The sequence below is a fragment of the Ranitomeya variabilis genome, chromosome 3, assembly GCF_051348905.1.
Source record: "Ranitomeya variabilis isolate aRanVar5 chromosome 3, aRanVar5.hap1, whole genome shotgun sequence".
NCBI lineage: Eukaryota > Metazoa > Chordata > Amphibia > Anura > Dendrobatidae > Ranitomeya > Ranitomeya variabilis.
The window spans coordinates 513,863,739-513,935,827 of NC_135234.1; the positions used below are offsets into that span (position 1 = coordinate 513,863,739).

Consider the following 72,089-nt stretch of genomic DNA (forward strand, 5'->3'; position numbering starts at 1 on the left):
TTTATGCGAGAGACTCGTGTGAGTTTCTCGTATTGCACTTGCAAGTGTGACCCCGGCCTAACAGGTCAAAACGTTGTTCTTTATATGGTGGAATAAAGATCTTTGATTTTTTTCATCACTTACTTCTGGACGATATCTACCTTTTTTTATCTACATGCTATTTCCAAGTGAACTCCTTGGGACTGTGGAATATGCGTAGTTGGACCCAGATACATAGATGTGAATCTATGAGTGCTATGTGCAGGCTTTGCTATTACTGATGAAGGTTAATCAATTTTGGACAATACGGAAAACCATCAATCACTATGACTAAACTGATTCTCATGAAATGAAAGGAATCTCAGGAAAGGAAGACCAAAAAAATACCTTGGGTGCAGAGGATAAGTTCATCAGAGGTTACCAGCCTCAGAAACCTGTGTTAGGATGATACCCAGCTGCCATACTGAAAGCTCTGTGGCTGTAGCCGCCCTGATATGCCTATATCACTAAAAGCAAGTAGCTGCTGGGAGAAATAAAGTTTATTTTCTCCCTGATGCTGCATTTTCAGTACAGAGTGTGGACACCTTCAAAACTCTATTAACCTGCAGATCAACCCTTTATCTGCAGGTTAGTAGCCTTATCTGACCTGACAGGATCCCACTGTTTAAAAAGGCATTCGGTGTTTGGCAACAATGGTCTAGGTAGCTATCAGAGATTGATAACGGTTCCACCCCTCAGTGTGTCTGGGATGCAGTTACTGACAATTCGGCCATCCAATCTGGTATAGGGGTGTGCTGAAGGTGTCGGTACTTTGACTGACAGCTTGGCCATCCAATCTGGTACAGGGGCATGCTGAGCTGTCAATGTGTTAATTGACAGCTCAGCTATCCAATCTGAGACTGTGAGGAGTCGGCTGTCTCCATCTGTTCATTATTCCAGTTAATTGCCATACTTCTAAACTGAGCTGTGTCTCCCAGAACTCTGCCAGACCTACATTCAGCTTGTGAGGTTTATGCTTTCCTGTGCCTTGAGTTCTGCATGCTTAATCTGTTGCCTGACCTTGAACTTCATTCTGTCCATCCGCCTGTTTAACCCCTTCAGCTCTGATCCGTTATCCTCCTGGTACTCTGACCTCGGAACATTATCTGACTACACTTTTGTCTCTTCCTTCTGTTTATGATGTACCCTACTTGCTTCTGACCTTGGACTCTTTGACCACTCTGACTAACGGCCTGGCCATGAGAAGTGACTAGCGTCACAAAACAGCAATGAGAATAACTAGAAACCCTCTTCATGTGACTTGATGTGAAAACCCCAGCAATCAGGCCATTGTAATTTATCATGTGGGACGATGATAATTGACAATTCTGGAAACATACTGTATCTATTAAAGGTTCCATGAAATTAGAAAAAAAAAATCAACTTTTTTTTCTAGAAGCAGTGCTGTTTTCTACATGGGACCAATATTTTGTCATTAATTGCTAACACTTTTTAATATATTATACTATGTAATGTATTTCATAAGTAATAAGTGTCATTTAATTTACTTTGAGTTTAACTTTGATTCGTGGCAAACTCAATGTGAATACTTACAAATAATATTGTCCCCAAGAATCCGTCTACAGAAATAAAGTTATAGTGGAGAGTAAGGAGGAGGGTTTGCATCTGAAGCTTCTCACTCTCTGATAGTGGAAAAAAATATGCTATAGAATTTTTTGTCATCATTCCCTGTCATCCAAAACATTAGATAATTTCCAAGACTGGTCCTTGATCAAAAATCATTCAATGATGCTTTCCTTCCTCCTTCAGACACAGATTACAAAATGGACTACAAGCCATCAGACAGTCTTGCTCACGTATAAAAGAACTGGCTAAACAAAAGAAAGTGTGAAAGGAAAAGAGTTGAAAAAACACACAAAATGTATGTATTTAGAAATATATTATATGCGCTACATCAAATAGATTTACAGTAGATACACAGTGAACATAAGTTAGAAGATGGTCCTTCTTTTTTGACGCAGCGTTAATAACTCACCAAAAACTCATTGAGGGAACTTAACCTAAAAAAAGGGAAAAAAAGAAACATAATGTAAAGAGGATATGGAAAAGGGGTACATTTATAAATGAAATTATGCTACAGGTCTAGTGCATTTTGATTTTATTGTGAAAAATCTTTATTTGTTTTCCAAACCCCACAACCCTTTGAACAATACCACGCCTGGCATTTTTCAGCAACCTGCACCATATTCCCCAACAGGCGTGCACTCTACACCAAATTAAATTGGTATACCCCTGAGCTATACCCGTGTTTTAGTAAATCTCCTCCTGTGTTAAACCTTACCTTGCTCTTTTGCACTAAACGCACATTCGTTTAGATCTCTGCGTGTTTTATTACCATTTTATTTTAAAGCTTTGTTTAACATACTTGTGCAGAGTACATGAAGGGGGGTTTTACAGTCTATACAAATGGCTTAGATGGCTCAATAAAACCTGCACTAATTGTATACTATTAAGGTAGACAGTTACAAATCAAGTGGAGTCTAATCCCTACTATAATCACTGCAATATAAAAGCACCTCTTCAGCAAACACTACATGCCAGTGCACTGGCCTTGGTGATAATGAGGGTAAGCTACCAAGTTCATTCCTATTGAACTGATAAGTATTTTGTCCTTAGCAGTAAATGGCTGAGTATCACCCCCTCTGTGAAAGGAGCGCTGCTCCCTTCTGTTTAACTAGTTTTCAAGCAGTAAAAGAAAAACATTTTTACTACTTTTAATAATTGTCCTTTAATCACTGGGCCATTTCATGGCTGCCTAATGAACATACTTATGTTTGAGAAAATGCAGACCGAAGAAGGCATGAGAGGCCTGGTACAGTATTCAATGGGATGGCTATTTGTTTACTCATTATACTTCTTTTACATGGAAAAGAAAATATCGATACAAAAGAACCAAACTCTACAATTAAGCTAACAAAACAATACATATGCAATGCAACCTCAATAAGACCATCACCCAAACAGAAATTAACCATCATATAACTTGTACAACAAGATATGTGGTGTATTTTGCCACATGTCCCTGTGGGCTTATATACATTGGCCTCACATCAAGACAACTCAAAGTTCGTATCAGAGAACACGTTTTGAGCATTGAGGTGGCGGCTACTCACACGGAGCCAGCCACCCTTAAAACAATCCCTCGCCACTTTAAGTTATTGCACAACTGTAATAGTGCTCTTCTTCGAGTACGTGGCATCGATTGTATCAAGATCAATATACGTGGGGGGAATCTATCTAAACGTCTTAATCAGATGGAGACCAAATGGATTTGGCGGTTGAACACAGTTCATCCATATGGCCTTAATGAATGTCTCTCCTTTGTCCCTTTTCTGTGAATAAGAGCTGTTTCCAAGGGTTGGCTATTTGTGCAGATTTCTGCACTGTTGGCATTTAAAAATTTTTTAATTTCTGTCTTTATTTTCTTTTTTATTATTGTTTATTTTGGTAGCACTATCATGCTCGTTGCCGTGTCATCTACCTGAAAATTTGTTCCGGTGAAGTAGAGGATCATCGTTGGACCAATTTTTTATGTGGCCCCTTCAACATGGATTTTATGATTTGTTATAATTTCTGTCATCCTCTATATGCGCATATATATATATATATATACAGTAGAAGGCTATGCTTTTTATGTATGCGTCGTACTATGCTCATCATGGTTGTATTGATGTATACTTGGCACCGTGTTTTCTATTCTTTCGCTGTGTACTTTGTTTATTATATTTATTACCCAGATTGAATATACACATTGTTGTCATTTTCTTATATTGACATATTTACTGTTTAGATATTACTATTATGTTTATAGGATTATGTAACAATATGTGTTTTGTGTTGTCTAATGACTGCCGGCAGACGGTAATGACTAGCGGTGGACACCGCGTCTATACCCGGACACACTACAGCTCTTACTCAAATCCAGGAGCTGCTTCTGAACATTAAGTGATTCCAATAGGGACCTATTGGCTATGAGACTCTATCTTATTCACCTCACAAATCGTAACTGAGGAAGGTCTGAAGGACCGAAACGTTTTGTTATTGACACTACGCAATCAAATATTCAGCATCTCATATTGAAGTTGAGTGCCGGGTTTTGTTATATTTACTAGCTATATGGTGTGGGAACCTACCCGTGCACCTACTGGAGCAGTGCTCACGGTCTAGTTCACCGCATTCTCACAGAGGTGGACCTGATTCATTAAGATGTTGAAATCAGAATTCTGGCATAAAACAACTTAATAGGTTGCAATATTTGTACACAACTTAGAAGCTGCGCAACAATATTATGACATTTGGCGTTCACACTCCAATCCCAACTAGCTGAGTTAATATGGGCATAGCACAAGCAGGAGGGAACATGGCTACGTTGGCCTGTCGAATCCATGAACAGTGGTGTAACTTACGACACAAATGCCAATTAACAGATGCGCCTACTTCATTAATTGATATGTGCTTCCTAATAAATTCGCCACATCATACTCCAGCAAGCCCCCTTCATTCAGACTGGCATGTGCAATGCAAGTCTTAATGAATCAGCCCCTATAAATGTTTCATTTTAGGCATCAATCAGATATTCGTATTTCACATGCATGTTCAGTTCATGTTTTTCATGTAGTTTTTCATGTAGTTTATGGGGATGTTCACATATTCAAAATAATCAAACAAAAGAAGCAGAGACATGGTCCGTTTTTCATCAGACTCACCTGTTCAAGTCACAGGACTGAGAAAAACTCGCACAGCACGCTGATGACATCTTTCTGATGTCTGTTTTTCTAGAAGAAGCTTGAAAAACCTCCATTAGTTTATCTTTTTCGGTGGGGGGATTTGTATACAAGAATAACTGATGATCCACTGATAGTAAAAACTGGCCTTCTGATGATACTCTGATGAAAATCTTATTCCGCACACTGATGACAATTTTTTCATGGATCCAAAAACAAAAAGGGAGCAGCATCCAATCCAGGTAAAAAAGAGAGAAAATCTTTATTCCGCCATGATACAACGTTTTTGACCAGTGTTGGTCTTTAGATGTTTTTGGATTGCTATATCTCCTATTGGATTCACTGGAGTTGGAATATGTGTCTATATATTGAAGTGCTGTCGGCTGCTTTCTATATGCTGAATTTGTTCATGGATGTCTAAATGAAACCTTTGAGTATTCCCTACACTTATGCAAAATTGCCATATTATACCATATACTTAAAGGGATTTTCCCAACATTTAAGTAGATGGTGAAAATGCACGCTAACTGTGCTTTAATAAACCATCTATGCATGCTTTATTACCAAATCAGGAACACCCCCCCAATCTCTGAAATATTTCCAACCCCATAACAGCAACATGTGAGTTCCCGCATTTTAGATCAAGTCACCCCGCTCTTTCCTGTTGAACACTACATTACCCCAGGCATTACCCCATGCAAACAGCATGCAGTGTCTCATGTCATAGATTGGGGAAGAACTATACTAACACAATGGAGAACTACTGAATGGTTGGCATTAGGCCAAGAGCACATGTTGCGCATTTGGTGTGGATTTTACGCATGCAACTTGCACAGTATTTTAGAGCAACATCAAAGTGTATGATCCTTAAGTTAACATTATATGTCGATTTTTGGGGGTGTGGAAACCACTTGGAAATTGGCTTTTGTTTTGTTTCTTATATACATAGCATGTTAATTTCTGTTGGAAAATGCATATTTTACATATTCATTTCAATGGAGACCTCAAATACGCAAATTAAACCACTCTGACCATGCACCGTTTTGTTGCATTTAAGATACATTACATGAATAAGTGCATGAAATATATGCGGTGAAAAAGTGCTCTATATTCCAATTTGGAAATCCATTTGTGAAATCTGCAGAAAATATGCAATGTGTCAACCTAACCATAAAGAAGACAGACTTCAGGACATAACCCAAGACTTTCCAGTAAAAGCTAATTTTATAAGGTATTCAATTTATGAATCATTAGTTTTTTAAAATTAGTTATAATTACAACTATAAATTATTTTTAAGAATTGGTACAGTAGGGCATGATTAAGGTCTTGGGTTACAAAAAAACAAATCTATCCTGCATCTCCTAAACAAATGTGAGCAGGTGCAAGCTGCTGTGACTGTATTACACAGATATCAAAGAGTGCAGCAGCGCGCTATGTCCTGCAAGATAAATAAAATCATTCCATATATTCATTTTAAACCGCATTACTGCCATATAGATCATATTTAGAAAATTGAAGTACTTAGCGCACAAACTGGCCAATATGTGTGTGCCCATCATCCACAACAAAGCAGATTTTTGTGTGTGAACATTGTGCTCTAAGCTATTTTCAAAATTTAGAATCCTGTAAATGAATTTCTAATTGTTGACTTACCATTACCAATATTCATTTTTAGTTTTTTATAATTTAGTATTTTGATCCAGATCATTAACACAAGAAGGGTGTAAAGGACTAATCTGGTGCATATGTACAAAATGTGGCATTTGTTGGGCTGCCTTATTTTATGTGGAGTGCTACTGTGACATCAGACAAAATGTGCCCAATAGTGAGAGATAAAGCTGTCATCAGAGCACTTTGATGTCTACAGCTCCATGATCGAAGGTCACAATACACAATGACACGTACAAAGTAATACTAATCGAGGTGATGCCAGGGCATGTTCACTGTATAATTCTTCACCTTCAGAGGCCAAACAAATACTAAATGTATTATAGCATATTATTAGAAATTGGACTGCTATGCTGCTGAAATATAACTGTGTAATATACTCCCCAAATTCAGCCCTTTCTTAAAAGTGTGGTAACATATATACACCAATTGATACAAATATATATATATATATATCTATATATATATCTATATATATATATATATATATATATATATTTATAGGACATTGTTTACAAAATAGGGTCAGGCAAGTCCATGCGTATATATATATATATATATATATATATATATATGTATATATATATATATATATATATATATATATATATATATATATATATATATATATCTTGTAATCATGACCCTCCTGATTTGACTGAGGATGAGATGCAATCCTGTCCTGCAAGGTGGGGGGCTGTCTTCTGCCTATAGCCCTGTCCAGGCGGATCTTAGCTGTGAGCCTTGCCTCAGGCTAAAGCTAAGCACTGGTTTAAAATGGCCACAATGAGCACCAACCTACTCTGTACCAATCTCCATCACCCAATGTCTACCGAGCAGCTTAAGGGACTGATTGCTCCATTAAAGCACATAATTTTCATAATTTTTCAATCATATTCTACAGTTAGGAAAAGCACATAAGCAAATCATTTCTTAAATGAGCCAGGAAAGAATTTTAAATATATAAAGGGTTTTTGCACCTATACAAGTTTTGCTTCTATTGCATTTTTCTTATATATTTTATATCAGCTTTGGATTGCAATTAAATCACAAACCACACACAGAAAATGATGTATCTTCAGGAAATTCTGGGATCCAGTGCCAAAGATAATACACATAGATACTATTTATATATGGTAAATGTACTGTATATACAAACATATGTGTATACATATGTATGCATATATATATATATATATGTATATATATACATATAAATATGTGTATATACATTTTTATATATAAATATATATTCATATGTATATATGCATATATATATATATAAATATATATATATATATATATATATATATATAATGTAGTAATGAATATGTAAATATACACTAAAGAGATTTATGTTGAGCAAGAACTTTCCGCTTATTATACATAGTGACAACCTACTTTAAAAAAATACATGCATATAAAACAGTTTCAATGTTGTATTATATATATATATATATATATATATATATATATATATACATATATAGTATAAATACATTTGTCTTTGATATTATCAGTGCTAATAGTATAGCTCTCCTCTTTTACAACAACGGCCATACTTTTTTAATTGGTCATAAAATTTCCTGCAACTGTTTTTGTCTTTTTTTATTCGTTCTGGTGAGAAGAATAAAATAGTGTAATAAAAAAAAGTGACAAAACATATGAAGTAGTTAACCATACAATCGAAAAATAACTGTATTTGTGTAATTCTATCTAGACAAATGAAAAAAAAAGTTCTAAAAACGATCTCGTCGTGGGAAAGGGAAACTCGGCGCTAGATATAATGTGCAGCGCCTCCAATTATTTGCCCATATTTCCTTACTGCTAATTCTACACAGTGTGCAAACTTTATTCGCAACTTGCACATAATATTCCCCTGGGCTGAACAATCCTGGGGAAATAGGTGGCAGATGGACAAATAATGTATATTAAGAATTCCCTGCTCGTTACCCTTCACATGGAAGCCACAAACTAACTGGGTCGTGTTTAAATGAAGTGAAATAAACTGTGAGAAATGACATTCCCCTAGGTCCAGAGCCAAGTACATTGGCAGTTTTATCATATATATGTGTGTATATATATATATATATATATATATATATATATATATATATATATATATATATATATATATATATATATATATAATAATAATAATATTACACATATGTAAATTATAATATTACATATATATAAGTTATAATATATATATGTGTGTGTGTGTGTGTGTGTGTGTGTGTGTGTGTGTGTGTGTGTGTGTGTGTGTGTGTGTGTGTGTGTGTGTGTGTGTGTGTGTGTGTGTGTAATCCATGTAGAATTGTAATGTGCTTATCAATGAACAGAGCTACAAAATCTGCAAACGAGCAATGGGGGATTATTCTCCAGTATCCGCTGCTTGTAACTGAGAGGAAACGTATGTAGGAATGAAATGAAGTTCTTGTGATTAAAAGAATCCGGTCTAATGATGGAAATGTCATTATTTGTGTGACGGAAGCGCTCAGGATCAATCAGCCTCAATTAGGATTACACAGAGTCCATTGAATGTAATCTATTAGCGTCTCATTTCACACACGGGTCCAGTGCATAAATCAATAAGAAGCAGAAGGGGGGGAGAAAACAGGGAAGACAGAGGTGGTAAATTAAGAAGAAAATCAAACTTAGTACATCTAAAGAGTCAATTCCTCCATCAATAACTGTGAAAATTTAATGATTGTAATAATTTAATCTGCACGTTCAGTATCAATATCAATATATTATCATTAGCAATATTAATATATTAATATTACCTGCAGAAAAAGATATATATATATATATATATATATATATATATATATATATATATATATATATATATATATATATATATACATATATATATATACATACTCACCATATGTGACGTCACACACGTAGGAAGCTAAGTGTAATGTGCAAATTGTATGTTACACACCGGTGACCTCGTCACTAATGTGGAGAGACCTCAAGCTCAGTGCAATGGTCTGATTTTTAAAATAGTTCCACTTTTTCTTGTTTTTACAAGGAGTGTTGCAAGATGCCAGTCATGTGGTTGGTCTGGATGCCATGGCTGCTGTGGGTGTGTGGCGTTATTTTCCTAAACTTTCGTATTTGCCTAAATACACTGGTCTATTGATGGCTGAATGACAGCCAGGCATGCCTGCAGGAATGGGGGACGGGTCCTAGGTCCCCCTGTCTGGGGTCATATTTATAGGCTGCCATGCCAGGTCCGCACATTAGCTGCACCTATCACCAACCCTACAATTAATGATGCCGCCTGCTCTCTGCAGCTCCTCTCCTGTGGTCGTTACTGCTCTATCTGATGATGAAATGACTTTATTTTCATAAGGAAGAGCTTAATGAGTCCATTTACAGCAGATCCAGTGGCTTGTGGAGAATAATAATGATGATTATTAGACTGCGCAGTGGAGGGAAACTTTATAAATCCCCCCTCGGCCTTTTCCATTCTCCCACCCACAGAGAAGATTATTTCATACGAATTATTCTCATGTATATATTTTGGGGAAGAAGGACCTGTTCTAGAGCCTGTGTGGGAGGTCTGCTGGAGAGGTAGATGAAATGCAACATATATCTTATTATACCGGAGAAAGCTAGAAAGTCAGGGAGCCTATTACCGGCACATGCGGCAATAATATGGGGCATTGTGAAAGATAACATTACCTTGGGCCTTGGATATATATATATATATATATATATATATATATATATATATATATATATATATATATATATATATATATATATATATATATATATATATATACATATATATATATATATATATATACACACAAATATATATGCACTGACATATAGCTATATATATATAAATATGTGTGTATATATATACTGTGTATATATGTATGTATATATATATATATATATACTGTGTATGTATATATATATATATATATATATATATATATATATATATATATATATATATATATATATATATATATATATATATAGTACAAGTAAGCACAGCAGACAATTCCAGGGCACTAAGGATATGCTATATAAGTAATAGCAATGGCATATCCTGTGCAGCTGTATAGAGGTATCTCTCTATTGGGGGTGAACAAAATAAGATTAAGAACAACTAGAATCTAACAGTGACCACAATAAAAGTATTATTATATTTATTCTAGTCGGAGTATTGGGCTAACCAGTTTATAACCCATCGTATGTGCCTTCGTTCGTTTCCTTGGGTTGCAGGCTGAACAGTGGAATGGCAGATATTGCTTAGATTGCACAGTAGCATTACATTCCATAAGTGATACCTTCTCCTCAAACCACATGATAAGTCCTCCTGGAACAAACTACACCAGTGTTGTGGGGACATTAGAAAGCTCCAGCCCGCTTCACATTAAAACAAAACATAGTCCATGCGTTCTGTTACCATGGAAACTCTGGAAGTGAAATAAATTCCCATTCCAAACATATCAGATCCTAGATGTAACATTATATGGTTATTACACTTGGTGTAATGTGGTAGCACAAGGTAAAGCCAAACTCATCACAGCATGCACGGAGACACTAAAGACAGTCTGCCAGAGTTTTGTCTTACCTCTGATTCTCTCTTTTGTATGTAGCTTTGGCTGGTTTTGCTGATGCATTTATTCATTTTTACAACTAATCTATATTTTATATATATTCGTATTACCCATCATATGCTCTTATTATGCATATTTATAAATGGAAGTAACATTTCGCTAATAATGGATCCTCTGATAATACTTACTAATAAAAGCTGATGCTACAATGTTTTGTTTATCAGTCTGAGTTTCTTATGTTCTCCTCTGACAAACTATATGGTAAACATAAAGGTAAACGCTTATGTGAACACAGCCCAAGCCAACCATGCTATCAAAAGTGATCTGTGGTCAAACACAAATACATAACGCAAATAAACATCACTCTGTCTTAACCAAAAATAAAGTGTATTGTCTATATCATTAACATTGGCATTGTGGTCAATAGTCAATGGCTGATTACAGGAAATAATATATTATACCAGCTGATCAGATGTGCTGGTTTAATCCTAATGAAGTTGGAACTCCTTGGTAGAACATATTTCAATGTTATCACCAGGAGGGTAATGAATGTCTGGACTACATGTGGCTATATATAAATGTCTTGTAATGTGGTTATTACTATTATTATATATTGGATATCAGTTGTTGTCTTTGTAGGTGTTGGTACACTGCTGACCCATCTTTTCACCTATTTCTTTTTATTATTTGAAGGGGTTAATACATCCCTCAAGCGGGGTCAGGACTATTGCTCCACAACACAACACACTGTAAATGTGCAACTATTGCAATCCTGATAAACACATAGTAATATCAGAGTTCTGTTATTACACAACATAGTGTGATATTTAGAAGCAGGTTATGGCTGTATTATCAGCATTAATGCCACTATTTCTGCTTTACTGCCCAATCCAAACTCCTATTTAATATTCGCCAGATGTGATTTGCAGTCACTAACCTTTCTCTACACTCAGGATTCCAGGAACATTCTGATTTGCTTGATGCTGAAACACAGAGGAAGGCATTTAACATTAATGATATATTATGTAGGCCATTATTAGGGAAGATAGAGATAGATAGATAGATAGATAGATAGATAGATAGATAGATAGATAGATAGATAGATAGAATAGTATATAGTAAGTTTGTGACTGTACATGAGAGTAGAACATTGCACATTCACCTCTATACAAGAATCTTTGTGTATAAATTAACCACAACAGATGCCTTTGTGGATACTGTAATGACTTCAGAGCACTTGCCATCTAATGTCCAGTGATTATAATACTAGATGAGTAGGAAACATCTCATCGGCTCCACATCATAAACAACAGTCAGTGAGTATCACCTTGCTACATGACCTTGCCACATGGACTTCACCAGGCTGCATTGCCTCCAGACACTGGACTAATCTGAGGGAGGTGAGGGAGGAATTGACTGAATGAAACAGATCAATGACTTATTCCCCAAGCTGCTTGTACCTTGTTACATTGTAGACTCAAGCTATACCACTACACTACAAGGGAAAACCCTGTATATAGCAGTAAAGTGCACTTCTTGTGGTCAGATAGCGGTCATTTAACCCATCATGTTCCATGCTATGGGAATCCAGGCCTCTGATTACATGACCCACCAGCAGTGGCACAATCCATCAGCATTGTGCAAATTCCATCCTATGTCTAGGTAATGCTCAGTGTAATTATTTTCCTAAGTAAATAGGTTAAATACCCAAATATTAATACCACACTGACAAAATACAATTACCGTTTCTTGTATTTGTAAATAGACAGGTCTCCTGATATTTGCTGGGACATGTGTCACTCTGTAATAATTATTTATAGCTTGAGAACATGATAGATCATTCCTGATCATTTGATATTTTTGTTCGTTATATTCTGAATAAATCATTTATAAAGAAAATACAAGCACATTCTTTGAAGAGTGAATTCTATTCTGACAGCGGATCTTTCCATGAATCAGAGCCTGTTGACTGGCATCCAGACTTCTTCACAAACCTGACTTGAGACTCTACATTATCCCCCACCCTCGTACATTGCTAGGATAGGACATCTTGATTTGTCCAGTAATTAGACACTTTCCGCTAATAGAAGCAATTGCATATATTATATTCACGCACCTGATTAAGAATGAAGTCACTGCTTAGGGTGGACTCAATTATGTAATGTCATTTAATGATGAGCGAAATCCTGAAATCAGGCTTCACCATGGAAATAGAGGCGGACACAAAGTGTAATGTACATTCCCTGCAAGTGAATCAAGCACACCAGAAATGTATGGTGCAAAGTGGTAACCTAAGGGCAATACCAGCGCAGTGGACGTGAATATATATGTATATAATAATGTCTAAATTGATTTTATTTATATAGTATCAGATTATTTAAAACTTTATATATATATATATATATATATATATATATATATATATATATATATATATATATAGTATATATATAATTGCATGACTTCTGTATGACTGGAGGAATTTATAATGTAACTTCAGAACTTTACCTACTAATATAATTAAGAAATTTGGGGGAGGAAAAAGAAAACTTCATGAGCTATAATTAGGCACTAAAATATTAATAATACAATTAATTCTTTCCTGAATTCAGTGAAAGATGAAGATGGGGTTCGGGAATAGTTTTTAGGCTCTGACTGTATTTTTAATTCTCTGTACAATCTAACAAGAACTGAGTCATTCTTTCTGTTTTCATGTACTCTTCTAATTACTTTGGATAATTAGAAGAGTACATGAAAACAGAAAGAATGACTCAGTTCTTGTTAGATTGTACAGAGAATGAAAAGTTGCCCATTGACTTCCCCCACTGTCTGGTGCCTTGGCGCTATTATTGCCCTTGGCATCTTTTAATACTATTTTGGAGACCTCGTCCTGTTGCTGTGTTATTCCGTGCACAACTGTAGAGTGCAGCAGATACCTGCTGTCCTTATTTGTGCTTTTCTGCGTTTATTTGTCTCCTTTTCCTCTCTTTTTTGCGCATCTTACTTCTTCAAATCAAGGTGCACAGATGCCAAAGAGTGATGAAATAAGAAGAAAAGCCAATTGCTGCGCTGAGGTGGGGGATAGCTGCTAGGAATCCGCCTGCAACTGTGGAGAAGTCAGTAATTGCTGGAGACAGGGAGAGCTGGGGGTTGGGCTGAGGGATCCATGTATAAATAGTGGGATCTCAAATTGAAAGGCATAAATAACAGCAGGAGTGATCTAACCCTATGCAGTTCATCCTCCACGGGAGAAAAGGGGGGAGAAACAATAAGGAGAAGCTTCCAGGGGACGTGCAGATCTCCTAGTGCAGAGCGAGTGGATCTCTGTGGATACAGGATCACAGGGCGCAGAAGCCATGGAAGAACTTACTGCTTTTGTGTCCAAGTCCTTTGACCAGAAGAACAAGGATGGCAGCGGCAGTGGCAGCAGCAAGAAGGAGAGCATCACCTACAGGGAGGTCCTGGAGACAGGCTTAGCCCGGGCCAGGGAGCTGGGCACCTCTGAGAGCAATCTGCAGGACATCACCGACACCGGCAACCACTGCTCGCTGCACCTCTACAAGGAGCACGCCGACATGGACAAGGACAAGCTGAAGGACTACAGCACCGGCAGGATATCCGAGGGTGAGTAGCCATGGGGAACGGCCACACAAGGCAGACACAGCAACTTACCCCATCAGATTCTATGCCCAATGCCAAGAATTACACATAGGCGCAGCTGGTTCCATCCCTTTAACATTTATCACTATATAATATTTCTATGTTGTTTCTTGTAATGAAATAATTGCAGCCATACCTTGTTTCGTGAAGCTTTCCCATAAAAAAAGGAAGGATGTGTGGGAGTATTTTCACTGATAATGTCTGACAACTTCCTGCTAGTGTAAATGGTAATGATAGGGGGTAATTATTAGGCCCAACACCCAAGGCAGGAGGATTGCACTCTGCAAATTCTGGAATAGCGAAAGTCACAGACATTAGACTCGCTAAATATTATTTTTTTTGTTGTTCGCTCAGGGAAACAGGTGTCTTTCTCTCAAATTGTTATCCTGGCTATTGCTTACTAAGACATATTGCAAACAGCCTGCAAAACATGTGGCTGGATGGAGGGGGGCGAGGGGGTTAAAACGTTTTCATCTGGTGTTACTCAAGGTGAAACTAAATTAAAAACAAGACATGGAGGAAGTCTAAATGTCTTGTGTGATACAATGATATGTTACTGGGGATTTTATTGTTTGTTTGTTTTTTTTTTCCCTTGGAGAATAGTAATGTATTTCCAAGCAACAATTTCATAATGTTTGTAGAATGCTGGATAGATATATTATGTAATATGGTATAGAAAATATTTGTGCCTCATCTAATTTATAACTTAATAACATTGCTGGGTAGTACACTGATCCAAATCACATCGTAATGTATTTTGTCTAAGCAGCATCATATATTACTTAATAATAGTCAAATTATGCAAAAAGGCTCTTTATTAAAAAATGGTCTATTTAAAGCCATGTTAAAATGTCAGCCCATTACCATTACACATAGCAATAACAGGGGAATACGGAATGCAATCTTTGTGGGCACTGTATGGGCACTGTGTGAGCTGGGTGCTGCCACACCACTTACATGCTGCTTTTCAGCTAAAAAGTTTCGGTGCAATGCAAAAACAAAAATATAACAGCGAATAAAAATGTAGGCCATTTAAGACTAAATGCAATAAATCTAAAAACAAACAAAAAAAATAATAGAAAAGCATTTCCATTAATCTTAATATCTGGTAAAGTTTTGGCTTTATTATATAGATTATGTCTCCACCCTGATTAAAATCCCAGTGAGATTGTGCAAACCAATTTTTCTGCAAAACATAACTATATTATCATTTATTATGTATAATATTAATTACTATAACATATTCTGATGCTGAGACAATTACTATTTTTACATATATATATATATATATATATATATATATATATATATATATATATATATATATATATATATATATAGTCTCATACCTTACTGCATCAGCATGAGGTTTTATAGATAAAAAATTACATTTTATTATCGGATTCCTGATTAAGTTTCCTTGTTTCTTTTTGATTGAAGAGATTTTTCAATGTCAGTACAATGTTTTATTAATGCCAGAAGAGTCTGTTAAGAGATTGAACTATACATCTTGGATATGTGGCTATAACATACACAGACACACACACTATATATTGCTATTATTCCTATTCCTATTATAATGGTTATAGAATTAATTGGTCATGGTATGCTGTTGATTTATTCTTATGTAAACTATCTATGTATCTATCACATTATCTATCTATCTATCTATCTATCTATCTATCTATCTATCTATCTATCTATCTATCTATCTATCTATCCATGCTATCTATCCATGCTATCTATCCATATCCTATCTATCCATCCTGTTTTGCTTGGTACATGTGGTCTTAGAGTTCAGGTTTGAGATCACACAGTAGAATATGAGCCCAGGAGAATGGACACAGTGAAATGTTTGCAGATAATCTATTTATCATATGTAATGAAGCTGCATAGCAGAGTGAGCTGGATTTATTATCATTATTAAATGGTATGAAATAGATCCAGATCCTCGATCGTTGTGTATTACTATTCAGTATGTGTAGAATTGATTTCCCTGCCTGTGTTCTCTGCACCGCTATTGGACTAATAGTAATCGATTGAGAATACATTAGGACATATCTGTTAGGATAGGACCAGCACTTCATGAAATATATGACGGATGGAGAGTCATTATTAACATTACTGAATTCTTCCTTCCCAAGGAAATTCACATTCCATCCATCAATTATTCTAGAGATAAATAAAAACTATATGAGGAAATGCACCTTGTTAATTGTAGATCACATCCTGCGTCATTTATCACTGGGGGAAGCTTCATGTGGGAGACATACAGATATTATAATCATTTCATAATAGTTGTCAGGCTCCAGAGCAGGCTTGGTAGCTAATACAAATAATGCTGTGGTATTGATGAGACTCCCTGTACCCACAGGAATCTACGAGTGTAAGGACAAAAGAGAAGATGTGAAATCAGAGGACGAGGATGGACAAACAAAGCTGAAACAGAGAAGAAGCAGAACGAATTTTACTTTAGAACAATTAAATGAACTGGAAAGACTGTTCGATGAGACTCACTATCCTGATGCATTCATGAGAGAGGAACTAAGTCAGAGGCTGGGACTGTCTGAAGCCAGAGTCCAGGTAAGGAGCTGTAACAGAGTGCAGAATAATCTCTCCCATCACCACCTTGGCATGCACTATGTGAGGTATCTATCTACAGTATCTATCTATCTATCTATCTATCTATCTATCTATCTATCTATCTATTATCTATCTGTCTATCTAACTATCTATCTAATATCTATCTATCTATCTATCTATCTATCTATCTATCTATCTATCTATCTAACTATTTATTATCTATCTATCTAATATCTATCTATTATCTATCTATCTATCTATCTATCTATTTATTATCAATCTATCTATTTATTACCTATCTATCTATCTCTCTATCTATCTAATATCTATCTGTCTGTCTATCTATCTATCTATCTATCTATCTATCATTATTATTTATTTGAAAGCACCATAGATTCCATAGTGCTGTGCATACAAAATTAAAATATCTATCTATCTATCTATCTATCTATCTATCTATCTATCTATCTATCTATCTATCTATCTATCTATCTATTATCTACCTATCTATCTAATATCTATCTATTATCTATCTATCTATCTATCTATCTATCTATCTATCTATCTATCTATCTATCTATTTATTATCAATCTATCTATTTATTATCTATCTATCTATCTATCTATCTATCTATCTATCTATCTATCTATCTATCTATCTATCTATCTATCTCTCCATACATCCCATATATCTGAAAATTATTTCTAAAAAAAAAGCAAAGATTAATAAACGTCCCGACACGAGAAAGAGAAACATGGTAGAAACTTTACATGGACCATGTGTAGCAAAAGCCTAATGAACAAGTTGCTAGATTGTTTATAAGGTCGTCATCAATATCAATGTATGACAAAACATATGAATAAATATACACGTATGTAATAAAACATTTCTAATTATATTAACAGATTAAAATATTGGATAACAACAACAGTAATAAAAAAAAAGCAGAAAGTACTAAAGTGTAAGTTATGTTGTCATCGCAGGAAATAATTGACATTTAATGACTATAAATGTGTGTGTGTATATATATATATGCACAAATATATGTTTATATATATATATATATACTCTTTATAACTATTATTATCAGTTATTCTAGAGATAAATATAAACTATATAATGGAGCGAATATATATTTGCTTGTATATATATATATATATATATATATATATATATATATATATGTTTATACACACTGTATATAACTAGCTGTACTTCTTTATATAGTCCCAATGAAAATACATATGTATATAAATATATACACACAGGTAAATATAAATATATATATATATATATATATATATATATATATATATATATATATATATATATATATATATATATATATATATATATATATATATATAACTATTCCTAATAGTTTCTGCCTCATTATGGTGAATAGGCAACTGGTGTCCAGGCTTTCTCCTCTATGCCACCGGCATACATCCCTTTGGCAGCACAGACACATTTGGCCTTATTAGTTTTCAGCCCAATTTGGCAGCTTGTGTCGGTGCCACCGCCGAATAGAATAGGCCTCTTCAGAGGTTCCTCGGCTGCTTTGGGGCTGGATTATCCTGAGCCGGGGGGTGACGGTGCCCCAGCTGACCTGCTTGACAGCCATATGGATTTATGACATCGAAGTCCTCCCCATCTGCTCTCCCTCTCTGCCTTTAAAGTGCTGGAAACACAATCCTGAAAATGATGATTATTTATAGTCAGTAAACGTATTTACGAGCTTTTAGCTGCGCATTCCGCCTTTATGACAGGACACAATGAATGAAATCTCTATTAGACTCAATCATAACTGATCCTGCCTCTCAATTAATCGATAAAGGTGACAATATGCCCAAATAGTATTATCGTATTTCTTATATTATGACAATAATAACTCTAATAACTGCAGAACTCCTTGTTCGGTGTCTTGCTGTTGTCGGTGCCTTTACATTGGGCGTTCTCAGTATATAACGCACTACAACCGCACGAGAATAATCACCTAAAAGTCTGGTTTTATATGTAGGGGACCATCACTATTAGCACAGTTTTACTGTACCAGATCTATAATATTTTCTAGTGTCTTGACAAAAACAAATAATTATCAATCCCCCTAGTAGCAAAGTTGTAGAAAATGGCTCTTTAAATCACTTTCAGATCACAAAATGTCCATATTGATTCAGGTGGATGCATGAAAAAAAAATCCTGGTTGCTTTGAAAAAAAAAACTGTTTGGATTAGAAATAGTTGGACAGTTTGGGAAAGAGGAAGCTAATTATGTGACAGAAAATGTGAGCATTCCTAATAAGGTCCATTAGTAATGGAGGCTGCAGTGGGGGTCAGTAGAGGCAGGACAGGGAGGCTTTTTCTATGGTAAATGCTCAGTGGCTTGTTGTAATAAGCACACACTGTCCTTGTTGTTAGAAGATACAGTTTCAATTGAGAGTGGAAATTTGCTGTAAATAAATTGATGCTCCTCTGCTCGCCTGCTCCTTATTAACCTTTTATTTTTAGCGTGTCCTGGAACCCCATACCACCCAGCTGTCAGGGTTATAATTGAAAGTTATGAGCCCATAGTGAGAAGCAGGCAGTAATTCAATTACAAGGAATATCTCTTGCTTTATGGCGCACAGCTAAATTAAATGTCATTATTCACTGTCTCTAATGGAAATCAAAAGGAAATCAGATTAGAGTATTTGTGAAAGAAATCACTGAGTGATCCTTAATGAAGAAATAACTGTCTAAAACAGTGTAGTGCGCTTTACTTAGCAGATCCGGACCTAATTGGGATTGATCACGACCCTGATTTATTATTGCTTAACCTAAATTATTTGTCATCCTAACCTCGGTGTATTGTTTTTTTTTGCTTGTCCCACGGCTAGAATGGCTTCATGTATTTATTCCTAAAAAGTGGCCAGCCAAATGCGCCAGGAGCTCGCCAAAGCGTCCCCTCTCCATAGGACCTAATCACATTACACGCTGACTGCGCTTCTCCCTTTGTCTGGAGGATCTACATACAGGACAGGATCTAATTGTGAATTTGCACTGCCCGTAAGCTTTGATAAAGGGATCAGTATCACAGGGCCAAAAAGGGATTGCGGTGGGCCATGTAAACCGTGCTGACCCCCTAGATAAAAAAGCTCCTGTGAAGTGTGGGGCTCCTCTCACGCGCACTTTTACACATGACATTATTCTCCAAAGCTCTGTGATGAATGTCTTCCAGAGTTTCTTTTCACTAATTACTGCCTTGTAAATGACCATCATTAAAGCAATTGAACAAAGCTTGGAGGGGAATGCAAAGCAGAAAATGCGGCCAGGATGAATGAACCAGAAGCAATTGTCTAAAGACTTTTACACAGTACTTGCCACCTTCTTGCTTCTATTTGCTCTGCTCTCTTTCTTTGGAGCTAGTAATATATATATATATATATATGTATATATATATATATATATATATATATATATATATATATATATATATATATGTATAAATATTTAATATATATATATATATATATATATATATATATATATATATATATATATATATTAACTATTTTTGTCCTTACACTTCACATCATTTATTTATTTTTTATTTTAGAAACTCACGTGATTCTGGTGTTAATCATTTTGCTGCATCATTTCAAAACATATAATGAAAGGGTATAATGAAAATCTCTCTAGACCGTCACCGAAAAATTCAGATTCCACACCAGAACAGAAAAAAAATGCAGTTATACTTTATTGTTTAATCCTGAGCTGATGGGAAAACACATATTGTTGGTATAAGTGTTGTTCTAAAGCACTTTACATTACTTCACAATTTAGAATTTTTGAATGGTCAGTCACCACCAACCTACACCTGAAATATTTGACGTTACCATTGTTAGTGTCAAGCAAATAAACACAATGGGTGTTTGTATTTAACAATTCTTCTCATTCCTAAAAGTAAATCTATGGCAGAAAATATGCAGAAACCGGTAGTGATTTTTATTTAAAGTAGTATAATTGATACCTGGTGATGTAATATTAATTTTTCATCTATCTTTTTATCTACCTATCGATCTCTCTCTGTCTCTATCTATCCTTGGAATGAATTACCCAGGACAATTCGATTAATCCCCAATACACACAGTTTTAAGCGGCCCATAAAAACTCATTTCTTCAGGGTATGTGCACACATATTCTTGAGCTCTGCGGATTTTTCCGCAGCGGATTTGTGAAAACCGCAGGTAAAAGGCACTGCGTTTTACATGCGGATTTCCTGCGGAATTACCGCAGATGTACCGCTGTTTTTGTGCGGATTCCACTGCGGTTTTACACCTGCGGTTTTCTATTATGGAGCAGGTGTAAAACCGGTGCGGATTCTGCACAAAGAATTGACATGCTGCGGAATGTAAACCGCTGCATTTCCACGAGTTTTTTTCCTTAGCATGTGCACTGCGGATTGTGTTTCCCATAGGTTTACATTGTACTGTAAATGCATGGGAAACTGCTGCGGACCCACAGCTGCGGAAACTCGGATCCACAAAATCCGCAGTGTGTGAACATAACCTCAGACTGGCCTATCACCTCAACATGCTTATCTAACTATCCACATTTTTCAAAAAGGTATGGATAAATGGTGTAGCGGCGCTAATGAAAAAAGAAGAAAGAAGATGAAGTGCATTAATAGCAGCTGGTATGGCCCCTAAACCATAAAGGGGCAAGGGATTGAACTAATAAATATAAAATATATAATATATATCAGAATATATATATATATAAATACCTGCGCTAGACAATGCATAAATAAGATTGCATGGCTAATTTACCTTTAGAAAAAGAAGGGAAGGAGAATGAAATAGTAGATAATGAATCTGTATATTGACCCGTAGGTGTATTAACCAGGATTTTCCAAACTCTGGGGACAGGAAGTAAATACACAAAATAGTAAGCAACAATAATAAGCAGCAAATATTTAAAGCTAAAAGTAACAACTACACATATAGAACAGGATTTGCGAAGCTGTGCTTAAAATTGCTATATTAAAATTGCACGCTGAAAAGAGGAGTTAGTTACATACTGTTTAGCGTGCGGACTCTTGAGACTGAAGAGAGCCGGCAACAAACGGCACAGGTAACTCTATCCGGATGGTAGTAAGTAGATTATTTCCTTGGTTGATAAGCACCGATGTGCAAAGATATTTGTTCCTTTGGCGTACTGTCCCGGCCGGTGACAGCCGCCCGTGCAGGGAAAAAAATGTACCTATGAATGCGCGCTCGAGAAACGTTGCAGCTGACAGGACCTTCGGAGTATTCGGGTCACGTGACCAAAGCGTCACGTGGTGCCCCGGCTTGAAGGTACGGAGCACTGCAGGAGCCAGAAAACCAACGCGTTTCGGAATAAACACGGATTCCTTCTTCAGGGTATGGCTCCCGTTGTGCATCATTGGCTATATATAGCCTTGGCTCCCATATCGTGTATCAATCAAAAGCAAAAAGTTCCACTCCCGTGTTCAATCCCTTCGGCTTTAAAGTGTCCAGTTCAAAAATATATCTAGTCTCCTCCCTAGACATCTGCCTGATATAGTCACCTTTGCGCCAGTCGGTGTGTACCACCTTAATTCCAGATACTTTAGTCCCTGATACAGAGCCCCCATGGCACATTAAAAAATGCTTTGAAAGCGGATGGTCCCCACATTTTTTCTTTATATTACGGAGATGTTCACTAATTCTCTTATTCAGAGGACGTTTTGTACGTCCTATATAAAGTTTTTTACAGGGACATTCTATTACATAAATCACTCCCTTAGTAGTGCAAGTAATGAAATCAAGGATTTCTATCTGTGACCCATTATGAGATGTCACAAATTTCTGTTTTTTTCATCACACAGTATAATTCAAATACTCGGATTCTGAGAACTATTATTAAAAAACATTGGCCACTCTTAAAAGATGATAAAATTATAGGAGACAAACTCCCAAATCATCCAAGTTTTGTGTATAGAAAGGCACGTAATCTAGGTCTCCTGATCGCCCCTACTGTGCAGCGCCCAATTACAAGAGATAAATATGCAGGCCCCTTCAAACAAATATTAAAAGGTTTTTTTCCATGCCGAAAATGCGGAGTGTGTAGATCGCTTAATCTAAAAAAACAGAAATTTGTGACATCTCATAATGGGTCACAGATAGAAATCCTTGATTTCATTACTTGCACTACTAAGGGAGTGATTTATGTAATAGAATGTCCCTGTAAAAAACTTTATATAGGACGTACAAAACGTCCTCTGAATAAGAGAATTAGTGAACATCTCCGTAATATAAAGAAAAAATGTGGGGACCATCCGCTTTCAAAGCATTTTTTAATGTGCCATGGGGGCTCTGTATCAGGGACTAAAGTATCTGGAATTAAGGTGGTACACACCGACTGGCGCAAAGGTGACTATATCAGGCAGATGTCTAGGGAGGAGACTAGATATATTTTTGAACTGGACACTTTAAAGCCGAAGGGATTGAACACGGGAGTGGAACTTTTTGCTTTTGATTGATACACGATATGGGAGCCAAGGCTATATATAGCCAATGATGCACAACGGGAGCCATACCCTGAAGAAGGAATCCGTGTTTATTCCGAAACGCGTTGGTTTTCTGGCTCCTGCAGTGCTCCGTACATTCAAGCCGGGGCACCACGTGACGCTTTGGTCACGTGACCCGAATACTCCGAAGGTCCTGTCAGCTGCAACGTTTCTCGAGCGCGCATTCATAGGTACATTTTTTTCCCTGCACGGGCGGCTGTCACCGGCCGGGACAGTACGCCAAAGGAACGAATATCTTTGCACATCGGTGCTTATCAACCAAGGAAATAATCTACTTACTACCATCCGGATAGAGTTACCTGTGCCGTTTGTTGCCGGCTCTCTTCAGTCTCAAGAGTCCGCACGCTAAACAGTATGTAACTAACTCCTCTTTTCAGCGTGCAATTTTAATATAGCAATTTTAAGCACAGCTTCGCAAATCCTGTTCTATATGTGTAGTTGTTACTTTTAGCTTTAAATATTTGCTGCTTATTATTGTTGCTTACTATTTTGTGTATTTACTTCCTGTCCCCAGAGTTTGGAAAATCCTGGTTAATACACCTACGGGTCAATATACAGATTCATTATCTACTATTTCATTCTCCTTCCCTTCTTTTTCTAAAGGTAAATTAGCCATGCAATCTTATTTATGCATTGTCTAGCGCAGGTATTTATATATATATATATATATTCTGATATATATTATATATTTTATATTTATTAGTTTTATCCACATTTTTCCCTTACAAATTTTTCTTCAAAATCAGGACCCTGGTATCATCTGTTCACACATCCTACATGCACTACATAGCCATCTGTGTCCATACATTGACACATACTGGTTGGTGACCTGTTCATGCAGCATTATGTGAACACCCTTTTTATTACATTGATGGCTGGACCTTACAATACAAGTAATTGTTACCATCCACCTTTCATGCCTCTCCTATTTCCTCATAGATTGTAAGCTTGTGAGCAGGACCCTCCTTCCTCTTGGTATCCTTTGTTTTATGTGATTTTTGTTATTCTGCAATGCCTTTTATTAAGTCCCCACTAAAATGTAAAGTGCTGCGGAATATGTTGGTGCTATAGAATTAAAATGATCTATCTATCTATCCATCTATCTATCTATCTATCTGTCTATCTATCTATCTATCTATCTATCCCATATCTATCTATCTATCTATCTATCTATCTATCTATCTATCTATCTATCTATCTATCTATCTCTATCTATAGATCTATCTATCTATTATCTATCTATCTGTCTATCTATCTATCTGTCTATCTATCTATCTATCTATCTATCTATCTATCTATCTATCATCTATCACATTATCTATCTATCTATCTATCTATCTATCTATCTATCTATCTATTATCTATCACATTATCTATCTATCCATCTATCTATCCCATATCTATCTATGTATCTATCTATCTATATGTATCTATCTATCTATGTATCTATCTATCTATCTATCCCATATCTATCTGTCTATCTATCTATCTATCTATCTATCTATCTATCTATCTATCTATCCCATATCTATCTATCTATCTATCTATCTATCTATCTATCTATCTATCTATCTCTATCTATAGATCTATCTATCTATTATCTATCTATCTATCTATCACATTATCTATCTATCTATCTATCTATCTATCTATCTATCTATCTATTATCTATCACATTATCTATCTATCCATCTATCTATCCCATATCTATCTATGTATCTATGTATCTATCTATCTATCTATCTATCTATCTATCTATCTATCCCATATCTATCTATCTATCTATCTATCTATCTATCTATCTATCTATCTATCTATCTCATTATCTATCTATCTATTTATCCCATATCTATCTATCTATCTATCTATCTATCTATCTATCTATCTATCTATCTATCTATCTATCTATCTATCACATTATCTATCTATCTATCTATCTATCTATCTATCTATCTATCTATCTATCTATCTATCTATCTCATTATCTATCTATTTATCCCATATCTATCTATCTATCTATCTATCTATCTATCTATCTATCTATCTATCTATCTATCTATCTATCTATCACATTATCTATCTATCCATCTATCTATCCCATATCTATCTATCTATCTATCTATCTATCTATCTATCTATCTATCTATCTATCTATCTATCTGTGTTTGTCCTCATCAAAAATGTATCAAAATTGATGCAAACTAATATTATTTTTTCCTTAAATTGCCTAATGAAGAACATGTACAGCAAAAAATACTAGTGTCAGTCCCTTACCAACACTCAGTATTTTTTGTTAGTTTGGCGAGTAACACATTGAACATTGGTTGTATGTGATATTTTAAGTTAGCTCTTGATTCGCAAACATTTTCCTGTTAAATGTGAGAGGGCCAGAGTATTAATATAGATTAGTTTTATTCACCAAATTATACAGGTCTTTGCCTCTAAATGAGAATTGCACACAAATTATTTTTGTAAATACATTGAAGAATTGGTATTAGAAAAAGAGTTACATAAACTTTAAACACAATGTGATTACTTTTATTTGTATAATTCCTAACCACTCTGGAGGGTCTTCAACCTTTGTAATGTTTCTCAGGTTTGGTTCCAGAACAGAAGAGCAAAATGTAGAAAACAAGAAAATCAAATGCATAAAGGTGGGTATGGTGAGTAGATCCAAACCCAATGCAGTCTTGGTCATTAAACCAGGTGACAGAGGTTTCTTCTATTTTTACATTGAATAAACAGCATGCCTACTTACAGCTTGGAGGCCAACTAATCCAAGTCATTCACACTGAATCTCAAGGAATTGAATGCTTTTATATTCTCATAGACTATTTGAGAAGTCTACTAAGAATTTAATCACCAAAAATATGAACTTTTTACATGTTAGCTATTACATAATTGTTATAAATGTTAGATTAAATATTACATTCAGCAAACATATATGTTTATTATTTATGTAGTGTTATCTACTTAAACATTACATACAGAATAAGTTAACATAGTCTAGGAAAAAATGAGAATGAGGATTTACAAAATTTGGTCCACATGCTGCAAACATTCTGCATGGATTTTGACTTTTGAATTGACTTTATGTCTATAAGGTTGCAGCCTTTCACCGCAGATTTCATTCCTTCAGTGTATAGGGGTGAAATCTGTCTACAATCCACAGCTAAATCCTCATGGAACACATGTAGATTTGGATGTGGAAAAGCTGTAGATTTTCAACATATTTGTAGTGAAATCCATAGCAGAAGTGTTTCTACTACATGTGGAAGTTGCCTTCAAGTTTTGAAATTTGTAGATAAAAAATATCAGTTGACTGTGATCTTTGACAGGATACCTCCAAAAATAGTCAAGTTGGCAAATCTGATCTTCAACAAGTTATCAATATCTTTCTGTTTTTTTACTTATTTTATAGGAGTTATCCTGGGAACAGCAAGTCATTTAGAAACATGCAGAGTTGCACCATATGTGAACATGGGAGCACTAAGGATGCCTTTCCAACAGGTAACTCTACAGATTGTAAGATTTCATTAATATACTGTAAAATCTAGCATTATGTTTAATTCATACAGTTTGTATGTGCTTCCTATTTCTTGTTACCATTTGTGATTTCGATCACTACATGTAATAACGTAGGCTTTGACTGGCTGTCTAAAATTTGTCAGAATGTTGTGACTGAATTTGTAAGCCTTGTCACATGACTTTATCTTACATTCCCTCTATGCAAGGTACTAAAACATGTCCTGGTGTATTTTGAACTCCTTATATGTTCCTAGGAGTTAATTTGTTGGATGGCAACTTATGGCCCAATTGACCCTTTTGCATTTAGTTGCAATCAGTTGTACCCTGCTTTACAGAAAACCTTTCTGGCATTTAGCCGGATGTCTTTGTAAGTTGTCAGTGAGGTCAGAAGCAATGTTAAAAGCTATACTCCTTCAGGTGGAAACGTTAAACTAATGTCTTGCCAAATGACAAGTAAGACGGCACATCTGGCAGTCTCTTTTTTTCACAGGTGGACCATATGGATTCCCGATCCTGATATATGTGTAGTATATCAAATGCAAATATTAAATGAGGGTTTCATGATAAATTAAAGGCTTTAATAGTTAATATAATGATAAAGTTAAGGCTGGGATTGTATACATCAGTTGGATCCTGTCAATTGATGTACACCTGAGTTGGACACAAGTGATGCAAAGTTTTGGACTTTGTGTATTTATCGTGCATCCATAGCCAGATAAAAAAAAAACTTCGACATGCAACATTTTTCATCTGGCTATAGGATTAATCCTGATATGCTGAACAACTGGGAAGAATCACCTAAATATTTATTGGATCAGTTTTCTTTGGCATTTCAGTACCACACTGGAGAGAAAAAGCATTAAATGGCGATGTAAGTGGAAACATGGCCTCATTCTACACAACAACATTACATGGGTTATCTGGTTTAGTGGATTACCTATATTTTTACTTTTATTTATTTTCTTGTTAACTTTTATTTTGACAAGAAATAGTCAAAAGTCATGTTCTGGATGAACAACTTCCTTTTTGAAGTATGACCATAATCTCATATGTATGTGATTTACATATAACATTAAGCATGTGATGTGAACTTACTTACAGAACAAATATTTTTACCTATCTCAAGTCCTAAAATTATGTTCATTTGTAATAGTGATGTAGGATTCAGACAGCAGAAATCAATATTAATAACCTTTTATTTACAGAAAATAAAATAAAATAATAATAATAATAATAAAAACATAACCAATAGCCAAAGTATAAGTAATGTCTGGTAATAGAGATATCATAAAAAGTAAAACAAGTATCAGTTCTGTGGATTACCACTTTTTCAGATAGAGATCTGCAGAATTGACCCATTGACTATCAATAGCTCCATATTATGGAGCAAAGCAAAATCGATAGGGAAGAATCAAAAGGGATGAGCGCAATGCCACATGCTATATGTTAATAAAAGGTATATGGTTCATTCATAGGTAGTGATTGGGTGAGAATCGTAATAAAAAGATTGTTACTACATGGAAAACATGGCCAATCCATGTTTAAGTTGAAACTCATGACAGCATATGAATAAACCCAAAGAGTAAGACTCCTTTAACCCAACAACCGATAGCTTTGATAATGATTTATCTGGCTTCTGTCATAAATACTTTCACCTTCAATTATAATCTGGGATAATCCTAATTCTAAATTGCCCTTGGTAGAAATAGTATGCAAAGGTATAGCAATGTGATAAAACAAAAGCAAATTTTTCTAATATTTTGAAACGTAAACTGTGTATAAATTTAAAGTTTCTTTGATAAAAAATAATATTTCCTTCATTCCTAAAATATTCTAGTATAGAATTATAAACTGTAGAGGTTTATATTTAAGTCAGTGTAAGTAGAGAATTAAATGCTACTAACATTAGATGTTATTAAACGTTTTTATGATTACCCAAATATCAATTTTAAGTCATAGCTGACCCAGACTTTACTTCTCTTCTCAATAATAGCTAATGAGCAAGGAGATTTTCTAGGATGTTACAATTATATAAAAATACTAGCTGAAGAGCCCGGCGTTGCCTGGGCATAGTAAATATCTGTGGTTAGTTATAGCACCTCACTTCTCTTATTTTCCCATCACGCCTTTCATTTTCCCCATCACATCTTTCATTTTCCCCCTCACGTCTCTCATTTCCCCCCTCACTCCTCTCATTTTCCCCCTCACTCCTCTCATTCCCCCCTAACACTTGTCATTTCGACCTCACATCTGTCATTTTCCGATCACTCCACTATTTTCCCTCACTCCTCTCATTTTGCACTCACACCTTTTCCTTTTCACCTCACACCTCTCATTTTCACCTCAGTATATACATGTTTGTCATCTCCCTTATATATAGTATACACCTGTATGTCATCTCCTGTATATAGTATATACCTGTATGTCATCTCCCCTGTATATAGTATATACCTGCTGTGTGTCATCTCCCCTGTATATAGTATATACCTGTATGTCATCTCCTCCTATATATAGTATATACCTGTATGTAATCTCCTCCTGTATATAGTATATACCTGAGTGTCATCTCACCTATATATAGTATATATCTGTGTGTCATCTCCTCCTGTATATAGTATATACCTGTATGTCATCTCCTCCTGTATGTAGTATGTACCTGTATGTCATCTTCTCCTCTATATAGTATATACCTGTGTGTCATCTCTCCTGTATATAGTATATATCTGTGTGTCATCTCCTCCTGTATATAGTATATACCTGTGTGTCATCTCCCTTGTAAATAGTATATACCTGTGTGTCATCTCCTCCTGTATATAGTATATATCTGTATGTCATCTCCTCCTGTATTAGACCTCGTTCACACGGTATTTGGTCAGTATTTTTACCTCAGTATTTGTAAGCTAAATTGGCAGCCTGATAAATCCCCAGCCAACAGTAAGCCCACCCCCTGGCAGTATATATTAGCTCACACATACACATAATAGACTGGTCATGTGACTGACAGCTGCCGGATTCCTATATGGTACATTTGTTGCTCTTGTAGTTTGTCTGCTTATTAATCAGATTTTTATTTTTGAAGGATAATACCAGACTTGTGTGTGTTTTAGGGCGAGTTTCGTGTGTCAAGTTGTGTGTGTTGAGTTGCGTGTGGCGACATGCATGTAGCGACTTTTGTGAGATGAGTTTTGTGTGGCGACATGCGTGTAGCAACTTTTTGTGTGTCGAGTTGCATGTGACAGGTTAGTGTAGCAAGTTGTGTGCAGCAAGTTTTGCGCATGGCGAGTTTTGCGCGTGGCGAGTTTTATGTGTGGTGCCTTTTGAATATGTGCAAGTTTTGTGTGAGGCAACTTTTGCATGTGTTGCAAGTTTTGTGCATGTGGCAATTTTTCCGCGTGTGCAAGTTTTGCGTGTGGCGAGTTTTCCATGAGGTGAGTTTTGCACGTGTGGCGAGTTTTGCATGTGGAGAGTTTTGCGCGTGGCGAGTTTTGAGCGGCGACTTTTGTGTTTCGACTTTTATGTGGCGAGGTTGGTGTATGTGTGGTGAAATGTGCGCTGAGGGTGGTATATGTGTTCGAGCACGTGGTAGTGTGTGGCGCATTTTGTGTGTATGTTCATATCCCCGTGGTGGTGTGGTGATTATCCCATGTCGGGGCCCCACCTTAGCAACTGTACAGTATATACTCTTTGGTGCCATCGCTCTCATTCTTTAAGTCCCCCTTGTTCACATCTGGCAGCTGTTAATTTGCCTCCAACACTTTTCCTTTCATTTTTTCCCCATTATGTAGATAGGGGCAAAATTGTTTGGTGAATTGGAAAGCGCGGGGTTAAAATTTCACCTCACAACATAGCTTTGACGCTCTCGGGGTCCAGACGTGTGACTGTGCAAAATTTTGTGCCTGTAGCTGCGACGCCTCCAACACTTTTCCTTTCACTTTTTCCCCATTATGTAGATAGGGGCAAAATTGTTTGGTGAATTGGAAAGCGCGGGGTTAAAATTTCACCTCACAACATAGCCTATGACGCTCTCGGGGTCCAGACGTGAGACTGTGCAAAATTTTGTGGCTGTAGCTGCGACGGTTCAGATGCCAATCCCGGACATACACACATACATACATACATACACACATACACACATTCAGCTTTATATATTAGATTTCTGTTCTGCAAAATATGCAGATAAGACACTCCTGCTCTGCTCATTTCTTTGGCGGGAGGTGAGCTTATTGTTATTATTATACATTTTTATAGCGCCATTTATTTCATGGCGCTTTATATGTGAAAAAGGGGGCAAATATAGACAAATACATTAAACATGAGCAAAAAACAAGGCACACAGGTACATAAGGAGGGAGGACCCTGCCCGCGAGGGCTCACAGTCTTCAGGGGATGGGTGAGGATACACTAGGAGAGGATAGAGCTGGTTGCGTGGCGGTTCAGTAGGTTGAGGATCACTGCAGGCTGTAGGCTTGTCGGAAAAGGTAGGTCTTCAGGTTCATTTTGAAGGTTTCTATGGTAGGCAAGAGTCTGATGGGTTGGGGTAGAGAGTTCCAGAGTATGGGGGAAGCATGAGAGAAGTCTTGGATGCGGTTGTGGGAAGAAGAGATGAGAGAGGAGTAGAGAAGGAGATCTTGAGAGGATCAGAGATTGCGTGTAGGTAAGTACCGGGAGACAATGTCACAGATGTATGGAGGAGACAGGTTGTGGATGGCTTTGTATGTCATTGTAAGGGTTTTGAACTGGAGTCTCTGGGTGATAGGAAGCCAGTGAAGGGCTTGGCATAGGGGAGAGGCTGGGGAATAGCAGGGAGAAAGGTGGATTAGTCGGGCAGCAGAGTGTAGGATGGATTGGAATGGTGCCAGAGTGCTGGAGGGGAGGCCAGAGAGTAGCTTCGCCACTTTCTTCAGAACTCTTGATACCTGTTGGGGCACATGCTATAAGACAGATGCACCATACCTGCAAATCACACTGTGCAGAATAGGTAAAAATTACACCACAAAAAGTACCTTTTCTATGGTGTTTTTCTTTTGGTGCATTTTGGGATCATTACTTTTTTTATGCAGCATTCTCTAGGAGTAGCCATTTTCGTGCACATTTCCATGTACTAATTTATAATAAATAAAAAATTGAATGAAAAAAAAGAAGGTGTGAACAATAAATGGCGTTTTTTTATCATCTGAAAAAACTGCAACAAAGTTATGTGTGAGGAAAACCCACATTTTTTAGTTCCAATCAACTGTGGAGTGGAATTGGCTGGAATCACATAGATTTCAAGCAGCCCCATTTGAAAAATTAGGACAGTAATAGAAAATTGTGTTACAAGTCTTGTCACAGGCATGAATGCAGTAAATGTGAACAGGGTGAAGGGGTTATCCATCTTAAAAAAAAGCAATTGCATTAAACAAAATAATAGACATGACTCGTCTCCTCTTACCATGCAGATGCCCCATCTTTCATCCTGATCTTTGTTTACAAGAGACAAGCATGTGACCACGACAGCCAATCACTGGCCACTGCAGCTACTTTCAGGTTTTATTCTGACCACTCCTAAGTAAAGACCAGGAGGACTGAGCATTTGTGCTGGAATCTCCAGTGGACAGAAGTGATTAGCTTTTTTTTAAACATTTGCGCTATTTTTTTTTTTTTTTAAAGTAGAATAACCCTTTTAAGTTACCGTTGCCGGACTTATGTGTTTAATCATAGCTATGCTTGAATCATGGAACTATAGCTGATTCCTTATTTTTCACAAAGTAATTGAATATGATATACAGTATTTTGATTAGAATTGTTTTAATGTTTCACTTTGTATAATTTAGATTTCACTCTAAAATATGTGTCTAGTGAAATATTGGGTGCATTTTTCCATTATTCTATTTAGTTCAATTATCTTCCAAAAGGAAAAGAAATCTGTTATAGAAAACTGTGGTTTGACTGCCACTTTCTTCCCTCTGGCAGCTGTGAGCATATGTGTTAGTGTGTTAATTCAATATACCCTATTGGGTCTTTTCTTACTTGGCCACCTTTGGATCTCCACAAGAATATGGAGAGCTGTCATGTCACCCTCCGGTCACATACTCAGTTGCTAAGCTATGACCCAAACATATTGAGGCTGCTGCTTATGAAACAGCTGTGGTAAAAGAAAATTCATTTGGAGTATAAAGAGTTTCTAATATTTTTACTTTATAGTTTCCACCATCCTTTTCATAAAGGGGATGAGTTAACATCTAAATAAGATTAAACAGATGTATTAAACGTAGATTTAATTTACTTTTATTTGACTATTGTTAACTTAAACGTCTTGAACATCTGTATATTATCATGTGTGGCTAAGGTCACACTGTCTAGTATCTGTATACCAGAAATGTAATATGGTGAAATATTGTGAAATTCAACTTTAAACCACCCAGCTCAAATGTTGTTTTTTTTTTTTAATAAACAAAACCTAACTTATCTCTTGTTTCACATAGAGATCCCAGCATAAAAGTTCAAGCGATCCTTCTGGTCATTGTTTATTAGTGGTCAGAATGTTACTTAAAAAGCAACTGCAGTGGCCAGTGATTGGCTGCAGTGGTCACATGCTAGTCTCTTGTATGGCCATATCTATGAGGGCGACAGTTTTTTATTACAAAATAATTATCATTTAAAAATATTACATATCATAGGGCATACTATGTGCTGACAACACACTACTTTGAAGTGCGCAGCTCCCGCATGAGCTGTGTGCATAGAGCGGTGTAACGGGTTAAGTCTATGGGTCTATACACTCACTCTTACAGAGTTTATGGCCCTATATATTCATTATTATTTAGCTTACACTGCTCTGTACAGCTCATGCAGAAAATGTGCATTTTAGAGTGCCGATCGGCAGTGCGGTGGGTTAAGTGGGTAGAATCTCAGGCTCGAATCAATCGGCAACACATATTCTGAACTATGACATATCATTTTTTCTTAAAGATCATTACTGTTTTCCCCAGATTTTCGACCTGATTTGCTACAGATTTTTAGTTCCCTATTATTCTTTTTAAAAGACCACCCTTCTGGAACACCATTTTTACTGCAAAATAGGATGGCTATCTTAAAAAATATTTACTACTATTGTTAGTATTAATGTATTAATAACGACTTTTCTTTCTTTGAAGAGAAGGAATATAAACCAGCTCACCCGTGATGCATAAGTTGACTTTCGGGAGCACGGACCCACTGTGTCCAGGCGTGTAGAATCCAAAAGAAGAAAATGTCCAGCTTCACCGAATCCGTGAAAAAAGTTTTCTTTATTCACAAACTTAAACATGGAGGATACAAACTTCAGCACAAATGATATGGGTAAGAATCTCAACGCGTTTCTGGAGACTAAGCTCCCTTAATCATGACATGTAAATGCGTTGAGATTCTTACCCATATGGTTTGTGCTGAAGTTTGTGTCCTCCATGTTATAGCTTGTGAATAAAGAAAACTTTTTTTCAAGTATTCGGTGAAGCTGGACATTTTCTTCTTTTGGAATTTTCTTTCTGCATTACTAAAGTCTACTAATTGTTCAACATGTTGGAGGCAGCTTATCTACATTGGTGCAGAAGGAAAACCAGATGAGCAGCCAGTCAGATTCTTTTAATTTTCTAAAGTTTTTTTTTTAAACTAGATCTGGAAGGCTTCAATATACTGTTATTCCTTTTGTTTCCACCAATTTTGATAAATCCCCCCTGTTAAAGGGGTTGTCCTGCGAACAAAGTACATTTTAATCAATAGATCTTGGAATAAAAATAAGTTCCACAATTAGATGTGTTAACAAAATGTTCGTGTGTTGAGATAATCTTATAAATGTGCCCCTGCTGTGCACTGTGTAACGGCTGTCTCTGACCGTTCTGGAACCTGGTCTGATCATACCACAGCTCCTAACAGAGAAGTTAGGAAAAGACAATATACATACAAGACAGCATGGGATCACAGCTGATTCTTTCTGTGATGTAAAATATTGCCCTTTCTGATTAAAACATTGTTTTACCTCACAGAAAGAATCATCTGCCACCCCGTGATGTGTTATTTGTATGCTCTATTTTGCTCTCTCCCCTGGCCAGGAGCTGTGGTATAATCAGACCATGTTCCTACGTGGTGCGACACAGCCATTACACAGTACACAGCAGGGGCTCATTTATAAGATCATCTCAGCACATGAACATTTTTTTTAACAAATCCAATTGTGGAAATTATTTTTACTTAAATATCTATTGATCTATTGATTAAAATAAGAGATGGGCGAATATGTTCGGGTCCCTCTTTATTTGGCAAGCTATAGCTCTTACCGAATAAGCTGCAGAGGGAACTCGACTACCCGGATTGCTCCTGCTAATCAGCTCTCCGGCGCCGCAGCTGCATGTGTCGCTGCAGTTTCACTGTCACAACATATGCATGGAGAGCCTGTTTGTTGGGCTCTTCATGCATGTGTTGTGACCGTGAAACAGCCGCGACACATGCAGCTTGGGCAACGGACAGATGATCAGCAGGAGCGATCCGGGTAGTCGGGTTTCCACTGCAGCTTATTCGGTAAGAGCTATAGCTTGCTGAATAAGGAGGAACCCGAACTTATTCGTTCATCTCTAATTAAAATGTACTTTGCTAGTGGTACAACTCCTTTCAGTTGAAATATTTATTACATGTATTTATTCATATAGATGTAAAAAAGTTTCTCACATCTAAAATCATCCTAAACATCCAACAAAAAAACTCCGGTATGAGATTATGTATACATTTTTAATGGCTCCATGTTGGTGGCAAAATAATATTCCACTACCTATGAACACAGTTCATCTTTCAGTAGCTTTTGGCAAAACTGTAATTCATATCCAGGTGTGAACTGAAAATGACTGTGTAATTAGCCAACAAAAGGAAAAAAATGCTAAGAGGAATTGGGTGTTAATGTATGAGAGACAAATACTTCTTGTAGGTCTGATATGTCTTGTATTTATTCCTTGATTTAATATTAAGATATTTTCCAAATAAATTGCTATAGCAAATTTCTCTCTCGATCTACAGTAAAATAGATGCATGCTGCCAGGATGTGCACAATACAATCTGGTCTTTATAAGAGACTGTTGGCCACCAAAAGTGATGTTTGTATGGAAAAAGTGGCAAACGGCAAGCATACATGTGGTTACTGGACAGATGTCCAAAACAAATGTTTTCAATCAAATTCATTTTTCTTTGGCCATCTCAACTAGATTTTATGGTAGAAAATGTAGACAAACATGAGCACCTTATGACAAATTTACACTGTGCTACACTCAACCTTAGAAGAGGCTGCAAACATATTTCATTTTCGCTGTTAGTAATGAAATATAGTCTCCTAATGGTCTGAATATGTTAATGATATAGGTGAGCCAGGAAAAAGATAACATTAATTTGTATAAATGTGAAGTTCCTGCTACTGCTGGCGGCTACATTTTGTGCCAATTTATTCAAAACACTGGCCAAGTTTTACAAGTTTTCACGTTTTTCAGGATTTTTATACAACCAACACATGTAATTATTGTTTTAATTAAATAAAAAAATACAAAGATGTTTTGTATACAGTAAAAGTTTACCTAAAGTTTAGATTTTTATTTTATTTTTAAAATAATTAGGAAATAAATTAATTTTTTCAATACCGAGAAAAATGTTAACTTTGATCCTCTAGTATGGAGTTTTACACATACATTTCAATAATTAAATTGGAAAAAAACAAGGTGAAAATAATTACAAATTTCAAAACAGAAGCAGGAAAGTAAAATAAAATTCAACAGCAGTAGACAGAAAAAAAGAGCAATGAGTGGTCATTAATGGCAAAAAAAATTCAATTAAAATGATTACATCAGTTGAAACTTTAAGGATGCTTAGATCATGCCAAAAAGATATGAATGAGGGCTCATTCACAGGCCAGTTTTTCATGTTTTTACGGACAGCATTTATACCTATGATACTTTATAGCGTTGATCACATTATTGATTTTTTATGGACCGAGTGGTCCACACAAAATCACCGAGACATGTCCAATATTGATCCGAGTGTTGGCTCAAACTCCACAATGAAAGTTTATGGGTCTGTGAAAAAAATTGAACAGCCATAGGAAATCATCTGTGTGCTGTCCGTTTTTCACCCACTGATAGATGGGGAAGGTGGAGAAACTTTTTTTTCTTATCAGTGCTTTTTCATTGCTTCATTGATTAAACTCAGAAGAAACTCTAATGAAAAACAGCAATGCAACTAGACCTGTTTTTCTCGTACATCAAAAAAGCAGATGTCTAAATGAGGCCTAAGTGTGTCTGAACTGCTCATGAAAGAATCCCTCTCCTCTTTTTCATTTGCTGTGTTCTATATCGCATCTTAGCTCTATTTTTTTGAATACCAGAGAACTGCAACTCATAGCAGCTAGGTTTACAGAAGTGAGCAGTACGGCATCTGGTAATCATCAAAAGGTGCTAGATAGCCTTCGGCCCAGTATGATTTCACATTGGTGGCTTCTTTTTTTCCATGGCAGTCCTCTTTGCTTAACTCCTTTTTGGTCTGTGGGAGTGGGAGAGGGTGAAGAAATGTGGGGGCTGAGCAATTTTTATTTTCAATGTCTATCTGAAAAACCATAACTTTTTTCATTGTTTTAGCTCTGTGAGGACATGTGTTTTTGGGGTTGAGGTGTATTAATAGCACCACTCAGGGTTTATATAATTGATTTTACTTTTTGTAATATGTTTTATTTTAAACTTTTATTGTGTAAGGAAAGCAATAAAAAAAACGCCAAACAAACCAGGAATTTGGCTATTTTTTTTGTTGCAGTAAAAATATCAAAATATCTTTAATCTACAGGTTGGTATGAATTGGGTAATATCACACATACATTTATTTTAACTTTTAGCACTTTTACGCAATAAAAACATGGTTTATGGAAAAACAGCATTTGCAGTAATCCCAGAGCATGAATATTCTAATTTTCATATTGATGAAGCTCTATTAAGGCTTTTTGTTTTGCCATTTATTTTTTAAATATATATTTTTTAAAATAAAAAAAAAAATATTTTTTATAAAACTATTTTAAACATATTTTTTATTCCACTAGTTGATTGAGTGAGCCTTTGTTTGTAAGATGCTTCAGAACATTTATAATATTCCAAAGCTTTATTGCCTGTCAGTGTTACATTGATAGGCAGATACCAATGCCAGGCCTGAGAGCTCTTAATAGACCACGCTTGCTATTATAGCTCTTTGTAATCGTGTTTCAAGTACTGATGGGCTAACAGAGAGTTGTCTTCCTTTGTCAAGCATTTTACATTCCATGGTTACGATTGACTGTGATGTCTAAAGGGTTGTAGATATCTCTGATTCTGTCATTTACAACATCGGTGGCCCTGCTGCTGATCACACAGGCACAGTGACAGTGCTGAAGTAGTCAGAGCACCATGATAGTTCACTACTGGTCCTCTTAGATATAATTTCTGCATCACACTTTTACAGCTTTGGTCAGTACAGATTAACATAACATCCCAGCACTAGACTTATGCTCGCAAAGCCAAATTATTTATGGACTCATAGTGTGTTGCATGAGTGTTGGTATTATTTCTTTTTCTCAGTCAACTAAAAGTTTAAAGGGGTTGTCCAGGCTTTGGGTTCAAGTCTGCAGTCATTTTATGTGACCGCAAACTTATGGATCCTCACAGTACGCACAATAAGCCAGGAGTGTGTGGTTATATTACCGTAAGAATGCAATTTGCATACATCCAGCCACATTACACATTCCAACTAGACTTGTCCTACCATGCTCATTTCACTTGTATTGAGAGGGGCCTTGCACCTCTTGTCAGCACGTGATCGCATGTATGCAAATTGCCTGCTTTAATGAATCTTGACAACGCACAGTGTGCGCTCTATAAGGATTCACAAGTCTTCAGTCACATAGAGTGACTGCAGACTTGAACCCGTAGCCAGGACAATACCTTTAAGGGTCTACTCATTAGAAATTAAATCATAGCTTGACATACATTTAAATGTAACAATATTTTTTCAAAGCTTACTTTCTAATTGTTTTTTCAGTATATTACAAACATTTGTAAAATAAAAAATGTTGTATTTCAAAAATCAATTTCTATCAGTATCTGAAACAATACTTTAATGATTGAAAAAAGACAAATAAAACAATATTAAACAAAACATTTTCCATGTAGCAATGAGTATTAGTGAAACTTAAGTTAGAAAAATATAATGAAACAAAGTTCAATAGTGTGCCTGTAATATTCACTCACTGTTATGAAGCTGAACATTATCCTATTATGATTCATGAGAACATAAATAAATGCTTATGTGTTTTCTGACTAACCAATAAATGTTTCTCTTGCATTCTGCATTCGTGCTTATGTGAGTAAAGTCACCACCCAAAAATCTTCTTTGCATGTACTTTAGGTATAATAACAACATGATATATTACTATGACATAAATACAGTTTACACTAAAGAATTACAGAGATGAAATAATACATTTGTTTCGTCACTGTATTGATTTAGGATTTTGAAATCCCACTATATGTTCCTACAGTAAGGTAGACTGAAGACTTACTAGCATAAAAATAAAAAGCTAAATAAAGAATCCTGCTGACAGAGCATGGTTTTCAGTCTTGCATAGCTTCTATATTACTGTAAGAACATAGAATTATGAAACATATTCCCATGTAGCTGAAAAAATGAAACCATGCCTAGCTCTAATTTTTATAATATTGCCAGTAATAATATTATTTGTAAAGTGTTAACAATTAATTACATTGTTTAATAGCGAACATCAATCAAATAGTACACCTATACATCTTAGCAGGCAAAACTGAATTACATAAGTTAAAACAAAATGGGCTTAAAAATAGTTTCATAAAATAGTTTTACAAAATTCTGCAACATAGTTATATTTATTTACAATATTAATAAAAAATACTCAATAATCAGAGCATTAAGATAAACTATTTTACCCTCTAAGCTAAGATTAAATTCTCATTAAATTCAAAGACTCTTAACACATATCAAGCCATAAACTTTAATTGTCATCAATTAGGTATATGATAATTCTGCAAAACCTAAAAGTTTTATGCTACTTGAATATGAAAAAAAATACAAAACTAGACTAACATAATTAAATGTCAGAAATTAACAATTTAAATCTAAAGAATACATCCTCTCTGTTGATAACGCAATTGGTAATACATTTAAATTTGGTTGCGTTATGATGAAATAAAAATAAAAAAATAAAAAAATGAAGTTTATAACTGTAAGAAATGTATAAAACTAAATTTAATACAAAAAGTAAATGTAATACCTTTTTAAGTCTTTTAAAATTATGAATTAAAAAAATACAATCACTTTATTCTAAAGAAATAGTAAAAAGTAAAGCACGACGATAGTGAAACAATATCAAGTGAAGTCTTCAATATGTCTCATGATGCGCAGACTTTTTTTTTTTTACAATACCTTTTGTACACGATAGATGTATTTATTGTCAAGTTGTTATTAGCTAGTTTGTAAAGGGGAGCTGTTTCATTCCTATCCAAACTGTTATGTTCCCATTTCTAAAATTTATTTGAATGAAACACACATTGGTATTGTGGACTAACAAGTCCCAAACTAAGCATGTCAGTAAAATTGAATGCTGAGCTTTTAATTTTGTTTCTAAAACTGTAATCATGCAGATATATGCTTACTAGGTCATTTTCTAAGTACTTTCAGGCAGAATTGAAGCACACACTATTGATGAAACCAACCCTAGTTTCATAATCAATTAATTAATTAATTTAATTTTAAGTTACTCAAGTAATTGATGAAAAAGAATGTGGGATAATGAACTTCCAAGAAATAATTAACTGGACAGATAATTACTTCTGGATAACTTGTCAGGTTGTAGGCCTCTTTGTTATCTTATATGAGATATGAAGTGTGAAAAAGATTGTACTTAAATATCTGCACATCGACTTGCACAGAAGTGTCAGCATATTAATGTACAATATTTCTTTCTAATGGTACTTTCTAATGGTACATTGAACTTTATTTATACAGTTTTCTTTCACTGTATTCCATTTAACGGGTAAAGTAAAAAAAGCTGCAGCCTTACTTATTTCGGTAAAAAACGAACATTAATAAGTTGGGAACAAATTAGACTTTTAAACAGTTAATTTGAAACAGTAGGGTGTATCTTAAAACTTAGGTGTGTTATACAGAAGAAGAGTGAATAAAAAAGGACACATATATGAAACTCTGCATGTTAGCATAAGGAAATTATTGTTCATTAAAATGAAATAGCAAAATACCTAAAAAAAGCTTGTTTAATATTGCGTCGACTAAAATATTAACTATAATACAACTCTTCAGAGTTTTTGATCTTATAAATGGTACATTTAAAACAATACAGAACATGATGAATACTTTATGGATTTAACAGTGAATATTTATAAGTTTTTGCACCATAAAATGATATAAACACTGTGTTTATTACAGTTCATAATACCGGTTTAATTATCTTACAAATTCTTTTTTTTTTAACAAGTCAAGGAAAAAAATAATTATAGCAAATAAAAAAAATAGAAACACGCACACTGTCTGCACATACAAATTATACTTTTTACACAAGGACTTTTTATTTTTACAAATTAAAATAAAAATTTTGGTCTTTGAACTCTGATAACTATAAACTGCATACGTGAAATGTAGTCCAAGAATATAGCCCATAATGTTAACATCTGATGTGTTTGGCCTTCTTTTTTTACTGCTGTTTTACAGTTTAGAGTCTCAATTAGTGGAAATGGAAAAGTAGGGTAGTAAGGGGAGGTAAAATAAGACTTTCCTTTCAATGTTTTATTTGTTTCAATGTGTCGCTATTCATTATTTTTTATAAGTACAGAAAACCCTTTTGTTAATAAAATGCTACTGTGAATGCTATAGAAACATATATCACATTTCTGGCCTGCAGAATGTGAGCAAATCCTGCACCACACATATGGAAAATGTTCCCGTTATAAGCTACTAAGAAGTTTTAATTTGATTAGGTTGCTGTAAAATTTTTCTTCACTGTGGCCTTTGATTCACGCATTTTCAGTTTTTATTACAATACAATTTTAACCGATATACAGTTTGTGTACTTTTTCTGTGGACTCAGCACATATATTTTTAATGAAATAACTATTTGGCACATTGGTTTTACAGCATTATAGTAAAGTATGTTGTGGAATATTTAAAAATGCTTTAAATATTCCAATGTAAATGCCAACCAGTAGTAAGTTATGAATTTGGAAATTTTACAAAGTGATAAAAAAGTTTAAAAAAATCATACATAGTATAGAAATTTATAGTTATTTACAGTTTCTTTTAATAAAATAAATAGCTTAGCTGGATACCGCTACTCTGCAGCCTCATTCACTAAAGCTCATTTCATTTGCTATATAAACATGATAATTCTCATTGGTGATTTAATAATTTTCTACTTTAACCATTGTGCATTTATGCCACTAAAGGTCGGGTTTGGGTGGGGTGGCAGGTGCCCAGTGGCCCAGCATAACAGTTTCAACAGTATCTGCATTGTTAAAATGGAGATATCATTGAATATAATAGTGGAGCAGGGTGCCTCAGTCAACACACTGCACAGAGCAGAAAAGAGGATTGGGGGAACTGGGCAAGGTGAGTATTTTTATTTTTTTTATTAGTCACTACTTGAAGGGGCTGTAAGGTAAACATACTGTGTAGTGGCTGTAACAGCATCAAACTGTGTGTCGGGGAACTGTTTGGGTATTATACTATGTGTGGGGGGACTGTGTTGGGTGTCACTCTCAGGTCTCACAATATATGTGGGTAAACTGTGGAGACATAATACCATTGGGTGAAGGTCACTGTGCTTTCCTCATAATGTGTGTATGAGAACTGTGGGGACATCATCATTTTGTGTGAGAAGCACTGTATTGACACCATGCTGTGTTGAGGACATTGTCGCAACATCAAAGGCGGAAAAAGAGGAAGGGCAATACATAAAACAAATGTGGACACCTACATAAAAATATATAAGTTTATTAGAGAAAATAATGAGTTATTGAACATTCCATGAATTAAAAACACTTAAAACCTACATTTCAATATCTTGATCTCATGACCTAATTATATATGCTTGTATTACCAGAAAATATAATTCCATTCTAATAACATATAACCCAATTCCTGATAAAATATCTTATTTTCTGTTACTAGAAGAACAAAAATAATGAGTAAATGCTATGAAGTCTAGGAATATCGCCCTAATTTAGCTGAATAAATATCCTATAATCCAAATAAGACCATAGCAGTAATAATGTAAACTATTCATTATGGGTGTATAGCCTTCATCCAATTGGATACTTATGCTAGTTTCCCTATTGTTCTGTTGCTATAATAAAGAGCAGTGTTGTGAATCAAATAACATTGTAAGCACTGTATATCCCAGAAGGTTGTAAATATAATGAGAAGCAGTGTAATGAATTCAATGACACGGCGAACAGATGAAGATTAAGTGCAAATAGGGCAAAGTGCAAATAGAATAAGTACTATCAAATCATATCCTGGAGAGTTCATAATGAAGGTTTATACAAAATAAGTAGCATGGCGCATCTAACTGTGTGAGGGATTGAAGAATTAGGCCGTGGAGGCATCATGCGGTGTTGGAGCATCACACTGTGTGGGGTGCTCTGGAAACATCTTACTGTGAGTGGGGAGACGTTAGGTGCATTATACTGTGTGTCGGGACTCTTGCAGCATCATAGTGGGTGGGTGGACTTATAATGTGAGTGGGGACACAGGGGACATTATACTCTGTGAGGGGAACTTAAGGGATATTATTCTGTGTTGGAGGGCACTGTGGGGATATTGTGCTGTATTGGAGTAGCTATGGGGAAGTCATACTTTGCTGGGGCAACAGTGTGGTCATGATACTTTGTTTGTGTTAGGTATTTTTGTTGGCATCAAAATCTATGGGGGCCTTGAAAGGCTATCGTAATGGATGAGAATACTAGGCAATTTCAATAGGGGCAAAATCACCACTGTGATAGGGCTGCAACTATGTCCCTCTTCCTGTTTTTAAAAGTTGGGAGGTATATCCTTCTGTGGCTGTGCCTGTGCCACATGACCTTGCTATTTTTTGGAGGGGAAGAAGCAGGGTCAAATTAAAACTTTTGCCTCTATGTATACCCCAAACCATACTGTTTTAGAAATTCCACTCTTTATACACTGACTGATCTTGTGAGTCTATGATCTACCTGTGTTCATATAAAGGAAAGTAGTGGCCTGAACCATTCATGAGACAGGACTTGTGTTTCAGACTACCTCAGGCTCCTTGTAGATACCAGCTAAATGGTCATTGATTAAATACCTGTAATAATAGAGCTGATCTAAAAATGCAGGCAATCAGCAAAATTTGATCAAAATAAGGAGCAAATAATAATCCTCTGTAGGTACCAACTTACATATATACAGTGGGGAAAAAATTATTTAGTCAGCCACCAATTGTACAAGTTCTCCCACTTAAAAACATGGGAGAGGTCTGTAATTGACAATATAGGTAGACCACAACTATGAGAGTCAAAATGAGAAAACAAATCCAGAATATCACCTTGTCTGATTTGGCAAGATTTATTTAGCAAATTATGGTGGAAAATAAGTATTTGGTCATTAACCCCTTTCTGACATCGGACGTACTATCCCGTCGAGGTGGGGTGGGCCCCATGACCACGGACGGGATAGTACGTCCAGCGCGATCGGCGGCGCTCACGGGGGGAGCGCGGCCGATCGCGGCCGGGTGTCAGCTGCCTATCGCAGCTGACATCCGGCACTATGTGCCAGGAGCGGTCACGGACCGCTCCCGGCACATTAACCCCCGGCACACCGCGATCAAACATGATCGCGATGTGCCGGCGGTGCAGGGAAGCATCGCGCAGGGAGGGGGCTCCCTGCGGGCTTCCCTGAGCCCCCCGCAGCAACGCGATGTGATCGCATTGCTGCGAGGGTCTTACCTCCCTCCCTGCCTGCTCCAGACCCGGATCCAAGATGGCCGCGGATCCGGGTCCTGCAGGGAGGGAGGTGGCTTCACAGAAGCCTGCTCAGAGCAGGCACTGTGAAGCAGCCTGCGCTTCTCTCAGATCGGTGATCTGTCAGAGTGCTATGCAAACTGGCAGATCACTGATCTGTATTGTCCCCCCTGGGGCAAAGTAAAAAAGTAAAAAAAATTTTTTCCAAATGTGTAAAAAAAAAATAAAAAAAATATTCCAAAATAATGAAAAAAAAAAATATATTATTCCCATAAATACATTTCTTTATCTAAATAATAAAAAAAAACAATAAAAGTACACATATTTAGTATCGCCGCGTCCGTAACGACCCGACCTATAAAACTGGCCCACTAGTTAACCCCTTCAGTAAACACCGTAAGAAAAAAAAAAAAAACGAGGCAAAAAACAACGCTTTATTATCATACCGCCGAACAAAAAGTGGAATAACACGCGATCAAAAAGACAGATATAAATAACCATGGTACCGCTGAAAGCGTCATCTTGTCCCACAAATAACGAGCTGCCATACAGCATGATCAGCAAAAAAATAAAAAAGTTATAGTCCTGAGAATAAAGCGATGCAAAAATAATTATTTTTTCCATAAAATAGTTTTTATCGTATAAAAGCGCCAAAACATAAAAAAATAATATAAATGAGGTATCACTGTAATCGTACTGACCCGAAGAATAAAACTGCTTAATCAATTTTACCAAACGCGGAACGGTATAAACGCCTCCTCCAAAAGAAATTCATGAATAGTTGGTTTTTGGTCATTCTGCCTCACAAAAATCGGAATAAAAAGCGATCAAAAAATGTGATGTGCCCAAAAATGTTACCAATAAAAACGTCAACTCGTCCCGCAAAAAACAAGACCTCACATGACTCTGTGGACCAAAATATGGAAAATCTATAGCTCTCAAAATGTGGTAACGCAAAAAATATTTTTAGCAATAAAAAGCGTTTTTCAGTGTGTGACGGCTGCCAATCATAAAAATCCGCTAAAAAACTCGCTATGAAAGTAAATCAAACCCCCCTTCATCACCCCCTTAGTTAGGGAAAAATAAAAAAAATGTATTTATTTCCATTTTCCCATTAGGGTTAGGGTTAGGGCTAGTGTTAGGGCTAGGGTTAGGGTTAGGGCTAAGGTTAGGGTTAGGGCTAGGGTTAGTGTTGGGGCTAGGGTTGGGGCTAGGGTTAAGGCTACAGTTAGGGTTGGGGCTAATGTTAGGGTTAGGGTTGGGGCTAAAGTTACGGTTAGGGTTTAGATTACATTTACGGTTGGGAATAGGGTTGGGATTAGGGTTAGGGGTGTGTCAGGGTTAGAGGTGTGGTTAGGGTTACTGTTGGGATTAGGGTTAGGGGTGTGTTTGGATTAGGGTTTCAGTTATAATTGGGGGTTTTCCACTGTTTCGGCACATCAGGGGCTCTCCAAACGCGACATGGCGTCCGATCTCAATTCCAGCCAATTCTGCGTTGAAAAAGTAAAACAGTGCTCCTTCCCTTCCGAGCTCTCCCGTGTGCCCAAACAGGGGTTTACCCCAACATGTGGGGTATCAGCGTACTCAGGACAAATAGGACAACAACCTTTGGGGTCCAATTTCTCCTGTTACCCCTGGGAAAATACAAAACTGGGGGCTAAAAAATCATTTTTGTGGGAAAAAAAAGGATTTTTTATTTTCACGGCTCTGCGTTATAAACTGTAGTGAAACACTTGGGGGTTCAAAGTTCTTACAACATATCTAGATAAGTTCCTTGGGGGGTCTAGTTTCCAAAATGGGGTCACTTGTGTGGGGCTTCTACTGTTTAGGTACATTAGGGGCTCTGCAAACGCAATGTGACGCCTGCAGACCATTCCATCTAAGTCTGCATTCCAAATGGCGCTCCTTCCCTTCCGAGCCCTTCCATGCGTCCAAACGGTGGTTCCCCCCCCCACATATGGGGTATCAGCGCACTCAGGACAAATTGGACAACAACTTTTGGGGTCCAATTTCTCCTGTTACCCTCGGGAAAATACAAAACTGGGGGCTAAAAAATAATTTTTGTGGGAAAAAATTTTTGTTTTATTTTTACGGCTCTGCATTATAAACTTCTGTGAAGCCCTTGGTGGGTCAAAGCGCTCACCACACATCTAGATAAGTTCCTTAGGGGGTCTACTTTCCAACATGGTGTCACTTGTGGGGGGTTTCTACTGTTTAGGTACATTAGGGGCTCTGCAAACGCAATGTGACGCCTGCAGACCATTCCATCTAAGTCTGCATTTCAAATGGCGCTCCTTCCCTTCCGAACCCTTCCATGCGTCCAAACGGTGGTTCCCCCCCACATATGGGGTATCAGCGCACTCAGGACAAATTGGACAACAAATTTTGGGGTCCAATTTCTCCTGCTACCCTCGGGAAAATACAAAACTGGGGGCTAAAAAAATAATTTTTGTGGGAAAAAATTTTTGTTTTATTTTTACGGCTCTGCATTATAAACTTCTGTGAAGCCCTTGGTGGGTAAAAGCGCTCAAAACACATCTAGATAAGTTCCTTAGGGGGTCCACTTTCCAAAATGGTGTCACTTGTGGGGGGTTTCAATGTTTAGGCACATCAGTGGCTCTCCAAATGCAACATGGCGTCCCATCTCAATTCCTGTCAATTTTGCATTGAAAAGTCAAACGGCGCTCCTTCCCTTCCGAGGTCTCCCATGCGCCCAAACAGTGGTTTACCCCCACATATGGGGTATCAGCGTACTCAGGACAAATTGTAAAACAACTTTTGGGGTCCAATTTCTTCTCTTACCCTTGGGAAAATAAAAAATTGGGGGTGAAAACATAATTTTTGTGAAAAAATATGATTTTTTATTTTTACGGTTCTGCATTATAAACTTCTGTGAAGCACTTGGTGGGTCAAAGTGCTCACCACACCTCTAGGTAAGTTCCTTAGGGGGTCTACTTTCCAAAATGGTGTCACTTGTGGGGGGTTTCAATGTTTAGGCACATCAGGGGCTCCCCAAACGCAACATGGCATCCCATCTCAATTCCAGTAAATTTTGCATTGAAAAGTCAAATGGCGCTCCTTCGCTTCCGAGCTCTGTCATGCGCCCAAACAGTGGTTTACTTCCACATATGGGGTATCGGCGTACTCAGGACAAATTGTGCAACAACTTTTGAGGTCCATTTTCTCCTGTTACCCTTGGTAAAATAAAACAAATTGGAGCTGAAGTAAATTTTGTGTGAAAAAAAGTTAAATGTTCATTTGTATTTAAACATTCCAAAAATTCCTGTGAAGCACCAGAAGGGTTAATAAACTTCTTGAATATGGTTTTGAGCACCTTGAGGGGTGAAGTTTTTAGAATGGTGTCACACTTGGGTATTTTCTATCATATAGACCCCTCAAAATGACTTCAAATGAGATGTGGTCCCTAAAAAAAAATGGTGTTGTAAAAATGAGAAATTGCTGGTCAACTTTTAACCCTTATAACTCCCTAACAAAAAAAAAATTTGGTTCCAAAATTGTGCTGATGTAAAGTAGACATGTGGGAAATGTTGCTTATTAAGTATTTTGTGTGACATATCTCTGTGATTTAATTGCATAAAAATTCAAAGTTGGAAAATTGAGAAATTTTCAAAATTTTCGCCAAATTTCCATTTTTTTCACAAATAAACGCAGGTACTATCACAGAATTTTTACCACTATCATGAAGTACAATATGTCGCGAGAAAACAGTGTTAGAATCACTGGGATCCGTTGAAGCGTTTCAGAGTTATAACCTCATAAAGGGACAGTGGTCAGAATTGTAAAAATTGGCCCGGTCATTAACGTGCAAACCACCCTTGGGGGTGAAGGGGTTAAAAAAAGTTAATCTCAATATTTTGTTATATATGCTTTGTTAGTAATGACAGAGGTCAAACGTTTTCTGTAAGTCTTCACAAGGTTGCACACACTGTTGGTGGTATGTTGGCCCATTCCTCCATGCATCCTCTAGAGCAGTGATGTTTTGGGCCTGTCGCTGGGCAACACAGACTTTCAACTCCCTCCAAAAGTTTTCTATGGGGTTGAGATCTGGAGACTGGTTAGGCCACTCCAGGACCTGATATGCTTCTTATGAAGCCACTTCTTTGTTGCCCTGTTGGTGTGCTTGGGATCATTATCATGCTGAAAGACCCATCCACATTTCATCTTCCATGCCCTCGCTGATGGAAGGAGGTTTGCACTCAAAATCTCACAATACATGGCCCCATTCATTCTTTCATGTACACAGATCAGTTATCCTGGTCTCTTTGCAGAGAAACAGCTTCAAAGCATGATGTTTCCACCCCCATGCTTCACAGTAGGTATGGTGTTTTTGAATGCAACTCAGCATTCTGTCTCCTCCAAACGTGACGAGTTTTTTTTCTACCAAACAGTTGTACTTTGCTTTCATCAGACCATATGTCATTCTCCCTATACTCTTCTGGAAAATTCAAATGTTCTCTAGCAAACTTCAGGTTGACCTGGGCCTGTACTGCTTAAGCAGGGGGACACAACTGGCACTGCAGGATCTGAGTCCCTGGCAGTGTAGTGTGTTACTGATGGCAGCCTTTGTTACGGTGGTTCCAGCTATATGCAGGTCATTCACTAGGTCCCCCGTGTGTTTCTGGGATTTTTGCTCACCATTTTTGTGATCATTTTGACCTCACGGAGTGAGATCTTGCGTAGAGCCCCAGATCGAGGGAGATTATCAGTGGTCTTGTATGTCTTCCATTTTCTTATTATTGCTCCCACAGTTGATTTCATCACACCAAGCTGCTTGCATATTACAGATTCAGTCTTCCCAGCCTGATGCAGAGCTACAATTTTGTTTCTGGTGTTTTTCGACAGCTCTTTGGTCTTTACCATAGTGGAATTTGGAGTGTGACTGTTTGAGGTTGTGGACATGTGTCTTTTATACTGATAACAAGTTCAAACAGGTGCCATTACTACTGGTAATGAGTGGATGACAGAGGAGCCTCTTAAAGAAGAAGTTACATGTCTGTGAGAGTCAGAAATCTTGCATGTTTTTAGGTGACCAATTATTTTCCACCATAATTTGCAAAATAAATCTTCCCAAATCAGACAAGGTAATTTTCTGCATTTGTTTCCTCATTTTGACTCTCATAGTTGTGGTCTACCTATAATGTCAATTACAGGCCTCTCTCATGTTTTTAAGTGTGAGAATTTGCAAAATTGGTGGCTGACTAAATACTTTTTTCCCCACTGTGTATACAGTACAGACCAAAAGTTTGGACACACCTTCTCATTTAAAGATTTTTCTGTATTTTCATGACTATGAAAATTGTACATTCACACTGAAGGCATCAAAACTATGAACTAACACATGTGGAATTATATACTCAACAAAAAAGTGTGAAACAACTGAAATTATGCCTTATATTCTAGGTTCTTCAAAGTAGCCACCTTTTACTTTGATGACTGCTTTGCACACTCTTGGCATTCTCTTGATGAGCTTCAAGAGGTAGTCACCGAGAATGGTTTTCACTTCACAGGTGTGCCCTGTCAGGTTTAATAAGTGGGATATCTTGCCTTATAAATGGGGTTGGACCATCAGTTGTGTTGTGCAGAAGTCTGGTGGATACACAGCTGATAGTCCTACTGAATAGACTGCTAGAATTTGTATTATGGCAAGAAAAAAGCCGCTAAGTAAAGAAAAACGGGTGACCATCATTACTTTAAGAAATGAAGGTCAGTCAGTCTGAAAAATTGGGAAAACTGAAAAGTGTCCTAAAGTGCAGTGGCAAAAACCATCAAGCGCTACAAAGAAACTGGCTCAGATGAGGACCGCCCCAGGAAAGGAAGACCAAGAGTCACCTCTGCTTCTGAGGATAAGTTTATCCGAGTCACCAGCCTCAGAAATCACAGGTTAACAGCAGCTCAGATTAGAGACCAGGTAAATGCCACACAGAGTTCTAGCAGCAGACACATCTCTATAACAACAGTTAAGAGGAGACTTTGTGCAGCAGGCCTTCATGGTTAAATAGCTGCTAGGAAACTACTGCTAAGGACAGACAACAAGCAGAAGAGACTTGTTTGGGCTAAAGAACACAAAGAATGGACATTATACCAGTGGAAATTTGTGCTTTGGTCTGATGAGTCCAAATTTGAGATCTTTGGTTCCAACTACCGTGTCTTTGTTTGACTCAGAAAAGGTAAACGGATGGACTCTACATGCCTGGTTCCCACCGTGAAGCATGGAAAAGGAGGTGTGATGGTGTGGGGGTGCTTTGCTGGTGACACTGTTGGGGATTTATTCAAAATTGAAGGCATACTGAACCAGTATGGCTACCACAGCATCTTGCAGCGGTATGCAATTCCATCCAGTTTGTGCTTAGTTGGACCATCATTTATTTTTCAACAGGACAACGACCCCAAACACACCTCCAGGCTGTGTAAGGGCTATTTGACCAAGATGGAGAGTGATGGGGTGCTACGCCAGATGACCTGGCCTCCACAGTCACCAGATCTGCACCCAATCGAGATGGTTTGGGGTGAGCTGGACTGCAGAGTGAAGGCAAAAGGGCCAACAAGTGCTAAGCATCTCTGGGAACTCCTTCAAGATTGTTGGAAGACCATTCCTGGTGACTACCTCTTGAAGCTCATCAAGAAAATGCCAAGAGTGCGCAAAGCAGTCATCAAAGCAAAAGGTGGCTACTTTGAAGAACCTAGAATATAAGACATAATTTCAGTTGTTTCACACTTTTTTGTTAAGTATATAATTCCACATGTTAATTCATAGTTTTGATGCCTTCAGTGTGAATGTACAATTTTCATAGTCATGAAAATACAGAAAGATCTTTAAATGAGAAGGTGTATCCAAACTTTTGGTCTGTACTGTATATATATATATTTTTTATACTTTACACTAGCTTATAAGTTGCTTTAAATGTTATGATGTTAAGAGAGAAGCAGTGTAATTACAAAAATTGTACAGGCAAAATGAAAAACTTCCCAGGGGCTTGAATTTGTAAGAACTTACAAACTAATTTATACCTACTCGCACCCTCCTTAATCCAGTACAGGACTCTCCATGGTCGGCACAGCAAGTGGAGACATCACTGTTTCACCTGTCTCAGGATCACTGTGGTCTATGATTGGCTGCAACTATCATGTGACTTTGACCGAGGAATTTACATTTTTACATTGATAAAGACCTCTGGTGTCTCATGTAAAAAGAATGTAATGTGATGCTAAAATGGTGCAGATTTAACAAGGTTAATAATAGGCAAAATTAGAGTAGTTGCCATTCATAATCAATCAAATTACATTTTCTATTTTTTCAAAGAACAATCAGAAAATGAATTGCACAAGCTGTATATTTTCTATCTTTCCACTTAATTCTTTTGTTTTATGGCTTGATTCATAATCCATTTTATAGTATTTTACTTTTGAAATTCTTTATTATGAGTAGATTCAAGTGTATATGTATTATTATAAAAAGGCCTTGGTTTTCAGAATTAATGATAAAATTATATGCCTGTATACAATCAAAGGTATTCCTTATCTGCTGAAAATCCCTCTATGTTCTGAACTTATTGGCATGTGTAAAACTCTACTGTAATATTTGTATTGTTTATGTATGAATACCTATATCCACCAAGATTTCTTGTTGTTTTATGGCACAGTAGTGGTGCATACTGATTCTTTTTGCTATATTCTATCCTTTAGGTCCAAGCTCAGTTACAGTTGGAAGGAGTAGCCCATGCACATCCTCATCTTCACCCGCACCTGGCTGCCCATGCACCCTATCTGATGTTCCCTCCTCCACCCTTTGGACTTCCTATTGCTTCACTGGCGGAAACTGCATCTGCTGCAGCTGTTGTTGCAGCTGCTGCTAAAAGCAACAGCAAAAACTCTAGTATTGCTGACTTGCGACTCAAAGCCAGAAAACATGCAGAGGCTTTGGGACTCTGACACTATTTGTCATTGATACAATACTAAATTGACTTCCTTGTTTCCCTTTTTCTGCCATTATATGACTCAACAGACACCAAATGTGTTGGTAAATGCTTTGCAAGTATAAAAGGAAAAAAAATGGTCCTGAACCTGCTTCTCCAGAAGATCAACAAGGAGCGTGGAGGATTTTTCTTAAATGCGCACTTTGGTTTAGTTCATTGCACATCATGATTTTTTATGATGCTTGCAACCACAATGATTCTGAACCAGTCTGACATCAGGAGTACTTAAGAACATAGCCTTATGTTATTTGGACAAACATGATCACATTTGAAGACGAATTGAAGCTGAGATTTTTTTTGTACCCTTGACAACAAAATGAACTTGACAATATCGGCTGCTTTTTTTTTGCATGTTGCTAAGCAAAGAACAAAAACAATACAAAACAAAACATTACAAAAAAATGGAAAGTGTATACATAGATCAATATAATATAGATATCAAATCATTGGGGCTGGTCTCCATAATGCCAATGCTATTATTCAACTGCCACAGGAATCTTCCAGAATCCCAAACTTATAATGTAGTTTTGGGTAAGAAAAAATAACCATCATTCATATTATAATGTATAGTAGCTCTCACTTTCTCATGAAAGCAGGCAGCAATAATATTTTGGAATAATATATGATAAGTACACCATTAATTGGTGCTTTCAATTTACTAAAAAGAAAAAACTGTTTTTGCTATAATTCATATAGCATTCTTTTACCGTTTCATAACATCATGTGCTTTGTGCCATTAAGCAGTAATCATGTTTAAGTAGATTTGAAAATCCCATAAATGTTAATTTATTGGAAAGAAGAAGTTGAAAAAAAGGTGTCAGAAAATAATATTGAGACAGAATAGTTAAATGCAATTAATTGCAGTAAAGTGCAATACTGTAAATATTATAGATATAAAGAATGACATCTTCAGATGTTGATAAGTAATTTTGCATTCACCTAGGCGCAGCCTTTTGTGCTTCACTTGGGTGTTGCAGTTCATTTGCCAAATGATTGAATTCCATGGGAATGGATTAATTAATATTGTCTTCTTCCTTATATAAGGAAAACTGCCATGGTTTAGTCAATGTGCCATATGATGATGATTTCAGCTCAAAAGCTGGCATGGTGGTTTTTATTTCTGTGTTTTTATTTCAATTATGAATTGAATACATCTCAGAATAACAGACCATTACTGGAAAAAAATGCTGGTTACAGTAAGCATTGCAAGGTATTGATAAAGTGACAAAAATACCAAAGTGATTGCTTTTTATTTTATTTAATGTAAATGTGTCCAAGAAACATTTCAACCCTGTCGTGAATTGCCTAGCAAAAAATCCAACACTTTTCTCTTTCAAATTATAAAAAAAAATGAAAAAAATTCACTTTTTCTGTTTGATATATGTATTCCGTACATACAAGACAGGCAAGCTATTTTGTTTCTTTGTAAAATATGTAAGTGGATGTTTTATTTATTTTTCTGTTTGAAATTTTATAAATGTATAATATTTTAATTATGTTGAGTGTACATTTTAATATGCTTTGCATTTATTTTTATATGTTGGAAGCCTGTTGCTTTTGCCATACGTTTTAGGCAATTAGCCAAATCTAGAAGACCTTTTTTTGTCATAGTTCATGCCCATATAAATGTAGTCCCTTTGATTATTGCCGGAGACATATCTAAGTAGGATTGATCATCTGATGAATTAATCTGATTTAAGAAGATGCATATATTATGCCAAATGTCCAAGGCATCATACCATCTAATACAGTACATTGGGCTGCATAGCTACTTATTGTATGTCTGAATGAACAGACATTTCAGGGATAATAGAAGAATAGCCAGTTTAAAGAAAACTGATCTTAATATCTGTCATTTTTCATCCTTGAACATTCTTTTAGCCAATTTTCCATACCAGCATGCTTCTGCACAGATTCACTATAACATGTTACATTCAGTTTCGGAGTGTATTCGTAAATCACATGGTATGAATGAATGTACATCTTGATCAACAAGTGGAATATTAATAAATGTATAAATATTTGCAATTGTGACATAGCCAATGATTGACACAAAATTTCCATAAGCCACAAAACTTGAAATTGTCAAAGGGCTGACGTTACTACTATCTCTCGGCAGGATTTATAGTGCTAATGCATATAATGCAGAACATGGCAATTGTAGTTTGCACCATTTCCAGTTACCATTAAATGACTATTTCCATCTAGTAAAGTGATTGCCTATCACTGGGACATGCAATCACTTTATGATTAGTGGGGGTCCAACCTTGGACCCGCACTAATTCTGCACCTATGCAGCCCAGCATTTTCTAATCTTTCTCAGCATAGAGGTGCCTTTGTTACTCGCTGTTGAGAGGAACTGCATCACACCTCCAGTCCCTTAAATAGGGCTGCCTGGAGTTCTTTGCAAAAGATGGGTATTAGGGTGCACCACTGTGCAGAAGGGAACAGTGAAGGACTGAAAAGCTGAAGCAAAGTTGCTGTCCCATCATTGTCAAGATGCAAGGGGTTCCAGAGGTTGGAAACCCCTTCAAGGATGCTGGCTTGCTGAAGTAACTGATTTAGAATAGTTTCTACAGCATGAAAATTATTACAGTAATGCAGGAAATATTACATCTGTGTATAACACCCAGGTTAACAGAAATATAATAAAAATATTTTGCTGTACATTTTAATGGAAACTTGTTATTCAGTAAATACATACACACCATATTAATCACCTTTTATCTGCATATTCAGGATTAGAGTTGAGCAAAATACTTTGCAAGACCCTAGTCCAATGGCCACGTCAATTGTCCGCGGCATGCCCTTCCAGAGTTCTGCGAATCTACTACCTGCGGCATCCACCGTATCTCTTCTGATTAGTAGGTCCCTGTGACGACATGTGTGCATTGGAACCAACAATGCATTAAGTAGTAAGATGTTCACAGCGCTCTGGTAATACAGTCAGGAACTACTAACATGGCCAAAGATGAAACCAGATCCTGCACATCTTTTTGCTCAGCTCTAGTCAGGACTCATAAGCTTGTATGACCTATTTGAAGACATTTCATATAATGTTGTCTTGTATGTACCAAGCCAAAATCTGAATTCATTTTTATATATGCTCCTTTCTGATGTTGCCAACTACTACTATTGACATTAATCTGTAAAGAGCCACTGTTACATAGCAATGAATAACAATCCCGATCAAAGAAATGTGCCAGGACCAAGGATTTATAAAAGTACATATAGAAATTGTATTAAATACAAAATGCACACAAAAAGATACAAACTTCCAAAAAATTACACAAACATAAAAGAAAACCCTCCAGGCGAGAACGTCCAATGAAATTGTGACTACCCTGATAGTAAACAGATGCAGTGTTATTAGGTGACACAAATATATTGAATATGGAGTGAGTCTCCAAAGGAAATAGTTTAAAGGTCACCAACCAAAAGCATCAAGAAAGTAGAACCCACAATAATTCACATAGCAAGAAGGTCTGTCACATTACTGAGTACATGTAGCAAGCATAAATCATTATTTGAAAGGGTATGAAAATCCCTTTATAAAAGAAAGCAGGGTACATCAGTTACAGTATATGGTATAGACATGATGAAGGACTCACCCAATAACAATTAAATACAAATAACATACAACACACCAAAAAAATCATGGGGAACACCACTAAACAGTAGTGATGAAAACTGTATGTATACCCTGGGTAAGAATGGATTAACCGTTGTGAACAATCCTCTCTCAAACCTACACCAATAAAACAGCCAAAGGCAAGATTTCATCAAAATGATTAAATCACATTTAGATCAATGCCTTGGTGAGTAATAGCATACATCATAAATTAGGAACGGTCTCACCCAATGTTGTTCCTTCATTCAGCCTGATTAGAGTGCTTCCTGAGGAGTCCTGTTTGGCCAAATCCGATGAGGGAGGCTTTCACATATAGCCATGCAATATCCCACCACAAGGGCATAACAATGGACCATTCATATTGTATCCCCAAAGAAATTAACTCCCAGCATGTTTCACTTGGTTAGATTGTCAGGGGAGATATATAACATGGGGAATCAAAGCGTGACACCCATCACGCATAAGAAAAGCGGTGTTCCTCTTGTGATGTTTTTGGTGTGTTGTGTGTTATTTGTATTTAATTGTTATTGTTTTTAGTGGATCTCAAGGGCTCTATTTTAAACTGAACCATTAAAAGTTATATTTTTTTCACACATCTACCTTACTTTTTACCTAATAACACTGCATCAGTTAACTATCAGGGTATCCACAATTTTATTCGACGTTCTCGCCTGCACGTTTTTTTTTTGTGCCTGTAATTTTTTGGAAGTTTTTATATTTTTGTGTGTATTTGGTATTTAATAAAATTTCTATATGTACTTTTATAAATCCTTGGTCCTGGCACATTTCTTTCTTCAGATTGCTATTTATTTTAAGTGCATAATGGGACATGCCATCCTTACTGGGATTTCCAAGCATTTGATATTGTTACATATCAATGGCAGCAAAGTAAAATAATTTCCCCTCCTCATCTTGGTTTTCAAAAAATACAAAGTATCTGTGCAACATTTAACCCCTTCAAGACCTTGCCCTTTTCCGTTTTTGCGTTCTCGTTTTTCTCTCCCTCCTTCCCAGAGCCATAACTTTTTTAGTTTTCTGTCAATTTGGCCTGTTTTTTGTGGGACAAGTTGCACTTTTGAATGACATTATTGGTTTTAGCATGTCGTGTACTAGAAAATGGGAAAAAAATTCCAAGTGCGGTGAAATTGCAAAAAAAGTGCAATCCCACACTTGTTTTTTGTTTGGCTTTTTTGCTAGGTTTACTAAATGCTAAAACTGACCTGTCAATATGATTCTACAGGCCATTACAGTTCATAGACACTAAACATGTCTAGGTTACATTTCATCTAAGTGGTAAAAAATTCCAAACTTTGCTAAAAAAAAATAATAATTGCGCAATTTTCCAATACGCGTAGTGTCTCTATTTTTCGTGATCTCGGGTTGGGTGAGGGCTTATTTTTTGCGTACCAAGCTGATGTTTTTAATGATACCATATTGTTGCGGATATGTTCTTTTGATCGCCCGTTATTGCATTTTAATGCAATGTTGCGGCGACCAAAAAAACGTAATTCTGGCGTTTTGATTTTTTTTCTCGCTATGCTGTTTAGCAATCAGGTTAATGCTTTTTTAATTGATAGATCAGGCAATTCTGAAGGCGGCAATACCAAATATGTGAAGGTTTGATTTTTTGTTATTGTTTTATTTTGAATGGGGCAAAAGGGGGTGATTTAAACTTTTATATATTTTTTATTTTTTTCATACTTTTTTTTTTAGTTTTGCCATGCTTCAATAGCCTCCATGGGAGGCTAGAAGCTGGCACAGCCTGATCGGCTCTGCTACATAGAATCGATCATCAGATCGCTCCTATGTAGCAGAATTGCAGGCTTGCTATGAGCGCTGACCACAGCCCACATCAAAGCAGGGGATCCGACCTCCGCAGTAATAGTACAGCGGAGGTTGGTAAGGGGTTAAAGGAAACAAAGTTTTTGCTACGTCATCTGAGAGCAGCAGGATGTAGGGGCAGATACCCTGAATCCAATGATGTGTGACTTAGTTTACTGGGTGCAGTGGTTCTGATGCAATCAGAGTTTTTAGATTTAGCAATGAAGCAGAGCTGAGAAAGCTAGCCCCGCCCACACCAGGCTCTGTATATACAATGGCTATAGACCTTCAGCTGCTTATCATGGGAAGCGGCTAAAGGTACCTTCACACTAAACGACTTTGCAACGAGAACGATCCGTGACGTTGCAGCATCCTGGATAGCGATATCGTTGTATTTGACACACGGCAGCGATCTGGATCCCGCTGTGATATCGCTGGTCATTGCTGAAAGTCCAGAACTTTATTTGGTCGTCAGATCGGCGTGTATCGTCGTGTTTGACAGCAAAAGCAACGATGCCAGCAATGTTTTACAATGGTAATCAGGGTAAATATCGGGTTACTAAGCGCAGGGCCGCGCTTAGTAACTCGATATTTACCCTGGTTACCATTGTAAAAGTAAAAAAAAAACCACTACATACTCACCCTCTGATTTCTGTCACGTCCCCCGGCGTCCTCTGATGTCTGTCACGTCCCCCGGCGTCTGTGACGTCACCGCTGTGCTTTAGGGCTGGCGCTTACACAATGCAGGGAAGCTGAAGGCGAGGGACGCGACAGACACGGCAATGTAAGTATGTAGTGTTTGGTTTTTTTACATTTACACTGGTAACCAGGGTAAACATCGGGTTACTAAGAGCAGCCCTGCGCTTAGTAACCCGATGTTTACCCTGGTTACCCGGGGACTTCGGCATCGTTGGTCGCTGGAGAGCTGTCTGTGTGACAGCTCTCCAGCGACCACACTGTGACGCTGCAGCAATCGGCATCGTTGTCGATATCGCTGCAGCGTCGCTTAATGTAACGGTACCTTAAGTCAGACCAGGATGCACTCGCTGCTGTTTCCGGGCAATGCTAAGTATGTAGTGGCAAAACAATCATTGCAAGTAAACAAAACCACAGAGCTTGGCAAGTGAAGCATTGCTGACATTTGTTTTATTAACTCCTACAGCATGCTGTCTTCAGATTATATAGCAAAAACCTGCTGACAGATTCCCTTTACCTGGTTCATGCTATGGAAGCAAAACTTTTTAAAGTTATTCACTAACATATCAATTTCTCAAGGTGCAATTCTTAGGTCAAACAAATACATTATTTTATTTCATGAAAAATCTAAATACGTAGGGATATTTAACCCCTTAGTGACAGAGCCAATTTGGTACTTAATGACCGAGCCAATTTTTACAATTCTGACCAGTGTCACTTTAAGAGGTTATAACTCTGGAACGCTTTATCAGATCCTGCTAATTCTGAGATTGTTTTTTCGTGACATGTTGTACTTCAACTTAGTGGTAACATTCCTTCGATATTAATTGCGATTATTTATGAAAAAATGGAAATATGGCGAAAATTTTTAAAATTTTGCAATTTTCAAACTTTGTATTTTTATGCCCTTAAATCAGAGAGATATGTCACAAAAAGTAGTTCATAAATAACATTTCCCACATGTCTACTTTACATCAGCACAATTTTGGAAACAATTTTTTTTTTTGTTTGGGAGTTATAAGGGTTAAAAGTTGACCAGCAATTTCTCATTTTTACAACACCATGTTTTTTTTAGGGACCACATCACCTTTGAAGTCATTTTGAGGGGTCTATATGATAGAAAATAACCAAGTGTGACACCATTCTAAAAACTGCACCCCTCAAGCTGCTCAAAACCACATTCAAGAAGTTTATTAACCCTTTACGTACTTCACAGGAACTGAAACAATGTGGAAGAAAAAAATGAACATTTAACTTTTTTTTGCAAACATTTTACTTCAGAACCATTTTTTTTAATTTTCACAAGTGTAAAAACAGAAATTTAACCACAAATTTTGTTGTGCAATTTTTCCTGAGTACGCAGATACCCCATATGTGGAGGTAAACCACTGTTTGGGCGCACCGCAGAGCTTGGAAGTGAAGGAGCACCGTTTGACTGTTTCAATGCAGAATTGGCTGGAATTGAGATCGGACGCCATGTCGCGTTTGGAGAGCCCCTAATGTGCCTAAACAGTAGAAACCCCCCACAAGTGACACCATTTTGGAAACTAGACCCCTTAAGGAACTTACCTAGATTTGTGGTGAGCACTTTGAACCCCCAAGTGCTTCACAGAAGTTTATAACGTAGAGCCGTGAAAATAAAAAATCGCATTTGTTTTCACAAAAATGATTTTTTCGCCCACAAATTCTTATTTTCACAAGGGTAACAGGAGAAATTAGACCACAAAAGTTGTTGTGCAATTTCTCCTGAGTACGTCGATACCCCATATGTGGGGTTAAACCACTGTTTGGGCGCACCGCAGAGCTTGGAAGAGAAGGAGTGTCGTTTTACTTTTTCAATGTAGAATTGGCTGGAATTGAGATCGGACGCCATGTCACGTTTGGAGAGCCCCTGATGTGCCTAAACAGTGGAGACCCCCCACAAATGACACCATTTTGGAAACTAGACCCCTTAAGGAACTTATCTAGATGTGTGGTGAGCACTTTAAACCCCCAGGTGCTTCACAGAAGTTTAAAACGTAGAGCCGTGAAAATAAAAAAATCGCATTTTTTCTACAAAAATGATCTTTTTGCCTCCAAATTTTTATTTTACCAAGGGTAACAGGAGAAAATGGACCCCAGAAGTTGTTGTACAATTTGTCTTGAGTAGGCCGACACCCCATATGTGGGGGTAAACCACTGTTTGGGCGCATGGCTGAGCTCGGAAGCAAAGGAGCGCCATTTGACTTTTCAATGCAAAATTGACTGGAATTGAGATTGGACGCCATGTCGCGTTTGGAGAGCCCCTGATGTGCCTAAACAGTAGAAACCCCCCAAAAGTGACCCCATTTTGGAAACTAGACCCCCCATGGAATTTATCTAGATGTGTAGTGAGAACTTTGAATGCCCAAGTGCATCACAGAAGTTTATAATGCAGAGTCGTGAAAATAAAAAATATATTTTTTTTAACAATAAAGATTTTTTAGCCCCCAAGTTTTTATTTTCACAAGGGTAACAAGAGAAATTGGACCCCAAAATTTGTTGTCCAATTTGTCTTGAGTATGCTGGTACCCCATATGTGGGGGTAAACCACTGTTTGGGCGCACGGCAGAGCTTGGAAGGGAAGGAGCGCCATTTTGGAATGCAGACTTTGATAGAATTGTCTGCGGGCATTATGTTGCGTTTGCAGACCCTTAATGTACCTAAACAGTAGAAACCCCCAACAAGTGACCCCATTTTGGAAAATAGACCCCCCAAGGAACTTATCTAGATATGTGGTGAGAACTTTGAATGCCCAAGTGCTTCACAGAAGTTTATAATGCAGAGTAGTGAAAATAAAATAAAAAAATTTCCCACAAAAAAGATTTTTTTTAGCCCCCAAATTTTTATTTTCACAAGGGTAACAAGAGAAATTGGACCCCAAAAGTTGTTGTCCAATTTCTCCTGAGTATGCTTGTGCCCAATATGTGGGGGTAAACCACTGTTTGGGCGCACGGCAGAGCTCAGAAGGGAAGGAGCGCCATTTTGAAATGCAGGCTTTGATAGAATGGTCTGCGGGCGTTATGTTGCGTTTGCAGAGCCACTGATGTACCTAAACAGTAGAAACCCCCCACAAGTGACCCCATTTTGAAAACTAGACCCCCAACGGAACTTATCTAGATATGTGGTGAGAACTTTGAATGCTCAAGTGCTTCACAGAAGTTTATAATGCAGAGTAGCAAAAATAAAAAAATATTTTTTTTTCCCACAAAAAAGATTTTTAGCCCCCAAGTTTTTATTTTCACAAGGGTAACAGGAGAAATTGGACCACAAAAGTTGTTGTCCAATTTATGCCGAGTACGCTGATGCCCCATATGTGGGGGTAAACCACTGTTTGGGCGCACGGCAGAGCTCAGAAGGAAGGGAGCACCATTTGACTTTTTTAGCGCAAAATTGGCTGTCGTGTTTGGAGACCCCCTGATGTACCTAAACAGTGGAAACCCCCAAATTATAACTCCAACCCTAACTCCAACAGACCCCTAACCCTAACCTCAACCCGATCCATAATCCTAATCACAACCCTAATGATAATCACAACCCTAACCCCAAAACAGCCCTAATCTCAACCCTAACCATAACCCTAATCAAAACCCTAAATCCAACACACCCCTAACCCTAATCCCAACTCTAACCCTAACTTTAGCCCCAACCCTAACCCTAACTTTAGCCCCAACCCTAACCATAACTTTAGCCCCGTCGTCACAAAAAGAGTTCAATGTAACCTTTTTTTTGTACGTCACGTCCGCCATTTCCGCGCATGCGTGGCCGTAACTCTGCCCCCTCCTCCCCAGGACATAGACTGGGCAGCGGATGCGTTGAAAAACTGCATCCGCTGCCCACGTTGTGCACAATTTTCACAACGTGCGTCTGTACGTCGGGCCGACGCATTGCGACCGCCCCGTACCGATGCAAGTGTGAAAGAAGCCTAAGGCTACTTTCACACTAGCATCGTACTCGGCCCATCGCAGTGTGTCGGGCCGACGTACCGACGCTAGCATTGTAAGCGCCGCACAATGGGTGCAGCGGATGCTGTTTTTTCAACGCATCCGCTGCCCCATTGTTAGGTGTGGGGAGGCGGGGGCGGAGTTCCGGCCGCACATGCGCGGTCGGAAATGGCGGACACATCGCACAAAAAAGTTACATGTAGCTTTTTTTGTGCCGACGGTCCGCCAAAGCACAACGCATCCGTCGCACGACGGATGCGACGTGTGGCAATCCGTCGCAATGCGTCGCTAATGCAAGCCAATGGAGAAAAAACGCATCCTGCAAGCACTTTTGCAGGATGCGTTTTTTCTCCAACGACGCATTGCGACGGAAGCCAAAAAACACTAGTGTGAAAGTAGCCTAACCCTAGCCCTAACTCTAACCCTAAATTTAGCCCTAACCCTAACTCTAACCCTAGCCCTAACCCTAGCCCTAACCCTAACCCTAAATTTAGCCCCAACCCTAACCCTAACCCTAGCTCTAACCCTAACTCTAACCCTAACCCTAACCCTAACCCTAACTCTAACCCTAGCCCTAACCCTAGCCCTAACCCTAACCCTAACCCTAATTTTAGCCCCAACTCGTCTCTCCTGCCGGCCGGCAGATGGCAGCAGATGGCGGGCGCACTGCGCATGCGCCCGCCATAAGGAAAAAGCCGGCCGGCAGGAGAAGACAGAAGAGGACCCAGGGACACCGGGTGAGTATGTTAGGGTCCCCGAATCCCCCTATTTCTCTGTCCTCTGATGTGCGATCACATCAGAGGACAGAGAATTACAGATCGCTTTTTTTTTTTTTTGCGGTCGCCGGTAAACTGTTAATTACCGGCGATCGCAAAACAGGGGTCGGTGCAAACCGACCCCGATCATGTTCTTTGGGGTCTCGGCTACCCCCGGCAGCCGAGACCCCAAAGATCTTCCGGGTGCTGGGCGGCGGGCGCACTGCGCGTGCGCCCGCCATTTTTTCCTGGAAAAAAGATGGCGGCGCCCATCGGGAGCCACGAGGAGCACTGGGGGAGGTAGGTAAGTATCGGGGGGCTATTGGGGGCCATCGGGGACCACATTTCTCTGTCCTCCGATGTGCGATCACATCGGAGGACAGAGAAATTAAACGGCAAATCGCGTTTTTTTTTTTTTGTTGCGACCGCCGGTAAACGGTTAATTACCGGCGATCGCAACTCGCGGGTCGGTAAAAACCCCCCGAATCATGTTCTCTGGGGTCTCGGCTACCCTCGGCAACTGAGACCCCAGAGAAAATCCGACTCTGGGGGGCGCTATTCACTTTTTCCACAGCGCCGTTAATTAACGGCGCTGTGGTTTAAGTACCCTTAGCGGCCGCCGTTAAAAGGCGTATCGGCGGTCGTTAAGGGGTTAATGTATATAAATTGTGCTTTATTTATAAATTCAAATTATTAGTAGAAGACCAACTATCAGTTGAATTCAATATGTTATGATAATATTATTAATTGGTATATAAAATTACATTCTTGACATTACAACTAGTTTTAATTTTACAATTTATTTATTATAAAAAATTAGATGTATTCTCCCACAGTGATTTTTTTTGGTGTTTGAACATGCATAGTGCTTATAAACTCTTCATAGTGAGCTCATAATCACTGCACCCAGGCAGGGGCAGTCACACAAATCAATCAAGAAGTTCGGTGTCTGGAAGGTGTGCCCCTGAAGATTGGAAAGATTGGAAAAACTCTTTAGATACAATATCTGGACAAATGCCACACAATTAAAATAGAGTTTATTTTAATTATGTAATGCTTAAAGTTATAAAAGCCACCACTAAATTGATGATTAGTAAAAATCTCAGCAATATTTTGAAGAGCTCTCTACACTTAAATTCTTCTATGACTACGATATTGATGGCCTCACTTTAGAATAATGTTTTTGAGTTCACTTCCTCATATGTATTAGGAGAGAGTGACCAAGAGCATTAAAAAGCATAATAATACCAGAAACATAAATAATGGATGTGTAACAAAGTGTCAAAAGAACATACAAGCACAAGATCATACCTGTTATTCACCTTTCCTGCATCCAGCACTAGCCAAAGCTTCCTCTTCCTGTCACTGTCTCTCTCTGCTTTTTGGGCATGGAAACCCAGTGCACATCTCTGACATCATACCCATAGGCCTTATAAATGAACACAAAAAAGAACACTGATGGAGTAGCTACAAACGACCAATCAAAACGTATAAAATTATCTATTTAGAAATATTAAAAATAAACACTATATACATGAAAGTGTAGTAAGGAGAAAAAATGGTGGAAGAACATCAATACTTAATAGTGAACAAAGATAAAGCATAAATCACATCAAGTTCTGTTTTTATGATAGTGCAAAGAGTAAATACCAGAAAGATCCATTGGGATGAAGAAAACTATGTAACTATTGCATCTAAGTACCCATATCCTAAAATCTAACCAAGAGTGGTATGATATTTAATGCCAAATGATAGAAAGATATTACATATATAATAGATAGATAATAAATCGATAGATGTCCTGTAGATATATAATTTCACAAGCCACTACATATAATAAACTTGCACCCTTTAGTGCCTTTCATGTGGAGTTCATTGTCCAGCTTTTTATGCTTGGATAACCTATTAAATAAATAAAGAAGTAAATAAAAAAACGAAGTGTGGTCTCCCTCATTTTTGATAACCAACAAAGGAAAACCAGACAGGTGTTAGGTGATATTATCAAGCTGGGAAGATCAATGGTTATTGGGCTCTTTCCAGTCTAAAAATACCAGACTACAGCCTCCCAGAAATGGCACATCACATCAGATGTGCCAATTCTTGCGCTTTGCCTGGCTCTTCCCAATTGTCATGGGCAGTGGCAATTGGGGTAATGGTAGTTGGGATTATCAGCTGTGATTTGTCAAAAATTACAGCTGGCATCAAGCCCTAGGGTTAGTAATGTGTCTGATAGACACCTCTCCATTACTAACCCCATGGCTTGATGCCAGCTGTATTTTTTAAAATAAAAAATAGGGGAACAGCTGAGGAAACACTTGCAGATTAGCACTGTCTCCTTGAATAACAATGGTGTGAGTGCAATTCAATTGTCATGATTCAGGACGTTTTTTTTCTCCCGTTCTGGTTTGGTTGAGGTTTACTTTGTATGGCCTCTCTTTGATTCGGGGGGGGCTATTAAACCTGCTGCTTGCTCGGCTCTGAGTCAGTGATACTTCCGTTACTCAACTTGAGCAGCTGACCCTGGTTTCTCTGTAGGATATCTTTATTCCCCTGTATGTGTGTTTACCTGTGTATTCCTCGGCTATTCCCTTGTTCTGCTTCTGCCTTCTGATTCAGTATTATTCTGAACTCTCTGGCCGTTGAATGTGGTGTCTGACCAATACAATTTGCCTCCAAGTTCTGGAGGGCATTCTGTAAAAGGTTGGGTATTACCTTGCCCACCGGCTGCTTCCTCGGCAGTCACGTGTCCTGCCAGGTCCTGCTCCAAGTGCACATCGCATGTCGCAGGGTCTGTGCGCCTCCTGGCTGGACTACGTTCCTTGTGCAGTGGACTCCAGGCCTTCCCTCTGGAGGCACAGCTCGTGTGTCTTTACAACAATTTTTTATCGTATTGCACTCATCGTATTTATATGCAAGTGAAGAGTCCTTAGGGTATGCTCACACTAGCATATAAAAAAATTGGTCCCATTCTCATCCAGGAGAGTGGGTGCAATTTTTCTATCAAGGTCAGCTCTGCTGCATAGTCAGTCATATGCACCCCATTGGAACCCACATACTGGATGGGCCCATGAAAATCCAGTTCACAATATTCATTTTGTACTCCCGTACTCCTTTGTTTTACACATTGGCAGCAAGGCCAGCCTGGCTGCATAGTCAGTCATATGCACCCCATTATGCATTGGAACCCACATACTGGATGGGCCGATGAAAATCCACTTCACAATATTAATTTTGTACTCCCGTACTCCTTTATTTTACACAGTGACAGCAATGTCTCCCCTGGCGCATAGTCATATTCACTCCATTACGCCTTGAAACCCACAAACTGGATGGGCCCATGAAAATCCACTTCACAATATTCTTTTTGTACTCCTGTACTCCTTTGTTTTTTCACATTGGCAGCAAGGCCAGCCCTGCTGCATAGTCAGTCATATGCACCCCATTATGCCTTGAAACCCACATACTGGATGGGCCCATGAAAATCCACTTCACAATATGCATTTTGTACAACCATAAGTCACCAATGATAGACATAAAAGGTCTAACTTAATTTACCCAAGTGATTATTAATATGGCTTCAGTGCAACATTTCCAACATATAAAAGTAAATGGCATTTCCACGCCAAAAAAAATTAATTACACCTCCATGCAAAGTGTGCGTTTTCTCCACAGAAACACTTGAAGATCATGATATTTTTTTTACTGTTATTGTATCAGATAAAGAAAATAAAGTTGCTTCCCTGAAATCGTCTTCTGATGCAAAAGAAAAGCTTTCAGTGAACTGTTAAACTATAGGCACAGATCATACATTGTAAGATGGTGGACGTTAAACAAGGCATGGTTCCAAAAGTTTTTTTCAAATGTTAGAAAAATGCGTTCTTCCCCTACCAAATCCATTTCTCATTGCAGAATGATTTACAGGAGAATTTCCCAACTTTATTTGCCAAGTGTTTAACACTAAGGTTCAGATATGGCTTTAAAGAAGGCTAATACTTGCAATACAACACAATTTTATTTAAAAGTACAAAATTCAAGGAATAGTATGATTGAATAGTATGAGTGCGTACACTTTTGTATATGTTAACATACAAAGGTTAAGTACATATTTGGATTACATACATATAATGATTAAGTTATATAAAGATTAACTACTTACAGTATACTTACATCATCACCAAGAGGCTTTTAAACATCTCCCATCTGGAATATCAAAGAAGCAACACCAAGACAGAGAACCCCTGGGAAATTTTCTACACTCTATGAGCATCCCCAATTATGCAGGTATGAGCACACTGTACATGTACAGGTACCCCAGTTTTGGCATCTGTCTTAGTCATGTTTCTCTGGTCTTATATAGTGATTTACACTATGTAGTAACTCTAGTTTCACCCAGCCCTTTAAGTGGCCAGCTTTCAAGGTTGGATGAAACTGAGATATCATGGAGTCATCAGACAAGGGACCATGAACCCTTAGACTATAAAAGCGACAAGGATTTAGATAAAACCACCACAGGCAGAGGTTCAGTGAACCTTAATGTTTTACAATGCCAAACAACAGACACATAGAAGCTTAGAACTGTTTGTGAAGTGAATAAACAAACATTTCTCTAGATTGTGTCACTATGAGCATTCTCTGTCACATCTGTTAATGTTTAACAAGAAATGCAGCTATGTAATTGTCTGAATGCATTCAGTATATTTTAGTCTGCATTCAAAATCGCCATTCGTATATTCGCACAACACTATTAACAGCAATTATATCTATATTCAGCCTTTCTAGAAAAACTTAAGCTTAACCCATTGAGTACTCTGGATAATCATGACAATCTTCTTGACCAGTATCTATTGGTAATTAATGTTAAAAATAGCTGCTACTATGTATTCCGGAAGTAAAAGTGAGAACTGCAAGAATGCGAAGATGTTCTAAAAAATAAGTGACCTTGCTCAATTTTCCATAACTGTTCCGTTCAGCTGTGTAGTAAATATTGGAGACACAACAGATGATATGACATCCTTTCAAATAATTACTTTACAGATAAAAAGAGCATTTATTATTATTCCTGTTTATTATTCTAGAAAGAAAGAAGGAACATGCAGTCTCCCTCATACAAGTTATCTCAGCCAAAATTGATTAAGTCCTCTGCATCTACAAGCATTCACCCATCACTTTTTTGTATTGAACTCTTACCATTTGATGCAGCCAAAGTTATGGCTCTCAAGGAGAGAAACTAATATAGTGGACAAAGAAATATTTGTAATGAACTACTGAGCCAAACTAACAGCATTGCTTTATCAAATTTATATGAAGTGTATTGTGTCCAATGTGAGCAACCAGGCAACACATAAAGGAGCTTTTCAAGTGAGCTCTTTAAGGTACACAAATGTTATTAAGTCATAGCCAACAAGGATGTGGTTTCACCAATGGGGGTTACCTTTTTTAAAAATATACTATTGCCATCACAGCCCCCCTTGCCCAAAATTAACCGGCCTATAACAGTACAGAGCACGATAACCCTGTTCATCTAGTGGCAGGTAAGGAAGAAACATTGCAGGAAACCGAGTTAAAAAGTAGGCCCAATGTAGGGGTGTGGGTCTCTGAGACTAGTAATGGAGTGCATGAGCTGACAAACAATTCCCCAATGGGGTACCTTTTTAAAAAATATACTATTGCCATCACAGCCCCCTTGCCCAAAATTCACCGGCCTATAACAGTACAGAGCATGTTATCTGTTGTGAATTAGACTTTTTTGGCTCCCTCTTGTGGTCACTAGTGGTATGACTCTGAGATTGTCTTTCCCTAGTTTGGCACCCACCTGGGTCGTTAGTCCAGGGGTGTTGCTATATGAACTTCCTGAATTCTTAGTCTGGTGCCTGGCATCGTTGTAATCAGTCCTTTCTGTTTGCTCCTGTCTGCTGGTCCTGGTTCATGCAAAATTAAGCTAAGTCCTGCTTCCTTGTTTTTTGGTTATTTGTATTGCTCTTATTTTTTGTCCAGCTTGTACTAAATGTGATTCCTGATTTTGCTGGAAGCTCTAGGGGGCTGGTATTCTCCCCCCGGGCCGTTAGACGGTTCGGGGGTTCTTGAATATCCAGCGTGGATATTTTTGATAGGGTTTTTGCTGACCGTATAAGTCATCTTACTATATTCTGCTATTAGTCAGTGGGCCTCTCTTTGCTAAATACCTAGTTCATTCTTACGTTTGTCTTTTCTTCTTACCTCACCGTTATTATTTGTTGGGGGCTTGTATCCAACTTTTGGGGTCTTTTCTCTGGAGGCAAGAAAGGTCTATCTTTTCCCTTCTAGGGTTAGTTAGTTCTCCGGCTGGTGCGAGACGTCTAGAACCAACGTAGGCACGTTCCCCGGCTGCTGCTATTTGTGGTGCTAGGATTAGATATACGGTCAGCCCAGTTACCACTGCCCTATGAGCTGTTTTTTTGTGTTTGCAGACTTGGTATTTATTGCAGAGACCCTCTGCCATTGGGGTCATAACAGTATGCCAGGCCCAAGTTGAATGTTTAATGTATTGCAGAAGTGGGATAATAAGAAAGGAAATTCTGAGTTTTTTTTATTTTTATTTCTCTCTTTCTTCCTCCCCTTTACCTCTGAGTGGCTTAAGCTTGCTGCAGACATGAATGTCCAGACTCTGATTACAAGTGTGGATCAGCTTGCTGCTCGTGTGCAGGGCATACAAGATTTTGTTACCAGTAGTCCTATGTCTGAACCTAGAATACCTATTCCTGAACTGTTCTCTGGAGATCGATTTAAGTTTAGGAATTTCAGGAATAATTGTAAATTGTTTCTTTCTCTGAGACCCCGTTCATCTGGAGACTCAGCTCAGCAAGTTAAAATTGTTATCTCTTTCTTGCGGGGCGACCCTCAGGATTGGGCTTTCTCGCTAGCGCCAGGAGATCCGGCATTGGCGAATATTGATGCGTTTTTTCTGGCGCTCGGATTGCTTTACGAGGAACCCAATCTTGAAATTCAGGCAGAAAAAGCCTTGCTGGCTATTTCTCAGGGCCAGGATGAAGCTGAAGTGTATTGCCAAAAATTTCGGAAATGGTCCGTGCTTACTCAGTGGAATGAGTGTGCTCTGGCCGCAAATTTCAGAAATGGCCTTTCTGATGCCATTAATAATGTGATGGTGGGTTTCTCCATTCCTACAAGTCTGAATGATTCCATGGCGCTGGCTATTCAAATTGACCGGCGTTTGCGGGAGAGCAAAACTGCTAATCCTCTGGTGGTGTTGTCTGAACAAACACCTGATTTAATGCAATGTGATAGAATTCAGACTAGAAATGAACAGAAAAATCATAGACGACAGAATGGGTTGTGTTTTTACTGTGGTGATTCTACACATGTTATATCAGCATGCTCTAAACGCCTTACAAGGGTTGTTAGCCCTGTCGCCATTGGTAATTTGCAACCTAAATTTATTTTGTCTGTGACTTTAATTTGCTCATTGTCTTCCTACCCTGTTATGGCGTTTGTGGATTCAGGTGCTGCCCTGAGTCTTATGGATCTGTCGTTTGCCAAGCGCTGTGGTTTTGTTCTTGAGCCATTGGTAAATCCTATCCCTCTTAGAGGTATTGATGCTACGCCATTGGCGGAAAATAAACCGCAGTTTTGGACACAGGTAACCATGTGCATGACTCCTGAACATCGGGAGGTGATTAGTTTTCTTGTTCTGCATAAAATGCATGATTTGGTCGTTTTGGGTCTGCCATGGTTACAGACCCATAATCCAGTCTTGGATTGGAAGGCAATGTCTGTGTCAAGTTGGGGCTGTCAGGGAATTCATGGTGATTCCCCACCGGTGTCTATTGCTTCCTCTA

The 72,089-nt window shown here is 37.5% G+C and overlaps 1 protein-coding gene across 2 annotated transcripts; it reads left to right on the forward strand.

The window, feature by feature from the left end:
- The first annotated feature begins 14,226 nt into the window (after positions 1 to 14,226).
- On the forward strand, positions 14,227 to 55,419 carry LOC143816493 (short stature homeobox protein). Of its 2 annotated transcripts, none has more exons than XM_077296939.1 (5): positions 14,227 to 14,651; positions 17,062 to 17,270; positions 26,438 to 26,495; positions 27,263 to 27,351; positions 53,103 to 55,419. In XM_077296939.1, the coding sequence occupies exons 1-5, from the start codon at positions 14,384 to 14,386 to the stop codon at positions 53,346 to 53,348; spliced, it is 870 nt and encodes a 289-aa protein (XP_077153054.1). In that variant the 5' UTR covers positions 14,227 to 14,383; the 3' UTR covers positions 53,349 to 55,419. The 2 variants fall into 2 exon arrangements, with proteins under 2 accessions (XP_077153054.1, XP_077153053.1); XM_077296938.1 differs by having other exon boundaries at positions 14,243 to 14,651; positions 26,438 to 26,504.
- Positions 55,420 to 72,089: the final 16,670 nt, after the last annotated feature.

Bases quoted from the DNA above. Each gene is read 5' to 3' on its own strand.
- LOC143816493 (XM_077296938.1), top strand. From the start codon at position 14,384: ATGGAAGAACTTACTGCTTTTGTGTCCAAGTCCTTTGACCAGAAGAAC. The intron at 26,505-27,262 runs GTGAGTAGATCC...CTTATTTTATAG, and splicing joins AATGCATAAAGGTGGGTATG to GAGTTATCCTGGGAACAGCA. The intron at 27,352-53,102 runs GTAACTCTACAG...TCTATCCTTTAG, and splicing joins TAAGGATGCCTTTCCAACAG to GTCCAAGCTCAGTTACAGTT.